This window comes from Schistocerca gregaria, chromosome 4 (genome assembly GCF_023897955.1).
Source record: "Schistocerca gregaria isolate iqSchGreg1 chromosome 4, iqSchGreg1.2, whole genome shotgun sequence".
NCBI lineage: Eukaryota > Metazoa > Arthropoda > Insecta > Orthoptera > Acrididae > Schistocerca > Schistocerca gregaria.
The window spans coordinates 714936644-714997591 of NC_064923.1; the positions used below are offsets into that span (position 1 = coordinate 714936644).

The 60948-nt window shown below is 41.2% G+C and overlaps 1 protein-coding gene across 2 annotated transcripts; it reads left to right on the plus strand.

Annotated features, from left to right (window-relative positions):
• The first annotated feature begins 10052 nt into the window (after positions 1–10052).
• Positions 10053–55562, plus strand: LOC126266918 (cyclin-dependent kinase 9). 2 transcript variants are annotated; one of them, XM_049971607.1, is made up of 7 exons: positions 10053–10360; positions 10501–10585; positions 10669–10759; positions 15020–15186; positions 15337–15455; positions 26999–27269; positions 54212–55562. In XM_049971607.1, the coding sequence occupies exons 1-7, from the start codon at positions 10200–10202 to the stop codon at positions 54530–54532; spliced, it is 1215 nt and encodes a 404-aa protein (XP_049827564.1). In that variant the 5' UTR covers positions 10053–10199; the 3' UTR covers positions 54533–55562. The 2 variants fall into 2 exon arrangements, with proteins under 2 accessions (XP_049827564.1, XP_049827565.1); XM_049971608.1 differs by lacking the exon at positions 54212–55562 and adding an exon at positions 31058–31504 and having other exon boundaries at positions 10085–10360.
• The last annotated feature ends 5386 nt before the right edge of the window (positions 55563–60948 follow it).

The window sequence follows — 60948 nt, forward strand, 5'->3', positions numbered from 1 at the left end:
GTATCTGTACACCCCATCCAAGCTCTGTTTGACTCAATGCCCCGGCGTATCAAGGCCGTTATTATGGCGAGAGGTGGTTGTTCTGGGTACTTATTTCTCAGGATCTATGCACCCAAATTGCGTGAAAATGTAATCACATGTCAGCTCTAGTATAATATATTTGTCCAATTAATACCCGTTTATCATCTGCATTTCTTCTTGGTGTAGCAGTTTTAATGGCAATTAGTGTAGTATGTGCCATTTTGCACCAACATTCCAAATGCACATACAGTGTACTTTTGACCGTGAGAAAGATGTTAACTGAAATACCTTCTTTCGTCATTGAGAGTTCTTTCTGGGAATTAAATTATTAAGTTTGGCTTCAATGGTTATGCCGCATTTGCTGGAAGATCATTTATTTTGATACTGGACTTGCGGTTAGACGCATTATTTCTGGCGATGGTATACTGAGATATCCACTTCCAGTTAATTTATTTAGCAGTAAGTGATCGAAAGTTCCTGCATCACTCTGCCTCTTCAACTTTTTATTCACATTGACGACAGCTTGTGAAACAACAGAGAAGTAATTCTTATAATAATAGCATGCTGATCCTGATTGGTCCAGACTAATGATTTCCCAGTGACTTCCTGCAAGTGCTCCCAATGCAATGGGTAAACTGCCATAGCTTAGAATAATCATCTGCAATTTTCTTCATTTCGTCCCGAGAGGCAGGCGACATGTGTGAGTTAACAAGTTCTGACCACATTGGTGCACACATGTCATTCACTATTGTTGCTTTTTTTTCACACGGAAGTTAAAGGCCATAGCTCTGAACGCCATTCCTGTCGCAAGATTTCTGAAACAAGAGAGAACATAGCAGTGTATATTTTCGTTTATTTTTAATTTTTCTTTTCTTTCAGATGAGACACTGGAACGATCTGATAGATCAGTGCAGAAAAGAAGTTACGAAACGATCAATGTGTAGGTTTGGATCAGAAGCCCCTTCAACAATGCATCGTCACGACAGTACTTTCCTTTAATGTTGTTCCTGCATGATGAACTGATACCATCGAGACAACGGGCAATTTAAATGCAGTACACCGAAAGTTGCTTGTCAGACTTCACAGGAACATCTGAACACAAAGAGATTGGTGAGCTGTCTCAATGCACAACTCACCCATTAACTTCCACAAAAAGGAAAAGAAATACTAATGATTCGAGTGAAAACATGCTGGCACTGTAGAAACAGAAAAGAGAAAATATTAAGTGAAAATGAAAAAGCGTTTCGCATTCTATGAAGTTGTCTACCATTCAGAAAGTGAGTTTTCGGAGAAAAATCAATTAGCCGTTGAGTGAAGCTGTGACTGAGAATTCGACTGGTTATTCTTCTCTCTAGAACAATATCAATATCAAGCAAATGATTCTTTGTAATTTACACATTACACATTTCTCGAATCACCTCCATTGTGTCGACTTTAAAGCAGTAATTATTAATGCAACTGTTGAAATTGCGTAATACTATTTTACTTTAAAATAGAATAAAAATGTTCTTGAGTTTAGTTTTGTTTATTTCAAGGTAACTAGAAATTTTCTTCTGTCGATATCGCGAAATGGAAATTGGTTCAGGGTTGGCCTTACTCTCAGGCATGCATCAATCTTTATCAAAGTATAATAAAATGTAGACACAGACCTTCCTTCTCATGTATTCACGAAATTTGTCAGGATCTAAAACTTCCTGGCAGATTAAAACTGTGTGCCCGACCGAGACTCGAACCAGGGACCTTTACCTTTCGCGGGCAAGTGCTCTACCATTTTTTTTCTTTTTTTTTGTAAAGGAACAGGGATACAGGGATGTTGTTTTATTTATTATATTTATTTATTTTCCACAATCACCCTGTTAAAAGGAACATGTAGATCATGTAGATCATTTCATGGTATAGTACGTGCATTACATATGGAGCGTTGAGAGAAGCGTGAGGTTCATTATCAGCTGTCAAATGTGCACACCGACTGCATCCGGCACATCCCAACCGCGTGGGGGGTCGAGGAAGACTGCCTGAAGATAGTTGGCATAGGTTTTCCGATAGTGTAACCATCTATGAACCTCATAGTGGGCTTGCTGTAAGAAATACCAAAAGTCGAGTCGCGACTTGGCAGCAACCCCATAGAGGTACGCGATCGTCCAACCTTTGACCCAGATGATCGACTGTGATTTAGTCGCCGGAAAGTAGTCACTCTCCGGATGTAAGAAGGAAACAGGTGTAATATGTTGCGGGGTCACACGTAGGTAGCAAGCCACCATCTGTCGTCCTAGGAGCCATACGTCCTCCACCGCGATACAAGTTAAGCGGTGATGGTCGTCATCCACTTGGCGACATTTCGGGCACAGTGGAGTGTCCACTAGTCCAATTGCATGGAGTCGTTGGTTGGTGTTGAACTTGCCACAGGTGACAGAGAACCACAGTGCCCGAACGAAGGTAGGAAAGAATTTTTGGTGCACATGTCTCCAAATCTTCGGCCAATGCAACGTGGGGTGTTTCAGTTCAATGACATTACGACTTATCCGTCGTAGCAGCCAAACATAAAAATCCTTCGCGCATGGTGGTCTCGTGCGCGGAAGCTCGTCTCTGATATAACTAAGTTCCACGATAAATGTTGATACATGCGCAAATGTGGCGTAATGGTGGTGTGAGGGACGCTGGGACTAGGAGATCCAGTAGGCGGGATGTAAGGGAATCACGCCCGCTACGCCATTGCTTGTACATCGTGGCTAGAAGGAGCGCCGTCGCTCGGCAGCGAACATTCGTAAGTCCGAGTCCCCCCTTGTCCGTAGGGAGCGTGAGCGTTGCGTATCGCACCTTGAGGGGCGACCCAATCATCACAAAATAGCCTAGTGCTGATTGAAGTCGATGCCCGAGCGTGAGTGGTAGGGGCAGGATCTGCGAAATATGCACCATTCGAGAAACCACATAAGTGTTCAGATATTCGACTCGCTGCAAAGGATCAAGGCGTCGTAGGAGATGTTGGCGGACCATGGTACGTGTTGTCTGTAAAATACGTCGGTAGTTAACTGCCGCAGTATGTTTCACAGATGAGGTAAAGTCTATGCCGAGATAGCGGAATCGTTGCACATAAGGAAACGGACTGATTTCTTCCGGCGTAAGGCCCCTTCCAACCGGCATTGCTGCCGATTTGTTCATGTTCACTGCACTACCCGCCGTCACACTGTGGTCCAACAACAGTTCAAGAACCGTCTTCACTTCTTCCTCAGAACGAACGAGCAGCAGGAGGTCGTCCGCATAAGCACGACATTTGAAGGTGTAGCCCCGCAGTTCCACCCCAGAAAGAGAATTTGTTAGCCTCCCAATTAATGGTTCCAACGCTATCGCGAACAGCAGCGTCGAAAGAGGGCAGCCCTGGCGAATGGAACGTCGAATTTGAATGGGCCCTGCTATACGCCCATTAACGTGTACCAAGGATTGTGCGCTCCCATAAATCCTTCTAATGAGACCAGTAAAACAGTCTGGAAATCCCATTTGTTCCAGTACAGCGTACAGATAGTTGTGGCGCACCTTATCAAAAGCACTGTCAAAATCAACCGCCACCATCGCCGCTTTAAGCCGGCACTCCTCCGCCAGCGCTATTACATCACGGCATTCGCCAGTAGCTGTTTGCACATTCACCGATCCACCCGGTGTCGTCTGTTCTGGGGAGAGAACGCTACGAATTAACATACGACATCGGGACGCTAGCATCCGTGCAAAGATCTTATAGTCTGCATTAAGCAGGGTGATGGGGCGATAATGTGTGACCGTAATTCCTGGCTTCGGTTTATGTACTGGCACCAAGAGGCCTTCCATAAAAGCCGGTGGAATAGGCGCATCGGAATTTAACAACTCGTTGTACATTTCCGTCCATCGCGGTGCCATTTCGTTGCGAAATTCTCGATAAAATTCAGCAGGAAGTCCATCAATGCCTGGGGAGCGATTCAACGCACCCTTTGCGATCGCATCATGTACTTCCTCACAGCTAATAGCTTCCAGTAAGGTTCCAGCGTCTTCCACCGTTAGTGTACGGGAGACGTATGTGGCTATACGTGCGAGGTCATCAACACGGGGTGCTTCCTCCCGATAGATGTGTTGGTAATGGTCGACGAATGCAGAGACATTGTCCGCTTGACGCGTCACTCTTCGGTCTTCGCGGGTAATTAACTCCCGTACCAAAACGCGTCGTCGGTGCTTTCGTTCATTCACGACGTGGTGCATGGAAGGAATCTCGTGTCGTATCGTATCGTGACATCTGGCGCGCACCATGATTCCCTGAAGATGTTTCCGAGCTAAAGCCACTAGTTTAGCTTTTATCCTTTTGCGTTCGATCCAGACGTCCGGTCCCGGCGGACCATCGTCCAGGTCGCGCAGCGCTGCAAAATAAAAGTCGGTCGTACGGCGGCGCCATTCGGCCATCTCTCTGCTATATGAGATGAACGTACGGCGAAGCGCCGGTTTAGCACAAGTCAGCCACCAATCAAGCTTCGTCGCATACCTTCCAACCTTTCGCTCGCACATCGTCCATGTCTCAAGGATCCGTTGACGACATTCGGGATCATGTAGATGTTGAATGTTTAATTTCCACGGGGCCTTGCTGTTCCACACCTCTCTACGGGGAAGAAGCACCGTACAGATGTAAGCGCTGTGATCGGAAAATGCCAATGGCCAGCGTTCCGCGTCCTGGACATCATTTGCATGAGCCCGTGAGATATAAATGCGATCTAATCTGCTCGCCGAATGACTTGTCACATAGGTGTATCCCGGTGCATCTCCATGTCGTAATTCCCACGTGTCACTAAGTACAAGGTCGCTGACAACGATTCGCAACTCCTGGCTGATGTTTGCTTGCGGCCATTGGTCTTTCTGGCTGAGAACACAGTTGAAATCTCCACCAATTATTACACATTCATAACGTCCATGGAAAAGTAGTGCAATATCTTCTGCATAAAATCGCGTCCTTTCCCGCCGCCGATTGTTTCCCGACGGTGCATAAAGATTGATGATGCGTGTCCCAAACGTCGTGAAAGCCATTCCCTTGGCCGACGGAAGGTAACACACGTTTTCCACGGGGAAGCCATCTCGCACGTAAACTGCCACCCCACTCCCATTGTGATCTCCATGTGACGAATAGGATTGGTAGCCATCGATGTGTGGGAGTGCAGCTATGTGGACTTCCTGCAGCAAAGCAATATCCGCATCAGATGCCCAAATCGTTTCCTTCAGTAGGTGTATTTTGGTTGGTGAACGCACGTCATTTATATTTAATGTCGCAATACGGTTCGCATGGCGTTGAATCTCACTCTGTCGAGGCGCAACAATATCTCCCTGCATCGGCGCTGGGGTCTGAGTTAGAAGACGTTCTCTCGCCCCTCTCTCTTCACCTTCAGCAATTACTAGGCCGTCTTTGTGAGTGCCGGCTGCCTCTGTATGACGTCCGGCGCCTCCTCAATATCGTCATACCACATCTTTGCAGGCAGTGATATATTCGTGTCCATAGCCACAGCATCTGCGTCTGGAGAGCCAACTGGTTGTGGTTCCTCTTCAGCATCACCACGTCCCGCTACCGTCAATGTGACAGACCGCTGCGGGTCTGATCGAACAGTTTCCATTGCCTCATCCTGCTTCGTAGAGGCTGTTGTGTCGTCTTGCTCCACAGGCGCATCGTCGTCGGGGCAAGGGGAGTCATCCCTAGGAGATGTCGTGCGACGACGCCGTTTCCTCCTTTTCGGGGAACGTTGTTTGCGTGATCTTCCTTCCGTGTCCTCAGATTGTAGGGAATCACGGCTGCACGACAGAAAAGCATCCGCAGGAACTGGAAGTGTTTCGAGTCCCATCGTTGTAGTTGGCGGGAGTTCGGTCGAAACTGATGTTGTCGTCACAGAGTGCGTTCCAGACGGAACAGCATCCGTAGTGGCTGGAACTGCTTCGTGTACTATTGGTGTGTTTGGTAGGAGTTCGGTGTCAATTGATGTTGTCGCCGTAGATTGTATGCTCGATGGAGCAGCATCCTCTGTCATCCCGACGTCTGCTATAAGGTTTCGGAGAGTGCCATCGGGAACTTCCACCGGGGCTGTGTCCTTTCGGTCATCAGCGGACGCAGTGAGGGCTTTGGCATAGGTGATCGGTAGTACTGTCATCTCTGGCGACGGCTCCCGCACATCTGAAGGCAGTTGCGTAATCCGCCGTTGCATACAGTTCGACCTGAGGTGTCCCTCCTGGCCACAGCCAGAACATGTACGTGGTTGCCCATCGTAAATCACCACCGCCCTACAACCACCAATTGTCAGATAGGACGGTACATGCTTCTGAAGATCAATAGTGATCTGTCTCACTCCGTTAAGCACGGGGTACTTGGCGAATTGTGTCCAGCGTTCTGCTGTGTGACCATGTACCGTGCCGTATGGCTTAAAAGCCTCAATAACTTCGTCAGCCGGGAGCTCAAATGGCAGCTCAAAAACACGTATTGTCCGTACACCCAGACCAGCATGTTCTACAGTTACCGTGCCGACATTCCCGTGACTATGGCAAAATCGGAGACCTGCTTTTGTCGCCTGTAGAATTCTCTCACACGCCGCGTCATTTACCATCTTAACATACACCGTGGGACTAACGATGGACAGGTGAATTCCGACAATATCGTTTGGCGGTATCTTGACGTCCTCTCGTATGAATCGTTCCACTGCTAAAGCCTTTGGTCTTTCGTAGTCTTTGCAGAAATTGAATCGTAATGTAGCTTTTCTGTACTTGTTCGCCATGATCGTTGTTATTAGCCCGCGCGCAGACTAAGTCCACAAGTAAACAAACACTCGCACACGCCGCACAGGCGGAAGTATCGGACCTCCGCTCCGCACGGCCGCTAGCGCCGAACTGTGTTATGAAAAAATGGTTCAAATGGCTCTGAGCACTATGGGACTTAACATCTGTGGTCATCAGCTCCCTAGAACTTAGAACTACTTAAACCTAACAAACATCCATGCCCGAGGCAGGATTCGAACCTGCGACCGTAGCAATCGCGCGGTTCCGGAATGCGCGCCTAGAACCGCGAGACCACCGCGACCGATGCTCTACCATCTGAGCTACCCAAGCACGACTCACTCCTCGTCCTCACAGCTTTACTTCTAGCAGTACCTCGTCTCCTACCTTCCAAACTTTACAGAAGCTCTCCTGCGAAACTTGCAGAACTAGCACTCCTGAAAGAAAGGATATTGCGGAGACATGGCTTAGGCACAGCCTGGGGGATGTTTCTAGAATGAAATTTTCACTCTACAGTGGAGTGTGCGCTGATATGAAACTTACTGGCAGATTAAAACTGTGTGCCGGACCGAAACTCGAACTCGGGATCTTTGCATTTCGCGGGCAAGTGCTTGTCAAGATCTAATCGTAAACTCTCATACAAAGTATTAAACTCTCGAAACAATTTTCTCTGTTTCACTGGAATACTTGACTCTTTCCTTAAACTGAATAAATCCACTTTCGGAAAATCATTTTCAGCCAGCATCAAATCGGTCAGCAATGCGTCCGACCCCATTCTTTTGTTTAATCTCTGGAGAACTCTTATGCACGCCGCTGAACTCCACTGGAACCTAGAGTTGCGACTCGCCTTCCGACGTCATCAAGAGTTCTGCCCGTTCGCCACCGCGCTCCACACGCACCGCACCGTATCCTATGGATTGTGACAACAATCCTACATAGCGTGGTTTTGTTCGTCCGAGAGTACTACAACAGTTCTGTCTTGTGAGACGGAATACAGATTTAGCAGTCTATTTTGGGTTTTCTTTTTCCACTGGTAAATGGTAGCAACTGTTGAGATTTTACTGTGCACCAAGAGGATGGAACATCCTTACGGGAATAGGGGACGGATGACTGGCAGTGTACCATCGAGTTAAGACACACGGCTTTCTGTAGCTCGGTTAGAGCTGAACGAGAACGCGACAGAAAAAGATTAAAGTCACTATTTCTGCACGGTTCTGTAAAGGTCCACTCAAGTAAGGCCCCACGTCACGGCAGGTCACCTCACAGAACGTCAGAAGCTACCACAATGCATTTCAAATGGCAGCATCCACACTGGACGTCACGTCACGTTGACACCGTCAAAGTTTTGGCGGATGACGTCATCAACCGTTCATCCGTTGTTAATCACGTCATACCCAGACTCATATTCTCTGGAAACACAGTCATGTTCTCACCTCCCTCCCCCCCCCCCCCCCCCCCCCCACACACACACACTTCCTTTAGTCTTGATTTCGTTGGGTCATGTTTGATAGCACTTGTTATTCTACGTGTGTTTTTTTTTTTCTTGTTTTACAGTGAAAACAGTTGAAAGGCAAGTTAAGATCACGCGACTTCAACTGACGTGACATGACGGACAGTGGAAATACAGCCTGACGTGATGGTGGCGTGACGTGACGCTGCCGTAACGGCAAGTATTGGCTTTAAGACTTCGTATCCACCCAAGCGCGCCCGTAGTTTGAAAGGGGGGGGGGGGGGGTACGACCTGGGAGTATTGACTATTTTTAATATTTTGGAAGACGAATGACGAACTGTAAAGTAGTCATAAAAAGTTATAGTTCCAACCCTGTTAAAAATTTACCTAATACCGACTTTTAGATAATTTTCTCAAGGAAAAGCGCCTGACTACACAATATTTTTTCCTTTCACTGAGAGCTAAGGGTGGCGGGGCCACCACCTTCCTCCCCTCACTCCCCCCCCCCCCCCCCCCCCCCCCCTCACCCATCCCGGCGGATTTGCCCTGGGTATGTGCACTCTTGTATCCATTTAGACTGCAGATTAGCGCCGGAACCACAGACTCACCATGCAATCAGTATAATTTTCCGCGAACGGAGTAATAGCTAGGTAATATAAGGACTGCTAAGGCTGCAGTATTTTTCGTCACTGTCGACAATGTTAAATCTGCGTTTTAGTGGAGTCGCAGACAATGACTGCTAGAAATTCTAGAGAATTCTGTAATGAATAAAAAGACTTTACCCAAATTCCAGGCGGCGCCAAGTGTCCGCTCTATATGTATGACAATGAGTAAGTTAGAAATGCATCCACCAAGCTTCCTACATTTCTATGTCTTACTACTATTATTAGTATTATCAGTTGTTATTACAAGTTCTGCGTCACTGATGTGTTACGACTTGGCGGACTACATAAGAATTGCATTACTGTACAATAACAATACACTAAAATGAACAATATAATAACATTAAAAGCACACTATCAGTGCAGTTACTAGTCCCATAGCATTGCCAAAATGAATTTAGTTCGCCTCGGAGTGGAAAAATTTAAACCTCTTGCAAAATTAAAGAGGAATAATACTTTTATTACCGTCCTCCGAAGAGCTGTAAAATGTAGAATTAGTTTCTATTTGATTTCAGATGGAAACTGTAAATATTAAACGGATTTTTAGGTTATTTTAGCATTATATGTATCTTATATTACTCCCATTTCTGTTTCAGCGCAAGAGAGCAGACTGCAATATTCGACTATCGAGAGAATATCGAAACAGCTTATCGAGAATCGTAACTATAAACTCTATGCAGCGTTAGCAATCGTTTAGTGTAGCGCAAGCGATCTGCGGAGAGTGGTGTGCTAGCTGTGAGTATGGAAGTGCGTATCTTTGTGCACGTATTGGAGCGCAATCCAGCCTTTATTGGCGAAAAACCACTCCATTGTCAACGTAAGTGCAAGCTACGATTCTTTTTGTGTTTTTAATTGGAAGTTTGTTGTTAGTTTTTATAATCGTAAAGTGTCTATTTTTCCATTTGTGTTAATTTTTATTTAGAGTTGGATTATTTCAGTGGCACTTAATTTCTTATAGCCGAGCCTTTCAATTATCTAGGGGAAAAAAAAAAATGTTTTTCATATTATTGCTGTAAATACATTGAGGTATACTTTCAGTGTGTTAATTTATGATAACAAGTATACTTTACATTAACATTGGTAATTACGAATTTGAGCTGCAATCATAAATTATGCCTTTGCTTATCTTTGTTTTTTGCTAAGGCCGCCAACTGTAAAGTTGGCAATACCTGTTGTTTTGAAGTGTTCGCCAAAGATCTTTGCTGTTCATGATGCAATGGCGAGTATGAAAGCATTTGTAAATGTTTTGAATGTTCGTGCTCACTAAAGTTAATATCCTAATAAGAAACTAGGTACGGGTAGGAAAAATGATGGCTAGTGCTGCAGCGAGAACTGGAGAAAGCAGCAGTACTAGCTCGGTTATGAATATTAAAGAGAAAGAAAAATACATTGAAGAATTTGATTTTCCATACTGTGATGAGGCAACGAAATACGAAAAGGTCGCCAAAATAGGCCAGGGAACATTCGGGTATGTTTTGTGTTGTGAATGTAGGCCTAGTTAAAGATTTTCGTACTTATCAACAATCCAGTAGGATATGCTTTACATGCACCTTTTTTGGTTAAATACTTTCACACGCGTTATTAAACGTTGATTTGTTTGTTTCCCAGGGAAGTGTTTAAGGCACGTGATAAGAAAAACTCGAAGAAGTTTGTCGCGATGAAGAAAGTTTTGATGGACAACGAAAAAGAGGGAGTATGTTTAATCCGATTTCATAACAATACATTTTTGCACACTTGTGTGATTACTGCATATTTCTAACGAAATTTTTGTTTCAGTTTCCGATTACGGCATTGAGGGAAATAAGAATATTGCAACTTCTCAAACATGAAAACGTCGTGAATCTGATAGAAATTTGCCGGACCAAAGGTAGTGTTTCACAAAGGCGAATAATTTTAACCTATGGAGATTGCAGAATAGTTCTATGCATAGTGTTTTTTTACATAGTGCCCTTATGTAGCGCCGGATAGTTTATTTCATTGTCCCCTGGTATAAGTGTCAACAACGCAATGTGATCAGAGTGCTGGGGAGTATTGTAAAACAAGAAAAAATTGTGTTCGTTGATATTTTATTTATTACATGTAGTGAAAGTGTATTTTGCAACGGGGAAAAAATCGTGAGAAAAGTGCTTGCTTTTAATTTGCGTTACAGCAGGGGTTTAATTTTCCATGGAAATTTATGACCTAGACATGAAAGGTGTAGCGGAGTGAGTACACCATCAACCCGGTCATTATGATGGTGAAAGGTAGTACTGCAGTGTGAAAGCAACATTGTGACACCTTGTTAAATGGGTAGTTCTCTTATATTTGCAGTGTATATATTTGTATCTTGCTATCCTACATGGAAAAGCTGGTCAAAATGACAAGGTTGCTTGAAACAGTGTAGTGCTTTTCTAAGTGTGGTTCTGTTGGAGAAGGTATGCTGTTACTGTTCTCTCCTCTGACCTTTGAATCTACTTACCAGCAAGTTATATGACGATTACATTTTAACATGGACTCTGGACCTCAGTTCTGCTTGTCACATTTCAGATTTACAAATAATTGTCAGGAGTGAGAAATGTCAGAAAAGCTTGAAGTGATTAGTGACTGAACTGGGACTTTTGAATGTTAAATCTGACACTTTCTGAGCAATTTAGAAATATTGTGGTTTCTGACAGTTGTAGCTCATTTATTGTAGTAGCTGTAGGATGTGATTCTTATTATATGAATGTACTTGTATGGAGTATTACCAATAGTGCCATGTTGTATAATATGTTTGAGCTACTGAGAACCATAAGAGCTCGAAGCACAAAACAGTGTCCATATGAAAGTTAACATCAGTGAAACAGCTTTCCCTGTATGCCCATATACACGATGTGGGCCACAGATAAAGCTGGTTCACAACAAGATGAACATATGTGAGGAGCATGCATAAATGCTACAATCTCAAAATTGATGGTGCTATGCTTTAGGACCTTAACATTTACATTAAGTGAAGTTTTTGAACATTTTCAAGAGGAGCTTTGGCTCTCTTAATGTTGTTGAAACTTTATCTGCTCTGATCATATGTTAAGTTTATTGATAATATGGAGGTAATGTTTTCTACAGAGACGTGTGTAATAGGTGCTCCATCTGTATTGTTCTCAACTGTTTACAACGTATGTGTTCCATGGAAGTATGTTCCAGCATCTTTTAAACTGCAGTAGAAACGATTTCATATGTTCTGTACAGGTGTTCAGTTTGCCAGTTTATTGCTGAGGAATCAGCTGTTGAATTTTTCATGAATTTGTAGGTGACTCAGCCTGTAGGTCTAGAAGAGTAGCACTAAATACCATTATTATTCTTTAAATTCTGCAAAATTGAGGTAGGCCTACTTGGGTTTAGTTTTCCCAGTTATTATGCCTAAAAATAAGTTCCTGAAAGGGGTTTGAAACTTACGCCATGGCAGCTTTTTGCCTTATTTGGGAGAAGAGAGCAATTTCTTTTTTCCTTTGGTTACTGTTAGCATGTGGTTATAAAGAAGTTTAACTTTGTGTATTACAACAAATCTGTGATACATTATAAGATAGGATGATGATGTGGTCAATTTACAAAAGGCAGTGCTTTGTCTGAGCAGCAGTTTCCATTCACACTGCGAATGTGGCATTTCTGTGACTGTCTTGATACTAAGATTAAGGTAAATATTTCGAAACTGGTGATACAAATCAGAGGAGATTGTCAAAAGTAAGGCTATAATTCTTTGTGTACCTCTGTGTAGTTCTCATGACAAAAAAAATATTGATTGTATTTTGTTATCACTGGGTTAGGCCAAGATTGCCATGCTGGATGATGAAGACATTATTTTTGTTTGTAAGCCAAATAAATTTAAAGTGTGAAAATATGTCTTTTGCAAAACATGCCATCTTTATTTCGCCCATATGTACAGTTAAGGTCCTATGTTTGCTCTTACTTTATTTTTAGTGCATTTTTAGGTGTCTATTAAATTTACCTCGTATTGTTTTTCAGTAATTTATAGATTGGTAGAATGTCGTGTTTAATTGCGTTAGCATACTTCCCTGGTGTTTTCATGTGTATCATCTGTCAACATTTTTTTTACATGTATGTGTGCATCACTGTTAACCTTCATTTCCTTAATGCACTCTAGTAAAAGAGCAAACATGTAGATTGCATACTCTGAAAGTTGTTGCCTAGCCCATTTATCGGCTGTACGAAACATTTACATGCACCATACAGGAATGTAAATAATAGTGTAGCAAAGTAACAGATGAATTTGAAGTTTTCTGAATTGCAAACAATTTTTTTTCCCCCTATGTCTATAGAAATTTGGTCCCTTGCCCATGTGAAAGTGTAGGCTTCCTTCCCTTGTTTGCCAAAACTTTTTCGTGTAGTTCAACACTACAAACTAGATAAAAGCTTGAACTTTCACTAGGGGTGACTTCAATGTTGAATTTCACACTTGTAGTTGGTGACTTTTTGATTCCTACCTGTCATGACATTTTATCATCAGTGTGACAAATCTTAAAAACAGCAGTGGGTTGTTGATAATCTTTAATGTGTTACGAACTAAAAGCATATTTTTTGTAGGACACTTATTGGATTATGAAAAACATTGAATAGGGCCGTTTAGTAATCCAGTATAATGTGAAAAGAACTTATACATTGACAACTAAAGCTAAGTGTTGTAACAAATACAACCCAAAAGTATGGTGGTATTGAACTGTACATTGCTGCACATGTCCAGTTGACCGGTTTGCAAACTGTCGGCAATGACCACTAGACTAACTTCTGGTGTACACTGCAGATACCATTGTGGCCTCAAAATCTGTAATCATAGCAAATCTGTCTTCAGACCTAAGCATGCGCAGCAAAAAATGTTAAGCCAACAATGTGGGGGACGGGGGGGGAGATCTGCAGATCCTGTTACAAAGGTTTACTTCACTTGCACAATGTCTGGATCATGAAATAACACAAAAGAAACAAACAAAAAGGTTATATTTATGCGAGGTGTGTATGGGTCTCACTGCAGAATGTGTGCCTTAGGCTTCCTATGCGTATCCAGAGAGATGCTGCAAGGTGAAAAACTCATTCTAGAAGGCTTTCGTGATATCTACAGAAAATTGCTTTTGGCCATTCAGCTTGACATTGCCACTAGATCTGTGTTGTATAAAGACCTTACAGTTAAGGACTTTGTGATGAAATGGGGGGGGGGGGAGAAAAGACAAGGAAGACCATAATTGTTCAGTATGAGAATGTTTTATATTTTGTGCTAAACACCACAAGAAATTTTGTTCCATCCATTAACTGGTAGTACTTCTTGGGCAATGGTATGTCTGTATTGTTGAGATTTAAGATGAATTACTTCACAAGCTCTTAAGGTCTTTCAGTGTGTCGGTTTATTTAACCTGGGAAACAATTGTCAGGATAGGAAACTAACGTAAATAGCAATTTGTGAGGGAAAATTGAATAGGCCATCAGATATGTCCACTTTCTGGTAGAGGTTTCAATTGTACAGCAGTGAAGCAACAGTACCAACAGCTTTAGACAATATGATGGCCAAAGAAACTGACCGAGGACTGAAATGTTACAGTATAATTATACAATAATGGAAACTTCTGAGGGGTATCGAAACATTGATCTGGAGAGAGATTACCATTCAGTATACGGAGGAAAAACAATTGTAAGACTTGAATTATCAGGTGTGGGAGAAACAGCAAGCTGTATGGTCTTCATGGCTGTATACTGTAATTAAAACTGTGATAATGGTTTCACTTTACTGGCAACGAACCTGGGACCACTATAGTTGCTACCTAGGTACAAAGTTAAACACATAACCAATTGTAACAAATATATAGCTTAAATTCTTCACAAAAAGGTGGGGTTTTATGCTGGAATTTCTCCATTAAATTTAAATCCCATACTGGAGAAAGGGGGTGGGGGGGTTTGTCTTTGTCCTGTTAAAAACTGAATGCTGTGTAGTTAATAAATGTGCCTATTATTTAGTGTCATTACGATACATGTAACTGTGTAGCACATACAGAAATTAGCAAATGTTTACCTGCTTACTGAAAAATATGTATTTGACATTGTTCTCTTAACTTATGACATGAAAACAATTTTTTAAGTTGCTGGTTTTTTTCCTCCCCATGTGCAGCGTCCCAGCACAACCGTTACCGGTCCACATTTTACCTGGTGTTCGACTTCTGTGAACATGATTTAGCTGGCTTGCTGTCTAATGTTAATGTGAAATTTAGCTTGGGAGAGATTAAAAAAGTAATGCAGCAACTGCTAAATGGCTTGTATTATATCCACAGCAACAAGGTACGTTCTTATTTCACAAATACATAAATTACATTAAATAAACAAACAAACAAGTAATAGTGGGATGCTACAAATATGAATGTTTTATTTTGAAATTAAGTTTGTAGCCAAACTCTATATACATTAACTAAATTTTATTCATACTTTCAGATACTACATAGAGATATGAAGGCTGCTAATGTCCTTATTACAAAAAATGGCATCTTAAAGTTAGCTGACTTTGGTCTGGCAAGAGCATTTAGTGCAAATAAAAATGGTCAAGGGAACAGGTAATTCTAATTTAAGTTCCCTTTAAAGTTTTTGCTTGTTCTTTGGCCTCTCATTGTATCATGGACAAAAGACAGGTGAGAGTAAGTTAAAAATTTATGATTAGTTTATAGTGACAGTAATATCTGAAACATATACTCTTGCGACAGGCTGTCTTAATTTCATCTCTTTCAAATCTTGGATTATACATTTTGCATCTGAAATGCATACATAGACTCAATCTTCATAAACAGAACAGTCTATAACTTAGATGTGGAGTGGTTTTAATGATATTTTTAACAGCACCAAATTTACTAATTAAACAGTCCAAATAAAAAAAATCATTATGCATGAATCTTTAGTGGGTGTCTGTGTAAATTACATGAAATGCCTGCTACCTTACCTGTGGTAATAAGCACACAACTTTTTGAATTATGTTATTGTGAGGCTCTTATCTCTGTTTCTAACACATTTTCTTCATTGACCATCTACCATTTCTGTAATAACAACAACCGTTTTCCACTTTAATGTTGCCTGTGTTATGTCCAAACAACTCGTGTATACAGAGGGCGCGCGCGCGCACACACACACACACACACACACACACACACACACACGCGCGCGCTTGATACCAGTAGACCTCTTAGCCTTAGTTGTCATCTTTGCCTGTGCTCGTATGTTTTTTTATGTCCTCTTAAACATGTTGAGTACGACAGATGAGACTAATATTAATCCCCCAGGGGGGCCCACAACTCTTTTTGTGGATACGTGTGTGGCGAGCATGGGACTTGTACTAAAGATTTTTTACGTACCCCGACTTCACAACCGTCGATCCCTCCCTCATCTCATCTTTCTGTTTCCAAGAAGGCTCATAAGGAACAAAGTTCCTCTCCGCCGCCACGGCGTGTCTCATCTACAGTGCTACTTGGTGGTAACCGCCCTCGGCCGTCTTCCGTGTCGCCAAAGACCACTACTGGCGGCCGGCCCACCGGCCGATTATTGATGGCATTAGCTGCCCCCGAACAACCCATGGATCAGGATCTTTCTGCCTTTGGCTGAATGCCGTTCCACGCTGTCTGTTGCCGGCTCTCAGCAGTCGTTGAGTTGAGAGCAACTGTGGTAAGATTCTTCCCTTTTCTGTCCACCCAATGTCAATTATCCATTGGAATATCTGTGGGATTAGAGCCAATTGGGATGAATTGTTGATCCTCTTATGATGCTACTCGCCAGTCATCTTCTGTCTTCAGGAAACAAAGGTCCGTCTCTACGATCGCTTTGTTTTCCCTCATTTTCAGTCAGTCTGGTTTGATTTCTCCTCTATTGATGGCACTTCAGTACAAGGGGGACTTACGATTCTTCTCCATGATATTGTCCATTATCACCCAAGCCCCTTAAACAGTTTGTTCCAAACTGTTGCTGTCCATCTTTCCCTTTCTGGATACATCTTCTCTTTGTACCATATACATTCCATCATCCACACCGATGGCACGAGCTGATCTCCTTCATCTCCTTGGCAAGCTCCCGCCCCCCTATTTGCTGGTAGTGGACTTCAATGCCCACCACCCGCTTTAGGGATCTCCGCGTCCTTGTCCGCGAGGCTCCCTATTGATTCATGTCCTCCATCAATCGGATCTTGTTTGCCTCAACACTGGGAACCTACATTTTTGTCTGCCTCCATGATGAATTTCTCTCATTTGGACCTTTTGGTTGGTACTGTTCAGCTATCTCGGCACTTCGAATGGTTCACTCTTGCTGATACACACTCGAGTGACCATTTTCCATGTGTCCTTAGATTGCAGCCACAACTGCCGTCTATGTGCCCGAGACACTGGAAGTTTGCCCAAGCCGATTGGACACTTTTTACGTCTCTAGTGACATTCGATGACCGTCACTTTCCTAGCGTCGACGATCAGGTCACTCCTGTTAATGAAGTTATGCCTACAGTTGCGGAGTGTTCAATACCTTGCACCTCTGATTTGCCCTGGCGGCACCCAGTTCCTTGGTGGAAAGAGGCGTGCCGTGACGCAACACATGAGCAGCGACGTGCTCTTCGCGTTTTCTGCCACCACCCTACTTTGGCCAACTGTCTCCGCTATAAGCAGTTACATGCGCGATGCCGTTGCGTCATCCATGATAGCAAGAAGGCGAGCTGTAAATTCTTTACTAGATCTTTCAACACCTTCACTCCATTCTCAGAAGTTTGGAGTCTAATTCGACGGTTATTTGGCGCGCCTAGTTTCTCCCTGTTCTCTGGGTTCACTGTCGCGCTTGATACCTTAGTGGGCCCTGTCACAATTTCTAACTCATTGGGTCAACAATTTGCTGAGATTTCGAGCTCTTCAAATTACCCACCAGCCTTTCTCCCAAAGAAATGTGCGGCGGAAGTGCAACCTCTTGCTTTGTCCTCTCAAAAAAGCAAGAGCTATAATACTGTTTTCTCCATGTGGGAACTCCAACACGCACTCTCTTCTTCTTGCTCTTCCGCCTGTTGGTATCCACATCCAAATGTTGCTGCATTTACCATACCATAGTCTGCGTTAACTCCTTTGCCTTTATAATCGAATTTGGACCAACAGTACTTTCCCAGAAGATGGCAGGAAGCTATTGTCGTTCATGTTCCGAAACCTGGAAAGGACAAACATCTCCCCTCTAGCTATCGCCACATTTCTCTCACGAGTAGTGTATTTAGGAGCATATGGTGAATTGCCATTTAGCCTGGTGGCTGGAGTCCCGAAGTCTTTTAACACCTACCCAATGCGGTTTCCAAAAGCATCGTTCTGCAGTTGACCATCTTGTTGCTCTCTCCACTTATATCATGAACAATTGTCTCGGGAAATCCCAAACTGTAGCAATATTTTTTGGTCTGGAGAGAGCATACGATGCATGTTGGAGGACAGGCATTCTTAGCACACTGTTCTCTTGGGGCTTTAAAGGTCGGCTGCCCCCTTTTATTTGTGAATTTATGGCACAGCGCACATTTAAAGTGCAGGTGAAACCTATTCTCTCCCGTACTTTCTCCCAAGAAAATGGGGTACCCCAGGGCTCCGTGCTAAGTGTTGTACTGTTTGCCATCGCCATAAATCCAATTATGGATTTTCTCCTTCCCGATATCTCGGGCTCCCTCTTTGTGGACGATTTTGTGATCTACTACAGCTCTCAACGGACCCGCCTTCTTGAACATTTTCTTCAAGGATGTCTCGATCGCCTCCACTCTTGGAGCATTGAAACTGGTTTCCGCTTTTCTCCCAGTAAGACCGTTTTTGTCAATGTTTGGCGTCGTATGGAGTTTCTTCCGCCTTCCCTACATCTAGGCCCTGTCAACCTTCCATTTGGAGACATCATTAAATTCTTGGGTCTTATGTTTGACAGAAAACTGTACTGGTCCTTCCACGTATCCTATCTTTTGGCTTGCTGTCTGCGATCCCTGAACACCCTCTGTGTTCTCCATGGTACCTCCTGGGGAGTGGACCAAGTGGTCCTTCTGTGTCTATTGCAGCTTAGTGCACTCGAAATTGGACTATGGAAGCATAGTTTACTCCTCTGCTCAGCCGTCTATTGTTTGGCGTCTCGACTCTGTTCACCACCGTGGATTGCGTTTAGTGTCTGGAGCTCTTACGCCAGCCCTGTGTGAAGCCTTTATGCAGAGACTGCTGACCCTCCGAAGTCCAATCGGCGAGCTGTCCTTCTGAGTCGTTATGCTAGCCATCTGTCTTCAAATGCTTGCTAATCGAACCCATTACCTTTTTTCGATGCCTCCTTGGATTTAGGGTATGCAGGCCACCCTTCCTCTCTACTACCGCCGGGAGTCCACTTCCATCAACTGCTATGTTCTCTTTCCTTCCACTTTCCTAAAACTTTCTTGACAACTGGGGGCACAACACCACCTTGGCTTCGGCCCAGGACCTGCCTGTTACTTGACCTTCCCAAGGATGGTATCCCTTCTCTCGTTTATTGTCGTACATTTACTGCTCTATGCACACAAATGAAGGATGCCACATTTATTTACACTGATGGCTCAAAACATCATTTGGTGTTACGAGTGCCTATATTGTTGGTGACACCCCTAATTGATTTCGGCTTCCCGATCAGTGTTCGCTTTTTACTGCGGGGCTTTATACTGTTATCCAAGCTATCAAATACATCTGTCGCCATCACCGGCTACAGTATATTATATGCTCAGATTTGCTCAGCTCTCTCCCCAGTTTCCAAGCTCTTTACCCTGTCCACCCTCTGATCCACCGGATTCAGGATTGCCTCTGCTTGCTCGGCATCTCTGTGGCGTTCCTCTGGATCCCAGGACACGTTGGTATCCGTGGAAATGAGGCGGCCGATATAGCGGCCAAGGCCGCAGTCTCTCTTCAGCCTGCTGTTCGCATGGTTCCCTTCGCCGATCTACAGAGTGCTTTATGTCATTCTGTTGCTCTTTTATGGCACGCACGTTGGTCTAAATTTCCCAATAATAAATTGCGGAACATGAAAGCTCTTCCCTGGGCTTGGATTTCTTCCTCTCGAACTCGTTGATGGGAGAAGGTAATTTTGACTAGACTCCTGATACGGCACTGTCGTTTAAGCCACTAACATCTTTTAAGTGGCGATTCTCCCCCACTTTGTCCCCATTGCTCTAAAAGGTGACACACCTTTACTTGAGTTCCCCTATTTTACTCCGCTACGTGCCCGTCTACAGCTGTCGCCTTATATATCTTCCATTTTAGCAGATGACACACTCAGCCGATCACGTCCTCATGTTTATTAGTGTCAGTGAGATGACGACGGTCATTTGCAGCTCTTTTTGGAAAAACACCCCTTCCCCCTCCTTCTGTAGTGGTTTTATATATATAAAATAGAGGGAAACATTCCACACGGGAAAAATATATATAAAAACAAAGATGTTGTGACTTACCAAACAAGAAAGTGCTGGTAGATAGACAAAATAAGAAATACACACAAACAAATTTCAAGCTTTCGCAACCCAAGGTTGCTTCATCAGGAAAGAGGGAAGGAGAGGGAAAGATGAAAGGATGTGGGTTTTAAGGGAGAGGGTAAGGAGTCATTCCAATCCCGGGAGCGAAAAGTCACAGACCGGGCGCTAATGACCGTGGCAGTTCTGCGCCCTAAAACCATGTTGTTGTGGTCTTCAGTCCAGAGACTGGTTTGATGCAGCTCTCCATGCCACTCTATCCTGTGCAAGCTGCTTCATCTCCCAGTACCTACAGCAACCTACATCTTTCTGAATCTGCTTAGTGTATTCATTTCTTGGTCTCTCTCTTCGATTTTTACCCTCCATACTGCCCTTCAATATTAAATTGGTGATCCCTTGATGCCTCAGAACATTTCCTACATTTCAATACCTCCTCATTAGTTACATGATCTACCCATCTAATCTTCAGCATTCTTCTGTAGCGCCCCATTTCTCTTCTTGCCCAACTATTTATCGTCCATGTTTCACTTCCATACATTGCTACACTCCATACAAATTCTTTCAGAAACGACTTCCTGACACTTAAATCTATACTCGATGTTAACAAATTTCTCTTCTTCAGAAACGCTTTCGATGCCATTGCCAGTCTACATTTTATATCCTCTCTACTTCGACCATCATCAGTTATTTTGCTCCCCAAATAGCAAAGCTCCTTTACTACTTTAAGTGTCTCACTTTCTAATCTAATTCCCTCAGCATCACGCGACTTAATTTGACTACATTCCATTATCCTCGTTTTGCTTTTGTTGATGATCATCTTATATCCTCCTTTCAAGACACTATCCATTTCGTTCAACTGCTCTTCCAAGTCCTTTGCTGTCTCTGACAGAATTACGATGTCATCAGCGAACCTCAACATTTTTATTTTTTCTCCATGGATTTTAATACCTACTCCGAATTTTTCTGTTTCCTTTCCTGCTTGCTCAAGATACAGATTGAATAACATCGAGGAGAGGCTACAACCCTGTCTCATTCCCTTCCCAGCCACTGCTTGCCTTTTGTGCCCCTTGACTCTTATAACTGCCATCTGGTTTCTGTACAAATTGTAAATAGCCTTTCGCTCCCTGTATTTTATCCCTGCCACCTTTAGAATTTGAAAGAGAGTATTCCAGTCAACTTTGTCAAAAGCTTTCTCTAAGTCCACAAATGCTAGAAACGTATGTTTGCCTTTCCTTAATTTATCTTCTAAGATATGTTGTAGGGTCAGTGTTGCCTCACGTGTTCCAACATTTCTACGGAATCCAAACTGATCTTCCCCGAGCTTGGCTTCTACTAGTTTTTCCATTCGTCTGTGAAGAACTTGTGTTAGTATTTGTCAGCCGTGACTTATTAAACTGATAGGTGATTTTTCACATCTGTCAACACCTGCTTTCTTTGGGATTGGAATTGTTATATTCTTCTTGAAGTCTGAGGATTTTTCACCTGTCTCATACATCTTGCTCACTAGATGGTAGAGTTTTCTCAGGACTGGCTCTCCCAAGGCTGTCAGCAATTATAATTGAATGTTGTCTACTCCCGGGGCCTTGTTTCTACTCAGATCTTTCAGTGCTCTGTCAAACTCTTCACACAGTATCGTATCTCCCATTTTATCTTCATCTACATTCCCTTCCATTTCGATAATATTGTCTTAAAGTACATCGTCCTTGTATAGACCCTCTATGTACTCCTTCCACTTTTCTGCTTTCCCTTCTTTGCTTAGAACTGGGTTTCCATCTGAGCTCTTGATATTCATACAAGTGGTTCTCTTTCCTCCAAAGGTCTCTTTAATTTTCCTGTAGGCAGGATCTATCTTACCGCCTAGTGATATGTGTTACTACATCCTTAAATTTGTCCTCTAACCATTCCTGCTTAGCCATTTTGCACTTCCTGTCGATCTCATCTTTGAGACTTTTTTATTCCATTTTGCCTGCTTCATTTACTGCATTTTTATATTTTCTCCTTTCATCAATTAAATTAAATATTTCTTCTGTTACCCAAGGATTTCTACTAGGTCCCATCTCTTTAAATTCCCACCTTTTTGCATTTCGTAAGGAATAGATTGTGGTCAGAGTCCACATCTGCACCTGGAAATGTCTTACAATTTACAACCTGGTTCCTAAATCTCTGTCTTACCATTATATAATCTGTCTGATATCTTTTAGTATCTCTAGGCTTCTTCCATGTATACAACCTTCTTTAACAATTCTTGAACCAAGTGTTAGCTATGATTAAGTTGTGCTCTGTGCAAAATTCTACCAGGCGGCTTCCTTATTCATTTCTTACCCCCAGTCCATATTCACCTACTACATTTCCTTCTCTTCCTTTTCCTATTATAGAGTTCCAGTCACCCATGACAATTAAATTTTCGGCTCCCTTCACTATCTGAATAATTTCTTTATCTCGTCCGTCATTTCATCAATCTCTTCGTCATCCGCGGAGGTAGTTGGCATATAAATTTGTGCTACTGTGGCAGGCGTGGTCTTCGTATCTATCTTGGCCACAATAACGCATTCACTATACTGTTTGTAGGAGCTTACCCGTACTCCTATTTTTTTTTTATTCATTATTAAACCAACTCCTGCATTACCCCTATTTGATTCTGTGTTTATAACCCTGTAGTCACCTGACCAGAAGTCTTGTTTCTCCTGCCACCGAACTACACTAATTCCCACTATATCTAACTTTAACCTATCCATTTCTCCTTTTAAATTTCCTAACCTACCTGCCCGATTAAGGGATCTGATATTTCACGCACAGATCCGTAGAATGCCAATTTTCTTTCTCCTGATGACGTCCTCTTGAGTAGTCCCTGCCCGGAGATCCGAATGGGGAACTATTTTACAGTAAAGCTGCATCCCCTTGGGAAAAAATTACGGCTGTAGTTTCCCCTTGCTTTCAGCCGTTCGCAGTACCAGCACAGCAAGGCTGTTTTGGTTATTGTTACAAGGCCAGATCAGTCAATCATCCAGACTGTTGCATCTGCAACTACTGAAAATGCTGCTGTCCATCTTCAGGAACCACACGTTTGTCTGGCCTCTCATCAGATAGCCCACCATTGTGGCTGCACCTACGGTACGGCTATCTATATCGCCGAGGCATGCAAGCATTCCCACCAACGGCAAGGTCCATGGTTCCTTGGGGGAGGGGGGGCTAAAACCATAAAAAAACTAATTAACCATCTCAGCTGCATAATTACAAATATATTTTTTATTTTTTAAATAATTTTTAAGACTACTTTCATTCTTTAAACATCCTCAGGCTGCAGTTTGTCCACTAAAATGCTGGGTTGCACATTTTACGTTGGCAGGCAGGCAGGAAATAATGTTGATTGTATCCTTCTTGCTTTGCGCGTCAGGAGTTATTTTGATTCCAAGAAAGCAGAATTCCTTAACTCTTTTTGGCCTGGCCTCCAGCATGGAATACATCATAATCTGACATTTTATGATGAACTATTCCAGGAAAGATACAAATAGCTCAATTATTGGTGCTTACTCCTTACTACAGGTTTGTTTCAGCTGTAGCACCTTTGTCAAGTGTACCTGTAGATGTTACAGTTAGTGAGTCTACTTATGGGTTAGTTGGAATAGGTGGCCATATTGCATCAGTGAGGAAACTGTCGGCTGTCTATTTATTGCTAGATTTTTATAAGTTGTGTAATTTTCATTTTTTAGAAATTTTGTGATGTGCTTTTGAAGGCTAGATTGACAATTTATTCTTGTTGATGCTTTGTTTACAGCATTTCATTGCTGTTGTAATGTTATCTATAATACAATTATTATAAGCTTTCTCAATCTAAAAATCAATATAATTAACAATTATCAATTGTTTGTAACCTTCAGGCAACATAATTGATGGAATTCCTCGTCACCCAAAATCCTCAAAAATATGCCTACTTTAACTTGATGATCAATTGAATAATCAGTTTACCTCTTGAATATGAGCTTACAGTACTCCAATATAGCTCAACAAAATAATTTCAACACAAATATGGTGCACGAACTGTGTGGAAAACACACTAAACCTAAAAACAAAACCATACACAAGGACATAAAATTAACAAAACCAAACAAAACAAAAAGCAACTTACGTACAGACTATATATTCAAGACAAATATTGACTAAAATAGACCAAATCTTAAACAAAAGAAACATAAAACTAGCATTCCAAATAATGTCAATCCAAAGACAAAAATTTCATCTGGAAAAACCAAAATTAATGATTTTTACCTACCCTGACATACACAAAATTGTGTGCAACAAATGTGCTAAATTTTGTATTGGTCAAATGGGATGAACCTTCAGCATTAAAGTACGTGCATGAAATTATGACAGCAATCAGTCCAGCCTTCACCTACACCTAAAACCCCAAAATCACATGAAAAGTTCTACACAAAACAAAAAAAGGGACACACTATGAACATTCTGGAAGAGTTAGAAATATATATGCGCAAGAAAAATCTAGAAAATTTTGTTTCCATTTGGAAATCGAGGTGGATAAAAATACACAGTAAATGAAAAGAAAAGTTAACTGTAGATAGATAACAAAATTATAATAGCAGTGAAACACAACTAACATCTCTGACTAGCAAAGGTTGCTTTGTAAAGATAAAGCATCAGTGAGAATAAACTGTCAGTTTAGCTGTCTTTATATATACATATTGTCCAAGCACTTTGTTCTTGGTGTTTCTGTGTTATTGACAGAAAGTCATAGAGTAAAACAGAAGTGATTTCTGGTGTTCCCCAAGGTAGCATTATAGGCCCTTTGCTGTTCCTTATCTAAGTAAACGATTTGAGGGACAACCTGAGCAGCCGTCTTAGGTTGTTTGCAGATGATGCTGTTGTCTGTCTACTAATAAAATCATCAGAAGATCAAAACAAATTAGAAAAAGATTTAGAAAAGATATCTGGATGGTGCAAAAATTGACAGTTTACCCTAAATAATGGAAAGTATGAAGTCATCCACATGAGTGCTAAAAGGAATCCGTTACACTTCGGTTACATGATAAATCAGTCAAATATAAAGACCATAAATTCAATTACATACCTAGGAATTACAATTATGAACAACTTAAATTGGAAGGAACAAACAAAAAATGTTGGGAAGGCTAATAAGACTGTTCGTTATTGGCAATACTCTTAGAAAATGTAATCGATCTACTAATGAGACTGCCTACACTACGCTTGTCCACCCTCTTTTAGAATACTGCTGCACGGTGTGGGATCCTTACCAGATATGACTGATGGAGTACATTGAAAAAGTTCATAGAAGGGCAGCACATTTTAAATTATCATGAAAAATGGGAGAGGGTGTCACTGAAATGAGATAGGATTTGAGCTGGACATCATTAAAAGAAAGGTGTTTATCATTGTGACAGAATCTTCTCAAGAAATTCTAATCACCAACTTTCTCCTCTGAATGCGAAAATATTTTGTTGACACCGACCTACATAAGGAGAAACAATCACCACGAAAAATAAGGGAAATCGGAGCTCGTACGGAAATATATAGATGTTCGTTCTTTCTGCGCGCTATACGAGATTGGAATAATAGAGAATTGTCAAGGTGGTTCAATGAACCCTCTGCCAGGCACTTAAATGCGATTTGCATAGTATCCATGTAGATGTTATTGTTCCCAACTGCTTATTTTAGATATTGTGTGTCGCTCACCCTTCTGTATAGCTTACCCCTATTTTGTTGATGATTTTGAAGTATTTGAACGATTTTACATCTACAGGTGTAGCTGAAAATGGCATTATGGCTGAAACAAGCTCATAATAAGAGTAAGCACTACTAATTAAACTATTTGCAGCTTGCCTGGAATATGTCTTTTTCAGGTTTATTCTCAATTTGTATTCTGCACTTGTTAAGACTGTTCCCATTCAACAGGTCCTCTAATTCTTCTTCACCTTCACTGATGATACCAGTGTCATCACAAAGTGGTATCGTTGATATTCCTTCATCCTGTATTTTAATTCACTCTTGAAATATTATTTTATTTTCGGCATTGCTTATTCGGTGTATAGAATGAACAGTAGGGGCAAAAGACTGCATCTTACACTATTTTTAATTGGAGTACTTTGTTCTTGGATTTCCTGTCTTTGTGTTCCCTACTGCTTTTTGTATGTATTGTCACCCATCTTTCCATTTAGCTTTCTCCAGATTTGTTGATAATTTTGAACTACTTGAACAATTTTACATTGCCGACAAGTCCCATGAGCGTGACTGCTTATGCCGTAAGTTTTCATCTGCCTTTGTTGATGATTTTTTATTCAAGATTTAAGCAGTGGTTTTGTTTGAACTCAGGATGTTTTTGTTACTAGTCAGAGGTGCTACTCCTAGACCATGGGTGTACCTTTGATTCACACAATGTAGACACACTCTGGCATACAGTGAAATGTGACAGAAATAATATTCCGCTTGTACCATCCTTCGATGAAATTGGAAGAGGATAAAATTCAGTTGGAACCCTGTGTACCCCTAGCCGAATGATGTATAGTCATTTACAAATTACAAAAGTATATCTAAATCACCTACTGTTCCTTCTCTCTCTCTCTTCCCCTCCCCCCCCTTCCCTTTCCGATTTAACAGGATTTGATTTTCATTGGACAGGTACACAAATAGAGTAGTGACATTGTGGTACCGTCCACCAGAGCTTCTGCTTGGTGACCGCAACTATGGTCCTCCTGTTGACCTCTGGGGTGCTGGTTGCATTATGGCTGAGATGTGGACACGAAGCCCTATTATGCAAGGCAACACTGAGCAGCAACAGCTGACGCTTATCTCACAGCTGTGCGGTTCCATCACTCCTGAAGTTTGGCCTGGTGTAGAATCACTGGAGTTATACACCAGGATGGAGCTGCCTCGTGGACAGAAACGCAAGGTGAGTGCCTGCCTCGTGATGACTGGGTGTTGTGTGATGTCCTTAGGTTAGTTAGGTTTAAGTAGTTCTAAGTTCTAGGGGACGGATGACCATAGATGTTAAGTCCCATAGTGCTCAGAGCAATTTTTTTCAGTAAATTGTCAGAATATAGAAATTGGAATACTAGAATATCATCAGCTGTTTCAGAGTGCAAGGTGACCAAAGTGGAACCACAAACATGTGAATGATTCCCAGGTAGTAAAGTACAGTAACCACTTTAGTCACACACTGCACAATCAATAATTAATTGCCCTCTGCAGACCCAAGACCAAGCAAGTCTGGATGATATACAATAAATAGTTTTTGAATAAATTCCATAAAATTGCTAGTCACTGGTGAAGAAATGCCTACAGGTGGAGATGAAGAATTTCAAAGTCCTGCAGGGTGTTAGTCACTGACTAATGGTAATCTGTTCGTGCAGATTCCAAGTGGTATATGTCCCTGAATGGCCAAGTCTAAACGATACTGTGGTTGTTGGAGAGTGATGTCATCTTTGGTGACTGCTCGGCGGCTTGTAATTGGTGCTTCTGTGTCGATCATCTGGAACTAGTGCTGCGGCTGGAAATGCCTTCTCTTGTGATGGGTGGTGACATAAGAACAGGCCTGCCAGATTTACACCTGCCTTGTGTTAGGTAAAGTAGCACCTGCTGCTAGCCCCACAGGTGGTGATTCTGGTGCCACAAATTCCAATGGATTCCACTGTGGCCATCTTGTAAACATATTGGCTTATATCTGTTGGCCAACATATTTATTGTCAAGCTGTCCCTTGTGTGAAGTTTGTGGTGGACCTGTAGTATTGCAACCCACCAGTTGCAACTGCAATACAGGTAGTTATAGTCACAGGTAATATCAGAATGTTGTACAGAAACCACATAATAGTATTTGTAGCAGTACCTGTATTCTTAGTAACACTCTCCTGTTGGAACATAACGGCTTTTCATTTATGTCTGTTGAGCAAGCATACAGTGTGTGGCAGAGGGTACTTCATGTACCTCTGTTTCCAGTTCAAACCTCTTTTTTTTTTTTTTTTAATCTCCCCTCGTGTGTGCTATTAGTATACAAATATGTCAAGTGCCCATTGTTTTTTCAATGAATCCTACATTCAATTCAAGTGCAATTTATTATTCACCTCCAGACAAGCACTGACTTGTCTTCAGGCTTTGTGGTGGGATTTACTGTATATGTATGGCTGCAGCTCCTTATGAGATAGGTATAAAGTTAAAAAAAAAATGATTATTGATGAACTAAATAATATATTCTATAGATTAAAATATTTGTGTTAATTAAGAATGCAATAAATTTTTAATGACATTACATATTTTCACATTTTCTGCTGCACAAGGATTTTAACTTGTTATTTGTATAAACAACCAGTCTTATTATGCCAGTTTGCTATTTTCAGTTAAGATGGTTTACATCTGTTTCTTGTAGGTATTTACATTTTTTTAGTGTCACTATACAGTGTTTTGGAGTGTGTATTGATATTGACTCTGTTTCCATGCTATTGAGACTTGTTAGAATTTTAGGATTGTGTGCACTATTTTTGTTATCCCACAGCATAATCCACTCTGTATTTTCACAGTGAATATCATCTCACATTCATGGAATAAATAATAAATGGTAGGATTCTTAGGACAAACAATCTTTGCACATTGCGTGAAAGTATAGAACGATACGATCTTTGTATGTCACTATCTCTGAAATTCTGCAATTGTGAAATGAAAATTCATTATAAACATATGTCAGTGGAGTAAACTGTGTGTCAAACTAACATAAGTGCAAATTTAAAAAAAAAAAAAAAATGCACATGGTTCTAACAAGCTTAAACAGCTGGGGCCTGAACTGCCAAAGTTGGCAGTCATTTTTGAGTGACGTGTGTTTACTTGTGTGGCAGTTCATACTTCGCCTTAGTGGGTAAATGTCTAAAAAAGGATTCCTCTCTCTCCTAGAAATTCTAAATAGAATAATAATTTAGAGTGGAGATTTTTCAGTGATGAATAAATGTCAGAATGGTTCTTAAAATATTTAATTAAATATTCTTAATTACAAAAATTCACTTGCACAATGGAAAAATTGTGCTGCACTTTGTGGATCGCAAATTAAATGTATTTAATAATCATCTAAATATAGTTTGTTGGTAATGTCATTGTAAACAGGCAAACTAGTGATATGATTGAGCCAATTTTGCAATACTGTTGAGCCTAAATAAATTTTGAACTGAAGAGAAAAAAGGAGAAACTTCACACCTTAGATCAACATTGTCCAAGAGGGGGGGGGGGGGGGGGGGGGGGAGCGAAGTGCAAAAAATCTGAAATATTAATTCTCTTGTCCATTCAGTTTTTTAAAAAAAACTCCACAACTGCCCCCCAAGTGTTTTGCCTGCTCATTTGCTCTCTCAGAAGTTGTAAGAATGTTTCTGTTGCTTATCAGTCTCTCTCTGCTAAACTGATTGTTTGTAAAAATTTTAAAATTTCATCAGACTCTGTATAATGTCATAGAGTAAATTGTTCAGATTATTTAAAAAAATTCAGTGACTCGTTCAATCAGCTCTGCAAGTGATATGCAATCAATTAGTCGAAAATATTCAAATACTCGTGTGATTTCCTGGATAGGTATTGAGGTGTTTTGTATTTGACATTTTTGTTACACCCTTGACTGAGACGTTTTGAATTTTTCATGCTGACATGAAAGTTTAGGTTTGTCAAGATCAAGGTCAGCAGCAGTTTGAACACATTTATACCTAATTTCTTCACATTTAAAATTACAAGAAGCACTCTCAAATGATAAGTAACTGGTTCTATTTTTCTATATTTTTCAATTAGCCTTCTGTAATTCTATGTTTAGAATTTCTGCTCAATGAAGTAGTGCTGTAAGTATTATTGAATTAAAATAGTGCTTGAGCCTTTGCTAATGTTTTGATGATGCTTAGCTCGATTCCAAACTACCAGTTCTTGCCAACAGAATCATCATCCAAATTTGCGTCAGTTGTTTATAATATGCACTGATAGCCTTTAGAGATTTTATTCATACTAGTAATCTGCAAGATTGAAATATGCATAAATATAAAACATCCACCACAGGTTAATAAAAATTTAAAACATTACATATGATAGTCCCTCATAATGTTTAATAAATTTTTCATTCCAACAAATTATTTTGCTGACAGCTTTTTCATTTCCATCCTGCACATAGAGATTAAAGATTGTAATACAATGCTAGAGACTCTTCTTTGCATATTTGTGACTACAGTCCTCAAACTTCATCATAAAACATTTGATGCCCCATCCACTAGCCTCTGCATTTTCCGTAGATGGCAGACAGATGTGTTCAGTTTCGGACATGTCACAATTTTCATCAAATTTTCATGTTGTCCATAATTCTTTAATGAGTGTAGTTGCTGTCAGCACTAGAATTTCATTTTTGATTAACGTGGTGAAGCCATTTATAAACACCTCTTTGTAACAAGATTTGATGGTGCCACATCTTCTGCGTAAGGTTTTAAGTGGCATAAAGTTGGAATTTTCATCATTGTTGGACCCTTGTCAGGAAAACATGTCTTACCACTGCCTTTTAATGTGCTGAATAGTTTCTATAACATGTTACGGTTTGGTGTCATTTGTTTAAACTAAAATGATATTGATTGAATGACATTCAGAGTTTACATGTGTTTTTTTTTTTAATACTAGATACAATTAATATGAAAGGAATTCGTTGGGTGAGACCTTATCCCCTTTCGTCCTTGGTTTCAGTTCGAAAATCCATCGCCTGCTCGAGCTTCTTTCAATTCTATGGGCTGTGTGTTGAAAGTGACTATTAACGTTAGCTCACATATTTCAGTACGGGGTTGACAGATTCCCATTTTTGTCTTTGTTGCATTGAACTTCTGGATTATGCTGCATCCAGTTTTTAAAAACTGAACCCAGTGATAAGTTCTCTGTAGCTGAATCTAAAAACCAAAATATATTTTTATATTGTGTACACACATGGAAGTAAATACATAAAAATAGTATGAATGCTGCGGATGTTCTGTATTACTATGCCTTTTCTCATTTGTATTTCAGTTACATAATATATTTCGAAAGTTCAACATCATGTATATAGAAGAGAACAAACTGTTTATTAAAATTTCTGAAATGATTTTTGTAAACTATGGAAATTTAAATTACATGCTTTGGGGTGTAAATTTGCAACATTAGACACTTTGGAATTATAGGAGAGTTCATAATTATAATATAATATAATTAATATAATATAATATAATACACTCCTGGAAATTGAAATAAGAACACCGTGAATTCATTGTCCCAGGAAGGGGAAACTTTATTGACACATTCCTGGGGTCAGATACATGACATGATCACACTGACAGAACCACAGGCACATAGACACAGGCAACAGAGCATGCACAATGTCGGCACTAGTACAGTGTATATCCACCTTTCGCAGCAATGCAGGCTGCTATTCTCCCATGGAGACGATCGTAGAGATGCTGGATGTAGTCCTGTGGAACGGCTTGCCATGCCATTTACACCTGGCGCCTCAGTTGGACCAGCGTTCGTGCTGGACGTGCAGACCGCGTGAGACGACGCTTCATCCAGTCCCAAACATGCTCAATGGGGGACAGATCCGGAGATCTTGCTGACCAGGGTAGTTGACTTACACCTTCTAGAGCACGTTGGGTGGCACGGGATACATGCGGACGTGCATTGTCCTGTTGGAACAGCAAGTTCCCTTGCCGGTCTAGGAATGGTAGAACGATGGGTTCGATGACGGTTTGGATGTACCGTGCACTATTCAGTGTCCCCTCGACGATCACCAGAGGTGTACGGCCAGTGTAGGAGATCGCTCCCCACAGCATGATGCCGGGTGTTGGCCCTGTGTGCCTCGGTCGTATGCAGCGCTGATTGTGGCGCTCACCTGCACGGCACCAAACACGCATACGACCATCATTGGCACCAAGGCAGAAGCGACTCTCATCGCTGAAGACGACACGTCTCCATTCGTCCCTCCATTCACGCCTGTCGCGACACCACTGGAGGCGGGCTGCACGATGTTGGGGCTTGAGCGGAAGACGGCCTAACGGTGTGCGGGACCGTAGCCCAGCTTCATGGAGACGGTTGCGAATGGTCCTCGCCGATACCCCAGGAGCAACAGTGTCCCTAATTTGCTGGGAAGTGGCGGTGCGGTCCCCTACGGCACTGCGTAGGATCCTACGGTCTTGGCGTGCATCCGTGCGTCGCTGCGGTCCGATCCCAGGTCGACGGGCACGTACACCTTCCGCCGACCACTGGCGACAACATCGATGTACTGTGGAGACCTCACGCCCCCCGTGTTGAGCAATTCGGCGGTACGTCCACCCGGCCTCCCGCATGCCCACTATACGCCCTCGCTCAAAGTCCGTCAACTGCACATAAGGTTCACATCCACGCTGTCGCGGCATGCTACCAGTGTTAAAGACTGCGATGGAGCTCCATATGCCACGGCAAACTGGCTGACACTGACGGCGGCGGTGCACAAATGGTGCGCAGCTAGCGCCATTCGACGGCCAACACCGCGGTTCCTGGTGTGTCCGCTGTGCCGTGCGTGTGATCATTGCTTGTACAGCCCTCTCGCAGTGTCCGGAGCAAGTATGGTGGGTCTGACACACCGGTGTCAATGTGTTCTTTTTTCCATTTCCAGGAGTGTATAATTAATATAATAATATAATTAATATAATAATATAATTAATATAATAATATAATATAATTAATATAATAATATAATATTTACACCATTATTTGAAATGCAAAAGAAACTTCATTTTGTAGTACATTTGCGACTTTCATTGTCAACTGCCGCAAGAAAAAAAGCTCATGACCATTAGGTCCAAAACATACTGTTTACTGCTTTCAAAGATGGAACAGGGGTCTCTTCCATTTTCTGCAGCCTAACTGTCCTCTTCATATTACTTTTGCTTGTCACCACAAATATGTCAATATTTAAAACAAATTTCCACATTGTGACTTTTTACTACTTGCAGCACTGTTCTGTGCTTTTGCCTGTTATAGACACTCACATAGTTTCTTATTATATTACTATGTATTTGTGTGTGCTTCACTTGGCTTTACAACACGAGTATTGAAAGAAAGATGCATGGACAAAAAATAATTGTCATATATTTTTATAAATGAATGTGTTCGTGTACTGAGAACAGTGGCATAACTGCTGTCCTACTGATTGCTGTACCTCGCTATGATTGGGCAGCAATTACATTGCTTGAGTAAGCTACCCTCTTATTTAGGACTGGAACTACACCAGTTTCTTCGAGCAGTAATGTCGCCACATGTTCATGATGCTGCTGCCTCACATCGGAATGGCTGCACTACCTAGTGGGAGAGCATGTCTCCCAAAGGAGATGTTCAGTGTATTGGTGGAGCAGACAGGCTGTTGTCTGGGAGGGCAGATCTCCTAAAAGGAGGACAAATTTGTGCTAAGATGTCAGTACATCATTTTAATTGCAGTTAGCACAGCTGTTCTGCAAACTTCTAGGCACAACAAAAAGACTCTCAAATAATAGCTTTCGGCCAGTATTCATCAGAATTAGACGGCAACACACACACACACACACACACACACACACACACACACACACACACACACACTCGTGCAGAGCCGGTGCAACTACCCACTACACGCATACCAACCACAGATCCTGCTGGTGACTGTTTTATGTGCATGACAACCTCTTGAAGAGGCAGAGGCAGAGACAGTGACAGCTAGTTGATATGTGGCGTAATCCAATACTGGCACTCATAGAAAGTCGTTTCTGCAATAACAGCACATTGATTTGCATATCTGATCAAGGGGAGACATCACAATTCAAATCCTTGTTGAATTGCTTTGAGATTTAAGATATTTTTTAGAACACTGCTTCAGGCTTTCTCCACGTTGGGGATTCCTATTGCCTCCAAGGAATATAGATCTGATGATGAACTCTGTAGTAGATTGAAACCAGTCATCCACAAATTAAAGTAACAAGTTTTATGTGACCATGACTTATTTACTAAATTCTAAGATTCTTGAGAATTTGCCTATTTTGCTCAAGACTCATTAAGGGACACAAATTCCCATCCGTTTGACAGTATTTAGAGGAACCCATTTTGGGAAACTGGTTTCAGATGCCCTGAGGAAGGATCATGTGAGTTGGCAAAACATCTAGTTTTGTTTTAGAATTCTGATTTTGCAATGTAGTGTGAACTGGCATCTTAAATGATATTACTAAAAAAAAAAACAAATTACATTTTATTGTAATCAAAATAAATTATAAAGTAATTGTATAAAATTAAGAAACTCTCATTTCATTTAGCATGAGGGTTATTTCATCTCACATCATACAGGTCATGTCAACTAGTGGTCATGAATTTCTCTGGGTAAAAATATATATTGGACCTCTGTATCATAAGTGTTAAGAAATAAAGTATTTTTGTTTTATATTAATTTTTATAAATGATACAACCCTTTGAAAAAGGTATATTTCGTAAATAACTTTTAGAATAGTAGAGAACAAAAACACCAAAAGTACTGGAGACCTGACAGATATTTTGTGTTAAAGCTCCCTCTTAGGGTGTTGAAATTTTGTTGGCATCCTCATGCTTATGAGTTTTCTTTAACTTTGTAATTTAAGGCGAAAATATGAAATTTAAGTTAATTTTTCCACTATTTTGTAATTTGGAAAAATCACAGAACGCTATCTTTTTTTCTCATATTACCAAATATTACTGATGTGATTATATAAAGTATATTCTGTGCCCCAGCTGTCTGCATTATGTAAATATTTATTACTAAAAATGTAAAAGATTCATTTTTATGAGTTGTTATGAATTGTTTACTCGAAAACACCTAACTGAAAACTTTTGAGAATTAAACAAAATATTGTTTGGTTAATATGTTAGTAGCCAGGGCAAACACAGTGGGGAGTATTTTTTCTGTGTTAAAATTTCAACATTCTACATATTTCGCATCACTGAATTTCCAGTGTAAAATATGCATGTTGGCAACACTGTTTCCACCACTCTTCTGTTTATAACAAAGGAGTGAGAACTTGCACATAAACCATTCTGCATCAAGATTTGTTTGGCTTGAACTTTTTGTTAGATACGATGTGAGTGAGGAAATACTGTAGTGAAAGAGTGAGGTATGTACACTATGAAAAAAGACTCAAGCAGATGGTGTTTCAGAAAAGTGGAAAAACCCTTCACAGTTGTTTGACATCTGTCAGATGTATTGCAGAAATATCTTGGTCCTCAAGTAATAGTATTAGCACCACATCAATTGTGCAGAAATTGCTACACTCACTATAAGAAGAAATTCAGTGACAACCCACCTGAACATTCACCATCACATGATGTGAGACTGAAGAAGACAGTGTAGATGTTTATGTTCCTGAGTGTGAAGTTCTTGATGGAGTGAATGTTACTTTTGCTGTAGTCCCTACAGCGTCCCCCTTAAATGCCCAGGAATGGCAAGAAGCACAAAAAGAAATTAGTATGTAAAAAGAAATTGGGAACAAGTTTTACACAAGCAACATCTTCAAAACATTTTGAAGTGTAAATGCAGATGTACTTGGCACAGAACCTGTGGATAATGATATATGCAGGAAATGTTATGTGGTTTCAAAACCTAAATACTGCTCTCTCAACAGCCACCTATACTGAGAAGGTACAGTTACTGACATTGATACCAGGTAGTTACTGTAAGCAGCAGATACAGAAGTACATACCTACTTCCTCGCATTGTTGTTTCAAAAACTTGTAAAATAAAGAATGAGAAAGGTATTTGGGCATGCTCGGATTCTTACTGTGGGTATCCATTGCAAGATGATACACTTACTGTTGCTCTGGAATATTACCTAAGTGATGACAAAGATTGCAGCAGGCAAAGTCCTAACCGGGCTGATGTTATGCCTGTTAGTGAAAATGGTGAAAACGCTAAAAATGTAAAAAGATAAAAGACCAATAAGAGACACACACTGAAAACAGAGAACCCAAATTTAAAAATTGTTCTCAAGAAATTCTACCCTTACAACCAAAATGGGTAAAATGCCAGTCAGTGAAGGATATATGCACATGTATTTCCTGCACTAATTTAAAACTTTTGTTTTGCCATGAGCAGTGTCACAGGTAAGGAGTGAGCAGAGATGGACTTGATGCTTTTGTGTGTGTGTCATGAGCAGCAAGGTAAATGTTGGTTGTGGGAGTGTGCAATGTGTCCTGGTGCTGAAGTGATGACAAAGCATAACACCCTCAGGATATCGATAATGATGTAACCTATGCATTGTGGGAGGGATGAGAGTTAGTGAAGGACACAGTACAGTTGGAGAAGTTTGTTACAGAGGTTAGGGAGGCATTGGGTCATGAAAGGAATAGCTCACAATCATATTTGTAGGATTCACAGACAGGCCATAGCAGAGGTAAAATCAGCCACATCCCAAAATACTGACACATTAGTTCATTTCAACTCTGCTGAGAACTGGTTAGTTGCTTTGCAGAATGAAATTCAAAGTTACCACTGGCACACATCACCAGTTCAATATTCACAGTTGTTGCTCACTTCCTTGGAAGATCATGCTGTTTTGCTATTGTCAGTGTTGATCTCATTCATGTCAGTGTGTGTGCATGTTACACTGTCAGCATCGTAATTGATGACATAGAATCTAGAGGCCATGCATTTCCTAAACATGTGTATGTGACTGATGGTGCAGCATCTCATTTTAAAAGCCGCTTTCAGCTTTGAGCTTGGTCAACACTGTAGTACGGGAATTTTAATACTGGGTTGTATTACGGAGTGGCACATACATTGCAAAAATGGTTCTCCATGAAATGCAGCCTGTTACTGTGTGTGTGATATGCAGAGACCACAGTATACATTAGAAGAATTTGTATTGAGCCATTTAATTTCTTGTGTGTGCATCAATCAGTGGTGGGTGGGAAAGATGATATAAGTCTCTCTAATGAACTGCAAGGTATAATCGTCTCCCTTCTGACACCTCATGGTCTAATGCTTTAAAGTGGCCATTGTCAACAGATCAGTGTGCAGTTCCCATCTCCCAAGTGCTGCTGTTGTCGGATCATCCTTGTCTGTGTGTAAATTCAGCTTGGCCATACAACTTCAATGACAAGCAGATGAGGAAAAAAGTGAAAGCTTTTCAACAGCGCAGTGTTGATTATTGCATTGTAGGCAATTTTAATTCATGTGAAGTCATGAGAGAAGACATTAATAATTTGTGAATAAGATCATAAAAGAAAAATGAGTATAAATATTCTGTATCCTATTTTTGTTAAAAGATGCTTTTGAACAAAAGTATGAATTGTTTTCAAGCTCACAGATAACATTGTAAAGTAATTATTTTGATTCAGAAAGGCCCATTTTGCATGACATTTACCAAAAATCAGCGATCAAATTAAATATTTAAGAGTCCCAGATTTTTTTTACCTTGAAAGTAGAGCGAGTTTTACCTAAAAATTTTCTGACATTTTGTGTAGGCAAGTATTGCCCACTCTGATTGTATGTTCCGTAAGTACAATGGCCAACTAACATACCATGAATATTTAGGATGGGGTTTTGGAGAAAATAATTTCTAAGTAATCAAAAAAAATTCAGATTCTGTCATCTTTATGTGCAAATATTTTGGCAGTTTGAATTTCATACAGTAATGTCATAGCTGACAGCAGTCTTTCCACTTTACCACCATTTGACATCCTGTGACTTCATATTTTGATAACATAATTTTGAAATTCACAAAAAGTTACTAATTTTAGTGTTTATTTTTGAAAAGAAAGAGAAAGAGAGAGAGAGAGAGAGAGAGAGAGAGAGAGAGAGAGAGAGAGAGAGAGAGAATCTAGCTAGCTCAGAAATGTTTACGTATTAATCATGTTTCATAATATTGCGGAACAAATTGTTTATTGAAAATAAATTCAGGTCTCTATCAGTTTTGGTTTCTTTATTACAATTTTCCCTTTTGTTAAGACGTTTTCACAAATACTCTCAATTAGAGGTCTGTAGCATTTTAACAAATCAGGAAATCAAAATATTGTAGTTTTGGAGAAGTACCATATGGAACTTCAACATATATTTTTTTCAGCACACTTTGAAATAGTGATGTGACACATTCACTCTTGACCTGTATGATTTGAGATGAAATCGCCCATAAGGTAAACCTAGGGAAAATGTAAATTGTGTAAAACAGAAAATCTGATACAGAACAAACACATGAAAATATTAACAAATAATTAGAAAACTATAGTAGCAATGAACATTTATTAGACCATCCATGTTCATGGAGCGTAACCAAGCAACAGCCTTGGGAGAGTCTTTCATGAAGTCTTCCAGAATCCTTCAAATCATTTTATTGCACAGTCACAAATAATGTGGTGTACTGTTTGCCCCCATTCAGACCCAATCATGTTCTGTTCTGATGTGGTTCAGGCTGCTTTAGATTTTTTTATGCTAGTCTGTCTGATTCACCAGACATTGTCCAGCAAACAATATGCTGTCAGATCACTGGCATTCTTCTAAATGACAAGGAGCAGGTTGCTGAAGACTGGCAACTAAGCTTTGTAAATTTAAGGCTGGTATCTGTAAGGTGACAATAAACTTCGTTAATTTAAGACTTTCTTTGGTGTATTGTATACATTGCTCCAGGCTGTTCAAATGCTACCATATAGGGAATGTGTTCCTGTGAGCGAATTTGCTCATTCTTGGGAGTTGCAAATAGTGTATGGCTACCTACCACATGGCCTAAGTGCATGCTTTCTGCACACGTTTGACCTGCTTGGACACCCCTGTCAGCATCTGCGCATTAAGTGTAGCACAATTACATATGCTACGGCCCAGCTGCAAGACTGCGCACATTTCAGCTGTTTGCCTGCCCTAGCCCACTTATGCCCGCCTTGCTGCACTTGGGCAGCCTTAAGAGGTGGAACAGCCTGTTGTACTCCATCGTTGGTCCACTGCCTGTTGTCTGAGATCTGATGGTGGTAAAGTAGAAAGAAGATGAAGCCAGGAAACTAGTGTTGATTTTTGTCTCCTGGTGACCATTCTTATTGTGTCGTTAAGCTGGACATTGATCTGACTTGACTGCTTCAAACCCACACAGGAGCGTAGTATTTAGCAACAGAAAACTGAGTTGATTGTGCGACTTTATGTAAAGTATCTGTATGGGATTCTCTTCCTGTTCCATCCAGGTTACTAGTAATATTTCTCGTTTCAACTTCCTTATCCAGACATCTCAAGATGTTTCAGAAATGTCAGAGGTTAATATTATGAAAAGGATAGATTGCTGCCATTTATCATACAGTGGAGATGTTGAGTCGCAGACAGACGCAAAAAAATAAAAATACTGATAAAAAAGTAAGCTTTCCACCTAAGGGTGTTTTTGTGAATTGGACAAAACAAACAAACACACAAACACAGCCACAGCCACTGTCGCTGCCAGTCCGGCCAGAGACAGTAGTCATGGGTATGCGAGTTGCTTCTGCTTGGAAAAATACCCGGTGATCAAAAAGTCAGTATAAATTTGAAAACTTAATAAACCATGGAATAATGTAGATGGAGGGGTAAAAATCGACACCCATCTTGGAATGACACGGGGTTTTATTAGAACAAAAAAAAAACTCATATTGCTAGATGCGTGAAATATCTCTTGGGCATGTCGGTTGGTGATGACCATGTGCTCAGCCGCCACTTTCGTCATGCTTGGCCTCCCAGTACCCCAGCCCTCAGTCCGTGCGAAGTCGCAAGTGTATCGTGATCGACCGACACCTCTAGGGATGCTGAAAGACAATATCCAACGTCAATGCCTCACCATAACTCCGGATATGCTTTACAGTGCTGTTCACAACATTATTCCTTGACTATAGCTATTGTTGAGGAATGATGGTAGACATATTGAGAATTTCCTGTAAAGATCATCATCTTTGCGTTGTCTTACTTTCTTATGCTAATTATTGCTATTCTGATCAGATGAAGCGCCATCTGTCGGACATTTTTGAACGTTTGGATTTTTTTTTGTTTGTTCTAATAAAACCCCATGTCATCCCAAGCATGTGTGTCAATTTGTAACTCTCTATCTGCAGTGTGTGTGTGTGTGTGTGTGTGTGTGTGTGTGTGTGTGTGTGTGTGTGTGTAGCAATCTGTCCTTTTAATAATATTGTCGTTATTCTATCCTGAATTTTCCATTGATTCATTTAGGGTATGTAGGTCTTTGAGACAGTTTCTTCTTCTTACTGTATTTACTCGATTCTAAGCCACACTTTTTTCCAGTTTTTGTAATCCATAAAACCGCCTGCGGCTTAGAATCGAGTGCAAAGTAATCGGAAGTTCTGAAAAATGTTGGTAGGTACCGCCACAACTAACTTCTGTTGTCGAATATATGTAGCGATATGCAGGCATACTTTGCAGGCACAAAGATAAATACTGGTGCCAAAACCTCTGCATCAGTAAATAAATTAAAAAAAAAAGAAAAAGATGAAAGATGAGCTTTTTTTCTGCGCCTTGAGTTTCGACCACTGCATTTTCATACATTATCCAGCGAAGTAAATACAAATTCCGTATTGTTCGTCTTTGAATGTAGCAGCATTGCAATGTACTACGAAAATATGACTGGCAAGACTGTTTGGGATGTTTGTCAATATGGCCAACTCCACATTCTGAATTTTATTCTACCTGTGAGAAGAGATGGTTGCTATTGAACTTTTGTGAATTGTGAATCACATGCAGCCTTGTATTCTTTCATGTTTGCTGCTATCTCATTTAAATCCTGTCTGCCTAATAAACTACAAAACTAGAGTGAGACGACAGCAAACGTCGAAGAATATACATATCTTGTCATGTTTGTATTTGTATTATTCTTATGCCTAATAGTGATAGTCAGAAATGAAGCAAGGCAATTGACTAGATTTTTAAATCTAAGATGACTGATTTCTGTGCAGAATGTAATGTACTAAAGAGGCGTCGGCAAAGATTTTCAAATGGAGAAATTTTTTTCGCTAAACTCTTGTTCACAACTCCTATCATACGCAGTCTATTATTTGCTTCTTGTTGATCATTATTAAAAAAGCAGCAGTGTAACAACAAATAGCAATCTCTTGCCATTGTTTCGCCAGTGAGAAGATCCCCCCCCCCCCCCTCTCTCTCTCTCTCTCTCTCTCTCTCTCTCTCTCTCTCTCTCTCTCTCTCTCTCTCTCTCTCTCTCTCTCTCTCTCTCTCTCTCTTTAAAAAAGCGGCGGTAACACGCACAAAAGCAAGCCATGCCGTGAGTGGCGACAGGCCGTAAACACTCATTATCAGAATGCGACAAACAATGCATGACACAGTACAATAATGCATTTTCGGCTTTGAGTGATGTATAACAAAGAGAACGACACTTTTCAGATCAAAGAAAAATAAGCAATAAATTCATACAGACGAAGCACGAGAGAAAGGAAGGGTACCCGTATAAATACGGACGGAGCGCCTGACACATAGCAACAGCTACTTTGTAAAGCTTAACTGCTAAACTTAAGACTCGAACCAAACTACTGTAGCTGTATCGTCATTCATTCAACCTAAATTGTGTCTGATATTACAATGGACCAACTTTGTTTTGATTTGGAGGTGTGGCCTAAAACTTTTCTCTCACCTTGAATTTAGAGTCTCAAATTTCAGGTGCGGTTTAGATTCGGTCTCCCCCCCCCCCCCCCCCCCTCCCCTTATTGGATTTAGAGTCTCATCTTTCAGGTGCGGCTTAGATTCGAGTAAATACGGTATTCAAAATGTTTACTTTGTGTTCGTAGAGAGACATCATTTGCATAGCAAAACTTTTTATATGCTATTTTCAGCGTGTCGCTTGTATATGTTAATAAAGGAACAGCTAACACTACTTTCAGTTGTACCATCTTAAATGATTATTTGAACATTTTCCTACCGTGATTTTGAATGGACGATTTTATTTATTTACTTTTTAAACACAGCATAGTTGCCAGTTGTTGGGTGAGCTTAGCACATCTTATGGTTCATTTAAGCTAAAGCAGTAGTATCTTTAGCCATGCAGTATCATAGGTTGCATTTAAATCAGCAAAAGCAGTACATGTTTCCTGGTGTCTTTTGAAGCCAATTTCAATAAACAAAGTTCGAGCAAAAACATGCTCACAACTACTTCAGTTTGTTCGAATAGTCTGCTCTGGGGTTCCTGGGACATCAGTAGATGTACGTACTCTGTTGTAAGTTAACCTTTTTTATAGTTCATAACATATACTGAGCAGAATGAAATGGAAATAACATGCTGTGTTGGTGGTAGGTTTTCTAGTTTGAGCTGTTAGTTCTTGAATTATTTTAAATTGGTGTGGGATTCTTGTGGCATTAAAAAGATGAGACTAGATTTTGTGAGCCCCCTTGTAGCCCGCAGGCCCAGATTACTAATAAATTCGGGACAAATTTCATCATTTCCTACAGCCTTGTTCAGTTGGAGTGGTTTTTATTTCAATATTCATCTCATCTCTAGTGAAGGAATAGTGAAGATCTTGCTTGGTCTTTGTTTAGCTCTTTGTCAACATCCTCCATTCTTCATGTTGCTATGTTGGGTCTGCAGCCAGATGGTACAACAACTAGATACATTTCTGTGGTCCATCTGGCCACCATCTTCACATAAGTGTTGTTTGCTAATTTTGCCAGAACTTATTCATACTGTGAATGGTGACCTTTGTAAATGTTGCAGAAGTTTAACATGCATGCATCAGAAATTGCTGCACTGGAACACAAGCGAAAGTACAATGCTCCAGTGCTGAAAACTGGAAAAACCAAGGAATCGGTATAAAGTGCCTCTGTCGGCAATTTTTAATACCAGATAAAGTGGGGCTCCAAATCTTATGATGGTCATCCAGAAACTAAAGAAACATCCAGGCCTGATCCCCAACCATTGTCATCGCAAGTGTGCCAGTTAGCTCCTACCCCCATCTCAAGTAGGCCAGAGTGGCCGTGCGGTTCTAGGCACTACAATCTGGAGCCGAGCGATTGCTATGGTCGCGGGTTTGCATCCTGCCTCGGGCATGGCTGTGTTCCTTGGGTTAGTTAGGTTTAATTAGTTCTAAGTTCTAGGCGACTGATGACCTCAGAAGTTGAGTCGCATAGTGCTCAGAGCCATTTGAACCTCACCTCCGTGTGAGCCAAGCTTTGTTTCCGAGCATTCAGGCCTCTTTGTTCTCTAACCTTTCGAAATAATGGCGCCCATTGAACAGCTTGCCAGATGTGTGAAGTGTATGGTGTCATTACTTTTCTGAATGCACAAAATGTTTGGCCTTTCAAAATTTATAGGCAAGTAAAGGTGATTTATGGTGACAGTGCAATGACTGGGTCTTCAGTGATGTGGAATGTTGGCAAAAGTGTTGATTCATGACAATGCAGGACCTTGTGCATCAGCTCAAACACAGCAAGAACTTAAATTTCTTAAGCGGGAAATTTCCGGGCATCCTCCTTGCAGCCCTGATTTGGTACTTACGATTTTCACTTACTCCTGAAACTAAAGGGGTTTTTGGGTGGGGAAACAGATAACAAATGATCAAGACCTCAAGCAAGCAGTGGCATCCTGGATTGAATCTTTGGAGCTTGAGGAGTACAGCATGAGAATTGAAAAATTGGTGCCTTGTTACAATAAATGCCGTGACAATTACGATGACGACACTGAAAAATGGTGAGGTATTCTAACTTTGTAAATAAAGTTTTGTGTTGATATGTCTTTTTTTTTAATTTAATTCTTTATTTTATGGATGACTCTCATACGTAAACAGGTAACCAGTGTCTGTTTTAATGTCCGCCAGTCTAATTTAATTTGGTTCCTTTTAAAACACAATCTTAAGAGCGAGGCACGTTGGCAACTATTTGTCTCATCATTCAACATTATTTGTTCCTCAGAAAGGCAGTTCTTTGCCATCAGAGTTCTCAGGCTGCAACAGTCACATGTCATTACAGTGCTCAACACTTCTGTTGTGAATGGTGTGCATTGTTTGGTTAGTTTCCCACAATGGCAAGGGATTTTGTAAATGCTGGGTTTCCTCATTCCTAGACAATCTTTTAACAAGCCGGGGGGTGCTCTAATCTTGACTAGCAGCCAAAATAACATTTTTTATTTTATCTTTCTAAAATCCTTTCTATCTTTGAAGGTAGTCTCCCAGCATATGGGAAAAAGCCACCAACGTACATGCAGTGTTTATTTGTTCTGGCAAAGGTCCTAACTCAGACGTACCTTTTTGTCGGAATAGTTGTTCAGCTCTAACACCAGTTCAACATGTTCCAGCTCTTGTCACGCTTTCTGTGTGCGATTAGCATAAATGCTATTTGTCAATGCCCACAGGATTCCCTTGCTTTTGTATTGACAGCTTTTCGCATGTAGGTACCAGTCTGTGTGTGTCTTTCAATTAACATAGTGTCAAAGATTCCCATTGTCCTTTATGTGAGCCATACTTTTGGAAATGGAAGCTTTCATCCTTCAGACTTCTATTGTGAACTTGCTACTGTGATGAAGGCAATTACAGTGATCCACTTAACGGTGCAGAGTAGTTATTCCATGTGGCCACACTATAAACATATCATCAGCATACCTAAAAAAAAAGGAAGATTTAAAAACGCCACCCTCATCTTCCTGTCTCCAGAATCTTACATAAAAAAATTGGTTATGGGTGGGGTAGTGGACTTCTCATAGCCACTCTGTCAGTTTGTTTAAAATATTTGTCATTGAATAAAAAATAGGTTGATGTCAGCATAAGGTGGCAAAATTTTGTCATTTCCGTGTTTAGTTTTTCACTAATTAACATAAAGGGTTTTTAAAGAGAAACCCAGTTAAAAGGAGACACCACATCAAAGCTCGAAAGCAAATCCGAGGGACCAAGAGACAAAGACTTCAACAGTTGGATAAAAATTGCAGAATTAGAAATATGGTGCTCACATGCACCTGCACTTGGAGTTTTCTTAATGTATGTCAGCATTATATTGGGAATGGATAGATTGTTGCTCTTGGACACTATCAGACTTGGCACACAGGAATGCAGTCACTAGGTACTCTCCAGAAATTCAACTTCTTTGCCATTGACCTACAATATTGGATGATGTTACCTGTGATGGATCATGATTAACCTTGTGAGTAAAGAATAGGATGACATCATGCTGTCAGTTTTGCTCTATGCCTAGGAGTCTTCCCACCACTGAATTTATTTGCTCAATGGAACAAGTAGTGTCCAGCTTTCCTGAGGACTGAGCAGAAATTGAGATCAGGTAAGAGGTTTTGCTTACATCAAATTGGTCTTTGTCCCTGTGACGTAATCTCCCCCCTCAGTTGAAACATTGCTGAATGAATGAAACAGAAGACAGTTTCACCCTCAAAGAAGAGTTTGTTGTCAAGTGATGGGATTAAAAAAAATCTATGCCCTGATGCTGCTGTTCCACTGAGTTATACTGTTTGCTGATAGTTCATAAAGGAGGGGTTCGACTATCTCCCATTGTATCTTGATGCACCCACTTGAACCCACATGCTAAAAAAGTGATGGTAGGCAATGAAATTTTGTGGAAATGTGTAGGATGCTGAAGAGAAATAACAAATAAACCACTGGAAGAAACATTTTAATTTCAGTGTGAGAGGATAACTGTTGCTAATTCCGTACGCTGTTTACAATCCAGATTTCAAGTATCACACGCTGTCTTGAGCAACCACATCTGCAACAGCCTGGAACTGCACTAGAGACACAATTCCATAGTTGTTCAAGCACTTTTTGAAAAGTGGATCACGGGATGTTCTGTTGTGATGACAAAGCTTGTGCACTGCGTGAAGATCATACATTGTATCCAACATTGTCAGCTAAGGCAACAACAATTTGTGGTGAGATTGCCTGTTGGTCGTTCCCAGCAGCCGTTCCCAAGCCACCAGTTAATTTGAACTTCTGAATTGTGTTCTTCAACCCCCCAAGCTCTCTGTATTCGTTTTATGCATCGATACTTGCGTAGACGAGCAGGACTATTGCTGTTGTTTTGATAAAATAGCTTTTCGAATAAAGCCCTGTCATCTTGCCCAGACCTATATGGACTGTCTGCAACTGTAATGCATACTGATGCTTGTTTCAACCCTACGCCACTGTACCAGTGCTGGTGCATAGCTCAGTCATACACTAACACTACTAACAACACAGTCCAGCAGTGCACAGCCTGAACATCATTCCTATGAAGTTTGTACAGTAAATAGTTTTGTCTACACTGGGTGAAGTAGGGAAAGTTTAAAATTATACCACCCCATATTTTTGTCGTTCGACATCAAAAACCATATGGAATTCTTATTGTATCCAGTTAACTTGCTTTTCCCATTTTTCATTATTGCAACTCCCAAGATACTGTGCTGACTGTTGAAATCTCTAATTTAACTCCTGGATAGTTAAGAGCTAGTAGGAGAGGGCTCTGGAGCATTAAAGTTGGTGGTTTGTGTATGGACATTATTGTAACTTAACTATTTCAATTCTGACAATTTCAGTAGGTAGTTACTTTATATTCCTCTTTTGTGACAAGCATAAATTAGAGGGCCGTGTATACAGGGTTATTCATAGTAATTACAGGGCCTTAGAAGGCAGGTATGCAAAAACTAAGACATACAGAATAATGACAAACATCAATGGATAGGGCATCTCTCCGAGTTTAAATTTGTAGTGTGCACTTTGATGAGTTTAAATTTGTAGTGTGCACTGTGATGTAGTTCCAGAGCAGACTACTAGGGGCAGGCGCTTCAGAGCATAGCCTTTAATGGAGCAGTGTGTGGAAGTGACGATCTAATACCAGATGATTGGGTAAAAGCTTTGACAGACAGAAGAATCCATTCCATGAGATTGGCTGCTTATTTGGTGTGAAGGAAACAAGTGAACTGAGACAGTGGGGTCTCTCTCTCTCTCTCTCTCTCTCTCTCTCTCTCTCTCTCTCTCTCTCAACTTCCACATGGGAAAAATATATTAAAAACAAAGATTCCAAGACTTACCAAACGGGAAAGCACCGGTAGACAGGCACAATGAACAAAACACACAAACACACACACAGAATTACTAGCTTTCGCAACCAATGGTTGTTTCTTCAGGAAGGAGAGGGAAAGACAAAAGGATGTGGGTTTTAAGGGAGAGGGTAAGGAGTCATTCCAATCCCGGGAGCGGAAAGACTTCCCTTAGGGGGAAAAAAAGGACAGGTGTACACTCGCGCACACACACACACACACACACACACACACACACACACACACACACACACACACACACACACACACACAAGAAGACATATCTAAAGGCAAAGAGTTTGGCCAGAGATGTCAGTCGAGGCTGAAGTGCTGAGGCGAAGATGATGTTGAATGACGGATGAGGTATGAGCAGCGGCAACTTGAAATTAGCGGAGGTTGAGGCCTGGCGGATATCGAGAAGAGAGGATATACTGAAGGGCGAGTTCCCATCTCCAGAGTTCGGATAGGTTGGTGTTGGTGGGAAGTATCCAGACAACTCGGACGGTGTAACACTGTGCCAAGATGTGCTGGCCGTGCACCAAGGCATGTTTAGCCACAGGGTGATCCTCATTACCAACAAACACTGTCTGCCTGTGTCCATTCATGCAAATGGACAGTTTGTTGCTGGTCATTCCCACATAGAAAGCGTCACAGTGCAGGCAGGTCAGTTGGTAAATCACGTGGGTGTTTTCACACGTGGCTCTGCCTTTGATCGTGTACACCTTCGGGGTTACAGGACTGGAGTAGGTGGTGGTGGGAGGGTGCATAGGACAGGTTTTACACCGGGGGCGGTTGCAAGGGTAGGAGCCAGAGGGTAGGGAAGGTGGTTTGGGGATTTCATAGGGATGAACCAAGAGGTTACGAAGGTTAGGTGGACGGCGGAAAGACACTCTTGGTGGAGTGGGGAGGATTTCATGAAGGATGGATCTCATTTCGGGGCACGATTTTAGGAAGTCGTATCCCTGCTGGAGAGCCACATTCAAGGTCTGATCCAGTCCCGGGAAGTATTCTGTCACAAGTGGGGCACTTTTGGGGTTCTTCTGTGGGAGGTTCTGGGTTTGAGGGGATGAGGAAGTGGCTCTGGTTATCTGCTTCTGTACCAGGTCGGGAGGGTAGTTGCGGGATGCGAAAGCTGTTTTCAGGTTGTTGGTGTAATGGTCGAGGGATTCAAGACTGGAGCAGATTCGTTTGCCACGAAGGCCTAGGCTGGAGGGAAGGGACCGTTTGATATGGAATGGGTGGCAGCTGTCATAATGGAGGTACTGTTGCTTGTTGGTGGGTTTGATGTGGATGGATGTGTGAAGCTGGCCATTGGACAGATGGAGGTCAACGTCTAGGAAAGTGGCATGGGATTTGGAGTAGGACCAGGTGAATCTGATGGAACCAAAGGAGTTGAGGTTGGAGAGGAAATTCTGGAGTTGTTCTTCACTGTGAGTCCAGATCATGAAGATGTCATCAATAAATCTGTACCAAACTTTGGGTTGGCAGGCTTGGGTAACCAAGAAGGCTTCCTCTAAGCGACCCATAAATAGGTTGGCATACGAGGGGGCCATCCTGGTACCCATGGCTGTTCCCTTTAATTGTTGGTATGTCTGGCCTTCAAAAGTGAAGAAGTTGTGGGTCAGGATGAAGCTGGCTAAGGTGATGAGGAAAGAGGTTTTAGGTAGGATGGTAGGTGATCGGCGTGAAAGGAAGTGCTCCATTGCAGCGAGGCCCTGGACGTGCGGGATATTCGTGTATAGGGAAGTGGCATCAATGGTTACAAGGATGGTTTCCGGGGGTAACAGACTGGGTACGGATTCCAGGCGTTCGAGAAAGTGGTTGGTGTCTTTGATGAAGGATGGGAGACTGCACGTAATGGGTTGAAGGTGACGTAGGCAGAGATACGTTCTGTGGGGGCTTGGTAACCAGCTACAATGGGACGGCCAGGATGTTTGGGTTTGTGAATTTTAGGAAGTAGGTAGAAGGTAGGAGTGCGAGGTGTCGGTGGGGTCAGGAGTTTGATGGAGTCAGGTGAAAGGTTTTGTAGGGGGCCTAAGGTTCTGAGGATTCCTTGAAGCTCCGCCTGGACATCAGGAATGGGATTACTTCGGCAAACTTTGTATGTAGAGTTGTCTGAAAGCTGACGCAGTCCCTCAGCCACATACTCCCGACGATCAAGTACCACAGTCGTGGAACCCTTGTCAGCCGGAAGAATGATGATGGATCGGTCAGCTTTCAGATTACGGATAGCCTGGGCTTCGGCTGTGGTGATGTTGGGAGTAGGATTAAGGTTTTTCAAGAAAGATTGAGAGGCAAGACTGGAAGTGAGAAATTCCTGGAAGATTTGGAGAGGGTGATTTTGAGGAAGAGGAGGTGGGTCCCGCTGTGATGGAGGACGGAACTGTTGCAGGCAGGGTTCAATTAGGATAGTGTCTTGGGGAGTTGGATCATTAGGAGTGGGATCAGGATTATTTTTCTTCATGGCAAAGTGGTATTTCCAGCAGAGACTACGAGTGTAAGACAGTAAATCTTTGACAAGGGCAGTTTGGTTGAACCTGGGAGTGGGGCTGAAGGTGAGGCCTTTGGTTAGGACAGAGGTTTCGGATTGGGAGAGGGGTTTGGAGGAAAGGTTAACTACTGAATTGGGGTGTTGTGGTTCCAGATTGTGTTGACTAGAATTTTGAGGTGTTCGTGGTACTGGAGCTGGAAGTGGGAAATTGAGTAGATGGGAGAGACTGGGTCTGTGATATATATATATATATATATATATATATATATATATATATATATATATATGTGTGTGTGTGTGTGTGTGCCCAAAGTAACTGACAACACTTGTGAGGAGAGAAAACTATACATACTGCAGTCAACTGTCTGGTGCATTCTACACAAATATTTACATGCAAGACCATACCAGCGTACTGACGACAAGGGACAGTGCTTTGTTCTGATTTTAATAATGACTTGCAGCAGCAGCAGCAGCAGCAGCAGCAGCTGTTGCTGGTAAAGATGGTTTTGTGCAGAGGTTGTTTTTGATGTTTCTACATTTCATGTGTACTCTGAAAACGTAAATCATCATAATGTCCATGTTTGGGGCACAGAACATCCATATGAGACTGTGGAACATATTTGTGATGCACCTGAAGTTAACATTCTCTCTCTTCCATGTCCTCTGAAAATAGTTTATAGACCAAATTTCTTTTTGGAGAAAATGACTGGTTGTGTGTACATGGACATTCTACAGCAGTGGCTTGTGCTACAACTACAGCAAGATAGTAGAGACTTTACTTTGCAAGGAGATGGTACTCCATCACACTTTCAAATGTTTGTGATTACCTCAATGTTGAACTGCCTGTATTGGATTGGACATGCTTCTCATCGTGACTCTCCTCCTCTGTAGTGGCTCCCATAGTCACTGTGTGCCCTGCCTCAACTGTCACTTAATTTGTAAGAGTTACAAGGAAGAATAATCAATGCAATCTTTGACATGGCATGTTGGGATGTTTATGGCAAGAGTATTAATGTTTGCCATGTTACAGATTGTATCCACATTGAGCAGCTGTAATATGAGCTAAAAACGTGGAGAGAAGCTCTGTCCTGTAGTGTGGTGTATTTTCTGTATAACTTGTAGTTTTTGTGCTATTTTCCTCTGAAATCTTGGAGGTTCTCATGAGTAACCCTGTATTGGATACAATGTAAGCTGTGAGATTGTACTGTGCAGGGTATATACGGCCCGAGACAACCGGGAGAAACTTGGGAAAGACCTGGAAATTTTTTAAATTGTCATTATAGTTTTCAGTTAAATTTTTGTAATTTTGACTGGTAAAAAATGATACTCTAACAAAGGATTTTACTTTAGACTACTACTCCAGAATAATAATGGAGCAGTGAAACATAAATGAGAGAATAACACCAAAAGGAAACTTCAGTCGCAAAGAAAATGCGCCGTTCACAACAGCAACAGACAGTGCTTACACAAGTGTCTGCCAACAGCAAAATATGTCAGACAATGCAATACTTCATAACAACAAACTGCTTTCAAAGTTCATGTCGCCATAGCAGTTTACATTTCTAACAGGTCGTGGGGAAATGTTGCGAATAGTGATTTGAGAAGCACTACTTTGAAAGTAAATTTACGTTTAGACACGAGGAATTACATTACTCGTGAGAATGTGCAATGAATTTCTTAAATCAAAACTTCAAGGACGAGCCACTTAGAAAAATTTAGAGCCCAGAAGACCAGCCATTTATGCCATTATTTAAAAGCTTACTGGTGCACTTGTGTTTGATATATCTTAAAGGGTAGCAAATGCTAAAAAAGAGAGTTCCAAGGTTAGCTGTCCATATTTATTTTAGTTCTTTCATAGATACAAATTATGTAAAAACAATGACAAAAAGTATAATTATCCTTCAAAAAACAGTGCAAAGTAATTTCTTGAGTAGTTTGGGTGAAACTTGGCTTTTGTATGGAAAACGGAACGTATATTCAGCCATGTAACCCATGATTTTTCCGTGCAGGGTAGTGAAATTTATAATTGTGCTTGTCAGAAATATTCAGCTGCTGCAGTTCAAGCTGTTTTCCTAGGATCCTGCCTAACCCCACACAATAAAAAGAACAAAATTGTTTTTAGTGTAGGAAGTTCTGTGCTGGTGTATAAAACCTTCACCAGTCAAGGGATTGGCTAGTTTTACAGTTCCAATGGAACATATATTGTCATTTAATTCACCAGGGATATTGTGTACTGTCACCCAGGAAAAAGTGTGTGTGTGACTGGGATCTACACCCTTTCATGGAACTTTTGCTTCGACAGTGAGTTGTTATAGTGCTACATGTGATTCTCTGATAAATTCTGTGCTGTGATCCATGGCTAACTGCTCAAATGTTAACTCTTGCTCTTGTTCATTCCTTCAATGTTCAATTGTACAAGACTATTGTGGGGGGCACCAAATATTAGTGTAATGGTGGCTGCTATTCTCATGTCTCCCCCCTCCCCCAACTCTCAGGCTAAGGGGAAAATATAGTGTAGTCTGATGTTTTTCTTTCAAGAAAATGATTTAAAAGTCTAATAGCATAGGCACATAGGGAACACACATGACACAGATCTGTAAGTCCACGGTATTGGTGATAAGTTGAGAAAACCGTCCTGAAACACATGTGCTACAAAACGCCACTGTTTCCTGCGCATGTACCCTGACATCAATATGGGATATGATCACCATGCACATGTACACAGGTTGCACAAAGGGTTGGCATATTCCGGATCAGGTGGTCGAGCAGCTGCTGGGGTATAGCCTCCCATTCTTGCACCAGTGCCTGTCGGAGCTCCTGAAGTGTCCTAGGAGATGTGAAGACGTGCAGCGATACATTGACCGAGAGCATCCCAGACATGCTCAATGGGGTTTAGGTCTGGAGAACAGGCAGGCCACTCCATTTGCCTGGCTCGGGGGGGGGGGGGGGCACAGGCGGTGGCTCACCTTCATCTGACTACAAATCTGTGTCTGAAATAGTACAGAACGTAACAGAACAAATCGCAACATGAACTGTCGTGTTCTGCATGACTTACCTGGACTATCGTTATTTTCCGGCATTTCGTAATCGCTGTCACTATCGAAATCCGAAAAATCATCATCATCAGTAGGTTCAACAAGTACTTATTCAATCATTTTTGCATCCTCATCACTCGCCATTATGAGTAAAAAGAAGATAAACAAGCTAAAACCAAAATACTAGCGCCAAAATAAACGGGAAACAAACGACAAGACACCACAGAACACGTAACATACGCATGAAAAACACATGTAAATTCGTTGGGAAATATATACGGATATATCGCATTACCTCACTAGGTGCTGCGATCTAGTGCTAATATGATGAACTACAAGCATTACAGGACCTACAGGTTGTAGCGGGAATGCTAACAATGCGTTTGAAACACTAATACAATGTGGAATGCGACGGGACGTAATATTACGGCGGCCGCATTTCCTTCGTTTCCGCCCGTGACGTAATATTACGGCAGCCACATGGTAAGTGTTAAGGGGTTAGTATCTGGTTCCTAGTTCATGCCAGATCTAACACGGTGAGAATCACTGTTCAGACTCTACTTGGAATCATCCGTGAGCAAACATGGGACCACTTTTCCAATGACTGTGTACTGTGTTCTTGACACCAGGTTTTACGGGCTCTCCTGTGGCCAGGGGTCAGTTAATGTACCTTGCAGGTCTCCAGGGCGAATAAACCATGTCTGTTCAGTTGTCTGTAGACTGTGTGTCTGGAGACAGCTGTTCCAGTGGCTGCAGTAAGGTCCCAAACAAGGCTACCTGCAGTACTCCATGGCCGTATGTGGGCACTGAAAGTGAGAAATCGGTCTTCTTGTGGTGTTGTACACTGTGGACATCCCTTACTGTAGCGCCTGGACACGTTTCCTGTCTGCTGGAATTGTTGCCATAATCTTAAGATCACACTCTGTGGCACACGGAGGGCCTGTGCTATGACCTGCTGTGTGTGACCAGCCTCCAGTCGCCCTATTATTCTACCCCTCATAACATCATCAATATGTGTTCTTTGAGCCATTTTCAACACACAGTCAGCATTAGCACTAGCACGTTTGAAAATGACTGCACACTTACTCGCTGCACCGTACTCTGACATGCACCAACACACCTCTGCGTAAGCGAACTGGTGCCAGAGCCACCGTGTGATGACCGCAGGTCAAATACACCACGTAGTCATACCTCAAGGTGATTTAAACCCGCAAACTGCCCACCAGAGCATTGTTTCACCATGTATCAGCATTATTATTAATTTATAAGCATTATTATTAATTTAAAAGCATGAATGTATGTATTTTGTGTGCAGGCTGTAGCTGTCTTAAATGTACCATGTGTGTTACAGGTCAAGGAACGACTAAGGCCATATGTAAAGGACCCATATGCGTGTGACCTCCTGGATAAACTGTTAGTGCTTGATCCATCTAAGAGGTACGATTCAGACTCGGCCCTCAACCACGATTTCTTCTGGACAGATCCGATGCCATGTGATCTTTCCAAAATGTTGGCACAACATACACAGAGCATGTTTGAGTACTTGGCACCACCACGACGGCAGGGGCACATGCGGCCGCACCATCATCATCAAGGTGTCACGGGAGCAGCAGGAATGGCTGCAAAGTCTTCAGCATCTATGGACAGTGGATATCAAGATCGTGTGTTTTGAAGGACACATTTTCACTGTGCCGTAGTCCTCAATTTGTTTTACATTATAATGGCAATTTTGTTGCGCTGTATAAACTGTGTACAGTGCTTCTTGTGTTCAGTTGTATAGAATTTCTATATGACTATGCCATTACTGTGTGTGATGTGACAGTGTCTCAAAAACATTAGACTCAACTATTCAGACTTTGTTAAGTTGCATCGTTCCAGCTTAAGGCCATATGCCTTTTCGGAAACACAACTAAAATGCAATTTAACTAGAATACTCTTGTAGATATAATCAACGGTGCTCTGTGGTATCACAGTTGTACATAAAATTCCTATAATTTTTGTAGGTTAGGTACAGTGTAGCAAGGATACAATAATACATTCCTTGTAAGTATGTTGCATTCTTTGACTATCCATTCATTGGATTGATAAACGAGCTTTTTCACTCTGTGACTGAAGTTAGTTTGTAATTTATGCTATCACGGACTATATTCCCTATTAATCAGTGATATCACAGTGATGTCGTTACTGAGTGGTATTGGTGATGAAGGGGTCAGGTGAGGCAAATTACACATCAGAAGTACAAGAATTGTAATTTTTGTATCAACAAAAAGCAGTGAGATCTCAGAGATCCTCATGTAGTAGACTATTTATTCAAATGTACATAATGGACATAAAGTATGTAAGAGGTTCTAATCGTTTGCCACTACACATATTCTTAAATGTGTATGATTACTGTTATGCAGGTGACATATGCAAGGAATATTGAAGGGGGGAAAAAACCACATTGGAAGTCCACCAATTTCAGGGAATGGAGAAATATTGTAAATACATTGAACAACATTTTCTTCATATCATTGGATAACCTCATCTTGTGTGCCTTTTCTTATTTGTTATTGTTTATCTGTTTTGTTACTGAAATTGCTCATGAGTGAGATACGGCACTTGCCATTAATTGGTAAGAATTTACTGAGTTCCATGAACTTAACTGCCATGAAGTTTATAAATATGTATGAAATGAAATTAAATGAATGTTTAAAAAATTATATTTTGTTCTAATGTTCTCTCTCCCTTTTTAGTATGTAAGTAAACCATAAATCTCCATGACCCCAACATTGCAGTAGAAATGTGTGGAGTATGCATTTTGTGTTACTGAATACAAAACTGAGAGTTGTACTTCACTGCTGGAAATAGGTGAAATGCTGGTTATGCAGTATCAGTTTTATCTCCCACCCCCCCTCCCCAATGATTTACTGATTTCAATGAATGTCTTCTGCTCCAGGGGTTTTGTTTGACTTGAGTCTTTCAGTACTCTATCCAATTCTTCTTGTATTATCACATATCCCACCTCATTTTAATTTAATTCCTCATCTCTTTCTATAATATAGCATTGAACTTTTTCCACTTGTATAGCTCTCAGATCTATTCCATCCATCTTTGTCTTCTCTGCACTTTGTTTATTAGTGGGTTGCTAGCTGAGGTCTTCTCTATAAAGATTTCGTTAATACATGCATACATACATATATGCAGATAGCATCAATCTTTTCTAGAGTCGTGCATGCTTCTACAGCTTTGCATTTCATCTGTAGCCATTTGCGATTAGCTATTTTCTGTCAGTCTCATTTTCTCCTTTATGTATCTACCATGTTATCCAAGGATTTGAACTGGGCTGTTTTTCAGCCTATTCATTTCTCTGCTGCCTTCGTTACTCCTTCTCTTGCACATAGTCCAGGCATATTGTGACCACTACCATGTTCGATGTCAATGTACAATGACCATTCAGATGGCAGGTGGCAGCACTGGCAGTGGAGGATAAGTAAAGTGAGTTGGGGGACACGGAAAACAATGCAATTGCTATAATGTGGAAACAGAGCAGTTTATCTTAAATACAAAGGGGTGTGATCTTTGGCTTTAGGGCCAAGGGTAGAAGCATTTCCAGAACAGCTAAGTTTGTAAACTGTTCCTGTGTTGTGTGCATGGCAAAATGATGCTATCCAAAAGTGGTGCCAAGGCAACTATGATGTGCTACGGGCCATAGATGGCAGGCAAAATACAGCTGTGGAGATGTGTAAAAGTGAATAGACTTGTGACTATTGAGCAACTGACCAGCGAGATGAAACAAGGGGTTACTAACAAGGTCTCCTCAACAACTGTTCAGCTAATATTGCCACAGGTATAATGTTGCACGTTCATCGTCAATAAAGGCTGCTTACCAGTACTGCACTTAGTGGAAGCAGGTGGCCTTTTCAGGTGAATCATGTTTTTGGGGTGATCTATTCATTCTGGAAAGCACAATGGATCAACACAAGTATGCACCTATCTTTGGCGACCATGTGTGTCCCTACAAGCAGTTTTTCGTTGGCATGATGGTATCTACCAGCAGGACAATGCAGTGTGTTGCACAGCTCACAGTTTGCGTATATGGTTCGAAGAACAAGATGATGAGTTTACTGCACTCCCCTGGCCACCACATTCTTCAGATCTGGACCAAATTGAGAATCTGGGTCTACCTCAACTGGGCTGTTCACATTGTGGATCCACTACCGAGAAACCTATCACAGTTAGTCATGGCATTAGAGTTGGCATGGCTCCTCCACATCCCTGTCGGTACCTTCCTGAACCTCATTGACACTCTTCCTGCACATCCTGCAGTGGTCTGTCCTGCAAAATGTGACAATTTTGGCTATTGACAGGAGGTCACAGTAATGTGACAGGACAGTGTGTTTCTTTTCCCTCCTCCAGTCAATCCAAAACTTCCAGCATCATTTAGTGCTTTAAAGATATTCAGATCTCATCTTCTTAATTTACCTTTTTTGCCATTTTCTGTTTTAATCTGCTGATCGTAACCAATAAATCGTCGTCAGTCCACATCTACCATTGGAAATGTTTGCATTTGGGAATCAGGTTTTAAAATCAATGTAATCCACCTGAAACTTCCAGTGTTTTTAGGTCTCTTCAACATGTACACTCTACATTAATCAAGACATATTACTTCCTGCCACATACATAACCCTAATGATTACAACTTTATAAAATTATCGAAATCATTATTAAATGTAAATCTGTCAAAAGACAAATTTCAGCTGCACAGTTGTCCACCAGTGCCTGTTCTATTATTCCTTTAGTTTTTTGTAGGATATTCTTTCCCTTGAATCGGTTATCATGTCACATATTCTACTTTATCACAAGTTCTGAAAATCTGGGAAATTTGAAAGACAATGGAAAAATTTCATTTTTGTCTCAGCAGATGAAATGGTTTGTTTACTGTCTTGCATCGTCGCTGGCTGGGTGCAGCTGAGTACATGCGCCACTTCCCTACTCTTTCATTCTTACTGCTTCTCCTATTTCTACCATTCCCCTCAGCTTGCAGTGAGTGCTGCCACCACTTCTTGCCACTAGCTTAGCAGCTGCCGACGAGAGGCAGGGAGGTGTGAGTAATGGTTTGTTTGAATCTGATTCTCAGAGACCGTAGATGCAGTGGCTGGCGACAGTGGTCATGTGTGTGTGAGTTGTCCGAATGATTGTGTGAATGTGATGTGCTCTTGTTCCTGACAAAGACTATGGCCAAAAATTTAGTCGTGAGTACGATTGTCTTTTCTACATGCCTGTCTGTGGCTCAGTGATTATCTTTACGGTGAGTTGCTACCTGTCCTCATTAGTGATTCTCAGAGTTTTGCGCAAGTTACCTGTTACATGGGTTGATCACCGTGGCCTCATTTCATCAACATAGTGTCTGTGACCTGTGAATAGCTGGCCACACTAGGGACTTTCATGACGGGCCAAAACCGCAGGCCATTTCTGTGGCTACCTCTAACAGATCGGGCCTTTGCTCTGAAGTCCATAGTTCCCCACTAATGTGCAGGCCCTGCTCGTCAGATCTAGTCTCACCAATTCACCAACTATTATGTTTGCACAATGGTGTCTTTCCATGTTTCGTGTAGGCTGTCATGAGTGTTGAAACAGGTGCTCTTGAAACATTCAATAAGTTGGCTGTTTTGGTTACTGATGCTCCAGCTAATTGGTCCCCCACAATCTGCCCTTTTTGGAACTCAGATCTTTCATTGCATGCCAACCTTATCCTCAGAATACAAATACGAAGTGTGCACTACTTGTAAACAACCTGCCCCGATGCCTAGTCTGTACTGAACAGTGAACACGCACAGTCCAGCACGACATGTGCCTCACTTGTGTTGTTGACCATAAAATACAACCATCCCATTACCACCATTGTTCACATTATTTTGCCTATCCCCTATATACATACACCCCTCTAATCTTTCCATCACGCGAATGCACTTGATATAAAGTTAGAAAATGTAATTTTTATCACAATTATTGGGGTAGCTAAAAAAAAGGGCACTGCACTGACCTTCAAGCTGAAGTAATTTAATAGACATTCTTTACAAGTTTTTATGAAATAAATAGCCATAACTACTCATTTACAAGATGATGTGTAGCAAACTGGTCATAATTTTAACCTGGGATGGTCTGGAGCATACAACACTAGTGGGTTACATCATGTGATAAGTTTTTTAACAGTTTCTCTAATAATAATAATAATTTGTTGTTATTGTCTCAGTAGTCTGGTGCAAATCTTTCAAATGGATGCTGCTTCAACTACTTCCAACTTAAAGTTTACTGTGAGAACTGATGTTGAGAGGTGAAGGCTAGGTTAAAAGGAAGACTAAGACTGAAAAAATCGGTCGTCCAACCAGGATTTGATTCTGCATCCTTTCAGTTTGCAGGTAGAGACTTTACTGTTGGAGCATCCATTTATGTCTCATGAGACATAAATGAACACAGCTTTCTGTGCAGTCAGCAATTTTATGCACTCTTGCACCAAGGCATTCTGCAGTATCACTTAGTCTCTGGCAAAGGCAATGCTACAGTCTTCCTTTCTGATTGGCTTGGATGTGGTGGTAGGTGGTGTTTTTTGTTGGGTATCAGTATACTGCATATACAAAGTCTTCACTCTATTCTCTTCCGTTGCCCCAGAGGTACTTTGCTTCTGCTGACGAAGAGTATACTACTAGCGTCTTGTTATACCATTGACAACAGAAATCTGTACATCTCATTGTGCGAACTGACCTGTTCAGCTCCACCATGACATGTTTCTCATTTCATTGTCAGATTGGTACTTACTCTCATTTGGAATTCTGATTAGTTGAACTGTTCCACTTTCCTGAGAACCTTACTCAGCTCCAGTTCAGTGTAAGTCCAATATCCATGCATGTAAATAATATAGCAGCAAGTAATGTATTCACTAATTTCAGTACAACTTTTCATCTAATATTTAGAAAGTTGGAACCTTTGAGTGTGATGAAACCTGTTCCCAAATACACACACAGATCCTATGGGAGTCCATCTAGTAAGTCAAATGTATTTGGTTTGCCACAGGTACAGTGCTTCATCATAATTTCTGACAGGAGTGGAACAATCTGTTCATCTATGGATACTATGTAAGTTCTTAGATTCTGACTCTTCCAAAACTTGTACCAGAACATACATTAGGTGCATTAATATGCAACATTTTCAAAGCACTTCTTATGGAAAATAATTTTTTTCCTACATGTTTTCGCTGATGTACCATGGCAGCCAGAGCCCGGTACAGTATTTAATGACTTGACAGTTCACCATATATGACATTTGCTTCATACATATGACATCAGCTCAAAAATCTCTTGTGTGAAGTATTTGATAAAGTACTGATGTAGCGGATTGTCTTCCTTCTTCAAGAGCTGGGGCAGTTGGCAAGAGTTCAAACATATTTGACACGAAGAAGAATTAGTTTCCATTAGTTCAGCATTGTTGCAGAGGTAACTGGGGATCTATTATGTTTAACTTGTCATTAAATGACAAATCTAGTTACTGCACCTGTAGATGGAAAAAAAGGGGTCACATCACCCTCATGATGCCTCCTGGAAATGGTATGATCTCTTACTTTTTTTGGCACGACTGATTAACACACTGACTGCCATGTGTCCGACAGCGGCAAAAGCAGAACCTGACACAGTATGCATGGCCTGGCCAGCAGTGAAACATCCATCGCCAAGTGTGTGGCAGTCAGTGTGTTAATAGTGTGCTTCCTGGTGTTCTGCCGAGTTTTTGTTTTCCATTTGATGCACAATATTTTGACAACTGACTCTGCCATTTTCTCAAAGTTCTGCAAGTTTTGCTGTTATGTGTAGTCATTGCTTGGACTCGAACCAGATTGTGAACATGTTGGTCTAACTCCGCTATTTATAGTAGAATTAGACTTCTGACCCTAGTTGGGTACATTGCTGATGTTCCTTGCATCTCTCCTCGACTGTTCTGATTGTCTGTCCCCAAGTAAGATGCCGTATTCACATGGAATGCGGTACACACCCAACTTTCTGAGATCTAAATCATCTTTTGACATTACGAATAATACTTATTTCAGCTGAAGGTAGC

Excerpts from the sequence above, each read along its gene's own strand:
- LOC126266918 (XM_049971607.1), top strand. The coding sequence starts at position 10,200 with ATGATGGCTAGTGCTGCAGCGAGAACTGGAGAAAGCAGCAGTACTAGC. Across the intron at positions 10,760-15,019 it reads AGAAATTTGCCGGACCAAAG|CGTCCCAGCACAACCGTTAC; the intron begins GTAGTGTTTCAC and ends CCCCATGTGCAG. Across the intron at positions 15,456-26,998 it reads AAAAATGGTCAAGGGAACAG|GTACACAAATAGAGTAGTGA; the intron begins GTAATTCTAATT and ends TTCATTGGACAG.